Here is a 70,488-nt window from a genome sequence, read left to right on the forward strand (position 1 = left end):
AGAACAATAATAGTATCTTACTCTTGGAGTTATTAGGAGACCACATGAGATCATACATATCAAACACTTAGCATATAGCTGTCACTTCAAACGGGTTTGTCTAGTAAGTATTAACAATAACAACAATATGAAGGACTAGTGTTTCCTTTGAAACTCATTCATTTCCTCCCTCCAGTTAAAAATCTGCCCTGTTGCTTCCAATGTAAGTACCTTAGTATACCTTAGTATGTTTTCAGTACTATTTTCTGTACTTCCGAAAGAACTGTTCGCATTTACTCTTGAATTCTGAAAGGAATTATCAATTTGGCCATTGGGGGGGAAAATGATAGGAAATAAATGATTGGAATGGCACTTGGAAGCTGCCATACCCCTCTGATGAATAAGCACAAGCTTCCCATCCCTAGCTCTTTAGCTAAGGAAGAAATGTCCCCTTGCGTTTGTCTCCCATCCAGAAAAAATGGAGACACGGGATTAAAACGGGTTTTTATTACCTTCTTCATTTTTTTGCCCAGGTCCAGACTGGCAACTAAACAGACACCCCTCTCCCGTTACAACAAAGGGTTTGAACAAAAATGCTCAACCTGACTCCATGAGCACAGCAGACTCGCCTTCGGATTGGTTGGGCTATTGTCCAATAGGAAAGAAGCGCCGGCATCTACTATTTACATACATTCTTTGCGGACCAGGCAGAGCGGGGCGGGCTGTCCAATCCGATTCTAGAGATTTGGAGCCTTCATTTGAATACGGGGAAAATAAATAGTGGTGTCCGCTGCCTCATTTGCGCCAGAGGCGCAGCCCAAGGAGAGCTCCTAGAAGACAGTCAGGGAGGCTTAGGACGGCCAAAAGAATAAGCGCGGCCACAAGGAGAACTAATCCATTTACGCCTATAAGGTGCTGTAGCAGGTGTTTCCCAACACACATATCTCTTTCAAGGCCATGGGTATCATGAACTCGTGGATCAAGGACACCTTACAGCTCACGCTTCAGCGAGGCCTGCTGCCTGGCGCGCTACAAGCGCTCTTGTAGGTCCAGGGAGACACAGAGAGTTGCACACCTGCTGCAGCCCCATGAGCAGTGTGCCGTGCCAGAAAGTACCAAAACTGTCAAGTACACCAGCTCCAAGTGAGGCGGGCCACTGTGCTCCAGAAAGCAAAGGCTCTTTTCACAGCCGCCTCCGTGCTTAGAAAAAGAGTGTGCCACCTGTTGTGGTCGTGAACTGCTGTTCAGTTGGGATTATGGGAGAGATGGAGTGCGCTCCTGAAGTAAAGCTAAGCTTCTTTTCTTAATGGCATATTCACCAAAAAGAGACCTGCTGTGTTAGTCTTGGCCCCCAGCCAGAAGCCTGAGAGGGTGTAGCCCTGACGCTTGAGCCGTTGAACCCAGTCCAGGCCTTTCTGTCTGCGTGTGGCGAGAGACCTGCGGGTGAGGGGCACGGATCACCTCCAAGAAGGCTTAATGCCAACCTCTCCCTCTACCCATACCCCCTCGTGGGTCAGGCTGCGGTGTGCTGGACATGACGCTGGGTGAGGCTCTGGGTGTTGTAACACAGACCAGGCAGCGACTTTTGGGGCCGTCCTTCCCGCGTTTGCAAGGCAAAGCATCATGAGCTTCTTGCTCGAAACATTTAAGCAGCACTGAGTTTGAGCAGCTCCTTATAAGCACTAACGCTATTCCTGTTTGAAATATCAAAACGGCAGGAGGACAGGTACTGGTCTAGACCCTCATACTCAGCTATAATCCTTCAAACTAGATTGGTATTCTTTTATCCGAAAAAAAGTGTATACTTTTTTAATATATGCCTCATAAACGGTTTAAGAGCTTTTTTCTCCTCAGTCTTACTGAGGTGTAATTGACATACAGCATTGTACACGTTTAAGGAACTGGAAGTTTGTACCTTTTGACTGCCTTCATCCAATTCCCCATCCCCTCCCCACCCCTGCCTCTGGTAACCACAAATCTGATCTTTTTCTATGAGCTTGTTTGCTTGTTTTTGAAGTGTAATTGACCTACAACACTATGTTAATTCCTGGTACACAACATGGTGATTCCATATTTCTAAACATTTGAAAATGATCACCATGATAAACTAGCTGTCATCTGTCAGTATACAAACATATTATATAATTATTGACTGACTATATTCCCCATGCTGTACATTTCATATCTGTGACTCATTTATTTTGTAACTAAGAGCTTGTACCTCTTAATCTCCCTCACCTATTTCTCTCCTCCTCCAACCCTCCTTCTCCCTGGAAACCACCTATTTGTTCTCTGTGTCTATGACTCTGTTTCTATTTGGTTATGTTTGTTCATTTGGTTTGTTTTTTACATACCACATATAAGTGAAATACAGTATTTGTCTTTATCTGTCTGACTTATTTCACTTAGCATAATACCCTGTATGTCCATCCATGTTGTTGCAAATGTTAAGATTTCATTCTTTTTTATGGCTAGTACTCCATTGTATATATAAACCACATCTTGTTTATCCATTCATCTACTGATGAGCACTTAGGTTGCCTCCATATCATGGCTGTTGTAAATAAGGCTGAAATGAAAATCAGGGTGTTTTTGAATTTATGTTTTTGTTTTCTTCGGTTAAATACCCAGAAGTGGAATTGCTGTATTACATGGCAGTTCTATTGATATTTTAAATTTTTTTGAGGAAACTCCATTCTGTTTTCCATAGTGGCTGCACCAATTTATATTCCTACCAAGAGTGTACGAGGAGGGTTCCCTGTTCTCCACAGCCTCATCAACACTTGTTATTTGTTGTCTTTTTGATAATAGCAATTCTGACAGCTTGAGGTGATATCTCATTGTGGTTTCAGTTTGCATATCCCTGATGATTAGTGACGTTGAGCATCTTTTCATGTGCCTGTTGGCCATCTTTTTGTCTTCTTTGGAAAAACATCTATTCAGGTCCTCTGCTCATTTTTTTTTCTTTTTTCTTTTTAATTTCTTGAAGTATAGTTGATTTACAGTGTTGTGTTAATTTCTGCTATACAACAAAGTGATTCAGTTATACATATATATACATTCTTTTTCATATTCTTTTCCATTATGGGTTTATCACAGGATATTGAATATAGTTCCCTGTGCTATACAATAACACCTTGTTTTTTATTTTTTTTTAATTACTTAGTTTATTTCATTTTTGGCTGCGTTGGGTCTTTGTTGCTGCACATGGGCTTTCTCTAGTTGTGGCGAGCGGGGGCTACTCTTCATTGCGGTGCGTGGGCTTCTCATTGCAGTGGCTTCTCTTGTTGCGGAGCACAGGCTCTAGGCGCGCGGGCTTCAGTAGCTGTGGCTTACGGGCTCTAGAGCCCTCTGCCCATTTTTTAATTGGGTTGTTGGGGGGGGGATTATGTTGAGTTGTATGAGTTTTTTGTATACTTTGGATATTAATCCCTTGCAGATATATTGTTTACAAACATCTTCTCCCATTCAGTAGGCAGTCTTTTCATTTTGTTGATAGTTTCCTTCACTGTTCAAAAGCTTTTTAGTTTGATGTAGTCCCATTTGTTTATTTTTGCTTTTGTTGCCCTTGCCTGAGGAGACATATTCAAAAAAATACTGCTAAGACTGATGTCAAAGAGTGTACTACCTGTGTTTTCTTCTAGATGTTTTATGGTGTCAGGTCTTAATCCATTTAAGTCTTTAATCCATTTTGAATTTATTTTAGTCTATGGTGTAAGATATCTTTTCCCCAATGTATATTCTTGCCTCCTTTGTCACAGATTAATTGCCCATATAATTGTGGGTTCATTTCTGGGCTCTCTATTCATTCAGTTCCATTGACCTATATGCCTGCTTTTGTGCCAGTACCATGCTGTTTTGATTACTGTAGCTTTGTACCATAAACTGAAGTCAGGGAGTATGATACCTCCAGCTTTGTTCTTTTTTTCAACAGGGCTTTGGATTCTCTGGGTCTTTTGACTTTCTACACAAATTTTAGAATTATTTATTCTAGTCCTGTGGAAAAAATGCCATTGGTATTTTGATAGGGATTGCATTGAATCTGCAGATTCCCTTGGGTAGTTTGTTCATTTTAACAATATTAATTCTTCCAATCCGTGAACACAGTATATCTTTCCATATGTTTGTGTCATCTTCAATTTCTTTCATCAGTGTTTTATAGTTTTCCAAGTACAGATCTTTTACCTCCTTGGTTAGATTTATTCCAGGTATTTTATTCTTTTTGAGGCAATTGTGAATGGGATTCTTTTAATTTCTTTTTCTGCTAGTTTGTTGTTAGTGTATAGAAATGCAACAGATTTCTATATATTAATTTTGTGTCCTGCAACTTTACTGAATTCATTGATGAGTTCAAGTAATTTTTTTAGTGGTGTCTTTAGGATTTTCTATGTATAGTATCATGTCATCTGCAAACAGTGACATTTTTACTTCTTCCTTTATAATTTGGACTCCTTTCATTTGTTTTTTTTATCTGATTGCTGTCACTAGGACTTCCAATACTATGTTGAATAAAAAAGGTGAGAGTGGACATCCTTGTCTTGTTCCTGATCTTAGAAGAAATGCTTTCAGCTTTTCACTGCTGAGTATGATGTTTGTTAGCTGTGAGCTTGTGGCCTTTATTCTGTTGAGGTATGTTCCCTCTATACCTACACTTTATTGGGAGTTTTTATCATAAATGGATGCTGACTTTTGTCAAAAGCTTTTTCTGCATCTATTGAGATGATCATATGATTTTTATTCCTCAGTTTGTTAATATGGTGTATCACATTGATTGATCTGCAGATACTGAAGCAAACTTTCATTTCTGGGATAAATCCCACTTGATCATAGTGTATGATCTTTTTAATGTCTTGTTGAATTCAGTTTGTTAATATTTTGTTGGGAATTTTTGCATCTATGCTCATCAGTGATATTGGCCTGTAATTTTTTGTTGTGATATCTTTGGTTTTAGTGTCAGGGTGATGCTGGTCTCATAGAATGAGTTCAGAAGCATTTCTTACTCTGTCATTTTTTGGGATAGTTTCAAAAGGATAGGTGCTAACTCTTCTCTAAATGTTTGGTAGAATTCACCTGTGAAAATGTCTGGTCCTGGGCTTTTGTTTGTTGGAAGGCTTTGTTTGTTTTTTTACTTATCCAGTTTCAATCCTGGTGATTGGTCTATTCATATTTTCTATTTCTTCCTGACTCAGCCTTGGAAGATTGTATATTTCTAGAAATTAATCCATTTCTTCTAGGTTTTTCATTTTATTGGTGTATAATTGTTCACAGTAATCTTTTATGATCCTTTGTAATTCTGTGATGTCGGTTGTAACTTCTCCTTTATGCTCCTTTTAAGAAGCTTTTCAATAAAACAAACGTAGCACTTTAAAAAAAAATTCAGTTAACCATATGCAAAATACATGACACATTTAATAACAACTAAGGTATGCAAGGCCTTACTGGGCCCATGCTGTTCTCACTCTAAAAAACATCTCATAGTGCTGGTGACTCCCAAACCATGAAGAACACCTTCAGAGAACAACCCAGTCTCCCAGAGCCAAAATGCTATGTGAGATTTGGATTCACAGCTGTGTTCCCTCAGGTGGACAATGGCCGTCTGACTCCTCCCTCAGGGACTCACACACATCATTTCCAGGGCCTGCCACTCATTCATCAATATTTAACCTCCTATACAGTAAATACTGTTTTGCATTTGTAACTTCTTATTAAAAGTACAGTTTTTTCCCCTCCAAAATACTTTCTTTACTCTGTAATAATTAACAAATTTGACTTGAAATTTCTAACATGAAAAAGGAGTCTCCTAGATACATTTCAGATTGTATACCTGCAAAATTCCTCCAGTTCCTTCCAGGTCCTTAGTTTAAGCATTTACCTTGGTTATTTCAGATCCAGAGAATGATTCCATTGTGCTGAGTCCTAGTTCTCCTTGCCTCTATGTATTCTCAAGTATTTGGTTAACTGCCCTAGTTTAACTTTCAACTTAACAGAACATGTATTTCTTTGTTGTAACAATATGATAGACATGGTTTCTGTATACAATTTCTCTCAGTTTTTTCATCTCAATAGCAGGGACTCTGTATCACCTTGCCTCTTCCTTAACAGATTCCCCTCCTAGTAGATGGCCAAATCGAGCCCAGTCTGCACCTGAGGCTGTGTGTACAACCTCTGCTGGACTGTTCAGCAAATAGAGGCAGCCGTTTTTAACTTCAAGATAATTCTGTGTGCCAAAGGAGTCAACAATACTGAGAAATTAATTGATATTTTGCATTATTCGCAGAAAATTTTATTTTTTAAAGAATTGCATTTGCAAATTATTGTAAAATCTTCATTTTGCTTCTTTTATTTTTGGTACTAAGCAGTGCTTTTGCCTACTGCTAGCACTATCACGTTCTCTGCTGGAGACAGTTTTCATTTATTAGACCTATGGTTTAAGTTCATTAAGGTAAAGAATCACGTGAATCTGTAAGACTACTTTCACGTGACTAGAAGTTTTCATTAAGATACTGACTCCCAATCTACTTTGGTAGGAGGCTGAGGGCTTGGACCCAGTCAGCAGGTCTCCATTTCAAAGTGGAGGACTGAATTTTGCAGTTTTTAATATGAATCAGATAGCTACTGAGAAAATTAAAGGTGTGGACTTGTTGATGACAGATCGCTGTTTAATTTTTTTTTAATAGATTTTACTTATCTATTTACTTATTTATTCTTTGGCTGCATTGGGTCTTCGCTGCTGCATGCAGGCTCCCTCCTGTTTGGTGAGCGGGGTGCCACTCCTTGCTGAGGTGCACGGGCCTCACCCTGCGGTGTCCTCTCCAGTTGTGGAGCGCGGGCTCAAGGCGTGGGCTTCAGCAGCTGTCACGTAGGTTTCAGTAGTTGTGGCTCACGGGCTCTAGAGCACAGGCTCAGTAGTTGTGGTGCACGGGCTGAGTTGCTCCGCGGCATGTGGGATCCTCCTGGACCAGGGTCCGAACCCTTGTCCCCGGCACTGGCAGGCGGATTCCCAACCACTGTGCCACCAGGGAAGCCCCACTGTTTAATTTCTGTATTACAACTAGGAAGGCAAAGAAATGAGTTAAACTGCTGTGACAAAATTCCCATTTCGAGGTATTTATTTTTGTTAATACTGTTTCAGAGCTCGTATCTATAAAAGAGAACAAAGGAAAAGAAATGATGCTGCACACTGCTATCATTGTAACCATAATAATTCTATACATGCCCATAGATGCACAAACTAATTGAGGCAGAAAGGAGGGAGAGGGAGGGAGGGAGGGCGGGACCACTATCCATCTCTTTAAATGAGGCAGGTGTCACTTAAGTTTTATTTTCGGTTTTATATATACCTATCAAAACTTATTTATGTTTAAACAATTGTGTACTGTCAAGATGATTTTTAAACACTGACTTCTGGTCACCTACAAGTGTTTTTAAATTTCAATATCCTTTTTTGTAGAGAAAGGAGAGAGAGAAAACAGTGTAAAAAATATGTATCTTACATTAGGATGAAATTCTGAGGCAGAAGTTGAATGGAGATATGAGTTCAAGGTGAAAAAATTATCTAAAATCGCTCAGTGTTAACGAATAATTTAATAGTGTACTTCATGAGTTGCTATGGTTATGGTATCGAATTGCTGTTTCAATAGATACCTTTAAAAGATTGATGTGAGACCATTTTGTTTTGTAAAATGTCCTACCTTGGGATTTGCATCCTTGCAACTATTTGAACTAGCCATAAAATATTTTGGACGCCAACTTTAAAACTTGTGGGGTTTTAGAAATTCTTTAAGAGTGGACCCACGTAGGAAAAGGAATGGGGCGGGGAGGGGGGTGCCGATGGGCTTCCAGCCGCCGTGGCTGAGGACACTCGGTGGGGGTGGCGACGTTTCCTCCCCAGCTCCGCCCGCCCAGCTGGACCAGGCATGCAACCCGCTTCCTTTGGAGATAATTCACAAGAACACTATTATTAGCCTTCAACTGAACGTCTGTTCCTTGCCTGAGATGATGACACGACTTTTCAATCTAATTCTCAAAACGGCTAAAGGAAGTGATTATTTGAAATCTCCTTCTTACAAAAATGAGAAAAAACAAGGCAAGAAAAAAGGTAGGCGATGTCTTCTTCAGAGTGAAGACTCTTCATGCCAAAGCGCTTTCCCTTGAACTAAGATGACACTTTCCAAACGAATGCCATGAATTCAGAGAAAAAGGAAAGTTCTGCGTCACTAGTGCGTCACAGAAAATAACGTGGCTGAAGTGTGAAAACTACATTTGCTTCGAAAAACGTTATTTTTCTCTTAAATTGCCCTCCTCCCCACCCCCCCTTAAAGCTACCTGCACCAGGGGTCGGCTTTTTACATCCGGCTCCTGCGCAAGGAGCGCTGCGTTCCACCACGCTTCCGTTTTCCCTTTCGGTTGTCAAATATCCTGCGATTGAAGGATGCAGACATGCAAACATCCTCCCGGAAATGTTCATTGCCTTAGGATAAAGGTGGCTAGTGTAGGCGGGGATGCAGCGTCAGGCGCCACCGCCAGAGCTGCGCGACAACCCCCAGGGCCTCACCAAGAGCGTCCTTCGGGTTCACCCATCAGGGACACGGAGGTGGAGAGACTGGCACGAGGTCCCACTGGGGGCAGGTGACCTGCGTTCCTCACCCACAGGCTCACACCACACGAACACAAAACTAAACATTGAGTCCATGCCCGCAAGCCCCGGAAATGGCACTCTCCACACGCTAAGGACACTTGAGTTCAGGGTTCCTACTTTATTTAGTGAAGCGTCAATAACCTTGAGCAAAGACGAGGGTGGACACCCGGTCTCTTGATTGCCTCCCACATTGTTATTTTGGGTCGCCATTCCATACCCAACCTCCGTAAGCAGATATTCTCCCATTCCACTCCCATACACACGCGCACACACCTCTACAGGGAGCAGGGAGAACAAGAACATCCTTCCATTAACCAAGGAACCGCTAAGGAGAACACATCGGATGCGTTTACATAACAACCCTTCACGTGTTCGAAACCCTTTCTCGATCTTGTGGGTGGCTCTGAAAAGAGCCTTTGGGTTCCCGGGAGCCGGGGCGTGCCTCACTTGGAGCTGGTATACTTCGTGACGGCTTTGGTACCTTCGGACACGGCGTGTTTGGCTAGCTCACCGGGCAGCAGCAGGCGCACGGCCGTCTGCACCTCCCGGGACGTGATGGTAGACCGCTTGTTGTAGTGCGCCAAACGAGACGCCTCGCTAGCAATGCGCTCGAAAATGTCGTTGACGAACGAGTTCATGATACCCATAGCCTTGGAAGAAATACCGGTGTCCGGGTGCACCTGCTTTAACACCTTGTACACGTAGATGGAATAACTTTCCTTCCGACTGCGCTTACGCTTTTTGCCATCCTTTTTCTGCGCCTTCGTGACGGCCTTCTTAGAACCCTTCTTGGGTGCTGGAGCTGATTTGGACGGATCAGGCATTACGGCAGATCTTTCCAAACAGAAAAACCGATACTTCTCCAGCAACTCAACTTATACGTCCTGTATTCAAATGAGGAATGAAGAGCTTCTAGTTTCTGATAGGATCAAGGGCAGCGCAACGTCATCACTGGAAAAGGCGCATGCAAATTAGGGGATGGCGGCTTCCCTTTCTGATTGGCCACCATCGCTACCCAATCGGGAGGCGCCGGCTCCACTACCTCAAGACCATATATAAGGACTCCCTGAGTATTACGGCTTCGTTGCCTGGGGTTCTTTTTTTTGGCTTTCTTTTTTTATCTGCGCTTGATTGGGAGATGTCCGGTCGAGGCAAACAGGGAGGCAAGGCGCGCGCGAAAGCGAAGTCGCGCTCGTCGCGCGCGGGCCTGCAGTTTCCTGTCGGCCGAGTGCACCGGCTGCTCCGGAAAGGTAACTATTCTGAGCGTGTGGGTGCTGGTGCGCCTGTGTATCTAGCAGCCGTGCTGGAGTATCTGACGGCTGAGATCCTGGAGCTGGCGGGCAATGCGGCGCGGGACAACAAGAAGACTCGCATTATTCCGCGCCACCTGCAGTTGGCTATCCGCAACGACGAAGAGCTCAACAAGCTGTTGGGCCGCGTGACCATCGCGCAGGGCGGCGTCCTGCCCAACATCCAGGCCGTGTTGCTGCCCAAGAAGACGGAGAGCCACCATAAGGCTAAGGGCAAGTGAGGCCGCGGAGGCGGGCCGGAAACGGCCGTGCGCCCCGGGGGCCCCGTGACACCAAAGGCTCTTTTCAGAGCCACCCATATCTTCTAGAAAAGAGCTGCACTGGTCGAGGGCTGTGTCCTTTTGAGCGCGTTCCTGTGCGAACCTGTGCAAGGCAGGGCTCGCGGGAAACCGACCCCGAGGCATGATTTGGGTGCGCCTAGGGGCACAGTGGGCTCGTGTTAATTTTGTGCAGGGAATGCCGTCTGACACGTGGCCGTTTTGAGTTTTGCCACCACCAAGCTCATGGGGTTTCAATCCCACTCGTCCTGAAGGTGTCTTTGTTATCACTGGTGACAAGCTACTTTGGTTCCGGAAAGTATCATCACTGAGATTTAGACACCAAATACGTAGTTTTTTTATGCCAGGGAAAATCTGGTAGATTGATCTGGTATTGAAAGTGTTTAATCTTGAAAGAAACTTTAACATTTGAGGTTCTGATAGGTAAACATTTCCATTTTAAAATGTATGAATGCATGACTTAGTTTTTTAGAGAAGATGCGATCAGAATTGTATAATGTACTGGGAATTCTAAGGTCTTGGGAAGGGTTTGTCAGCATTTGAAAATGTCAAATTATATTTCGAAAGTAGGTGTAAGTTTCTAAAGGAAATCTCATGGTAAATAGAATAATTATTTAACAGAATTTAAATTGTTAAATTTGGGTTGGTCAAACGTTAATCAGAGATCCCCTTAAATTGATCGCTAAAGTCAGTAAAATAATTTGTACCTTGAGTTTGATGAGGAAAACTACGTTTGTGAATATAGTAAATTTAAAGTGAACATTGTTAGGACCAGATTAAGTAATACATATGTGGATATTTCAGAAGATGACTTCATGAATTCCACATTCTGTTATAAATAGGGGTTGTAGTGTCCCAGAGATGCTCCTGCAAAATCAACTGAGAAATGAGAATGTTAATGGCACCTACTTCATGGGGTGAAGGGATTAAATGAGTTAATCTATACTAATCCCCTTGTTTAAAAATCCCTAGCACAATATAAGAGCTCAGTAAATGTCTATTCCTGCTGTCATTATCCTTAGTGATTCCATTAATTTTTTTATAACAATAAATACAGGCCAGTAAAATAATTTAGGAATATTATACAATAAATAGTTATCTTACTAAAATTACATGTACTCAAACCAGGGCTCCCTAGACACTATCTGGAGCTAACTACGTATCTGCTAGTCTTTAGAAAATATCCTAGCACTGAGACTATTCGCACCAAAAATTGATAGGAACTATCAATGTGGATGGAAAAAACACCAGACTCCCCTGCAGTGTAGGTAGAGATAGCAGGACCCACATTACCCAGTGGGACCCATTTCAGTGAAACAAATTGCAAGGAATTAAGGAAGAGATTATAGAGCCTTCTGGAGAGGTATACATTATGTTTCCAGTGACAGCCTTCAATTCTAGCTTAAATTTGACCTTTGCACTGATATTCATGTAGGTCATTGTATATCTTCAACCCCTTCAGCGGTATTTAAGAAAGAAAGGTTTCTGGGGAGTAGGGAGCTTGGGTTTTCCAAGTATCATCATGGAGCTCCAGATTTTCAGTTCCTCAAGTGGAGTGTTAAGATGGAGGCATGAGGACTTCCCTGGTGGCACAGTGGTTAAGAATCCGCCTGCCAATGCAGGGGACACGGGTTCAAGCCCGGGTCCGGGAAGATCCCACATGCCGTGGGACAACTAAGCCCGTGTGCTACAACCACTGAGCCTGCGTGCTGCAACTACTGAAGCCCGTTCACCTAGAGCCTGTGCTCCGCAACAAGAGAAGCCACAGCAATGAGAAGCCTACACACCGCAATGAAGAGCAGCCCCTGCTCGCTGCAACTAGAGAAAGCCCGCGGGCAGCAAGGAAGACCCAATGCAGCCAATTAATTAATTAATTAATTAATTATTTTAAAAAGCGTGAGGTGGGAGGTGCTCTAAGGGGCAGTCAGTTCTTCTTTTGGCACTTCTAAGGCTGAGCTAATACAGCCACAGGGCCTATTTAATTTTCAGTTAATTAAAATTAAATACAAAGGTGCAGTTTCTCAGTCACCCTAGCCACACATGGCTAGTGGCTACCACATTGGACAGGTAGGTCTCCATTGGATAGAAGGTCTCCATCATTACAGAAAGTTCTGTTGGGTAGCTCTGGTCTAAAATCTGATCATCTCTCAGGGTTATCAGGTTCAGAAACATAAAGTATGCAGAGCTGCCTGCCTTGGTAGAGAAAGCTCATCAGACTCATGCTTAAAGAAGAAAGCACCACATGGCCCAGCAATTCCATCCCCAGATACACACAAGGACTCAGATACCCATACATCCATGTCACATTCAGAGCAGCATTATTTGTAACATCCCAAAGGTGGAAATAGCCCAAAATGCTATAACAGATGAATGGATGAACAAAAATGTGGTCTATCCATATAGTGGAATACTGTTCAGCTATAAAAAGGAATGGCACATACAAACATGGATGAGCCTCAAAAACATTGTGCTAAGTTAAAGAAGCCAGACACAAAAAGTCACATATTGCGTGATCCCATTTATATGAAACATCCGTAACAGGCAAATCCATAGAGACAGAAAGTAGATTAGTGGTTGCCAGTGGCTGGGGGGTAGAGGGAGGAATACAGAGTGTTCACTTTTGGGGTGATGAAAATGTTTCAGAGCTAGAAAGAGGTGATTGTGAATGTACTAAATGTCACTGAATTGCTCACTTTAGAATGGTTTATGTTTATGTGAATTTCACCTTGATTTAAAAAGAAATGTGAACCTAATACATGGATATGCACTAAAAAGAAGAGGAGGAGACTGGGTGTCTCCATCGATTCTATCCAGTAGGTGGAGTGTGGGGTGGACAGGGGCTGGCCTGGCCTGCACGGTAGCATCCCTTAGAGACCATGTGGGAAGAGGGGCATGGTGTCCCTTTGGGTGGCCACAGCCTTTCCGTCTGCCTGCCTCGATGGAGCTTCAAGCCCTTTCTCCAGCCAACTGCCACATGTCACACATTCCCTTCACCAGAATTATCTTGGTCATTCTCCCCATGTCTCTATGAAAGATGAAGAAAGGAGGTGGGAGATCCCGGAGGAAGAATGCAGCCTGGGAAGCCTCGGAAACATCCATGCCCACTGCAGATAAAATGTCCTCAGTTTCTGGAATTCTCAGCTTAGCCTGGCCCAAGTCAAATAGCCCACCTCACCTCTCTCCTGGGCGTGGCCTGCACCCAGCCCCTGCTGCACATCTAGTCTCTCCTCCCTACTGTATCAGTTCCCATATGTTCACCAACATATTCAAGAATCTCCCAAGTGAAAAAGCAAATGGACTCCTCCCCCTCTCCCCGAGTTTCTGTGCTCCCCCAGACCCTGGATGAGAACTTGGAGAACTGGGTCACCCGGCTCCCAGTGCCGTCGGATCTGGGCTGAACTGAGCTGTTCTCCCCCTATGTCACCGTGTTACATGGCTGCCCCAGCCCTGGTCATCAGAATCTGCCTAGTACCCCCCCACTCCCCTACCCCCAGCCAGGGTCTTGTTTCCATGCACTGCTCACAAAACTTCATGAAGGCTTTTATTTTCTCCAGGGCATGCCCAGCAAAAGCTCTAAAACTACATCCTTTTCTCTGCCCATTCCCCTCCCTCCCACCTCCTGGTCAGCTCAGTTCTACTGCCTCCTGCACAGGTCTCTGGGGACACCAGGTCCTGGTGCTTCTCACCTCCCTCTCGACTTTGGACGCAGCAGCCCCTCCTGTGAGCACTGCCCTTGGGCCTCCAGGCCACCTCTATCTCCAGCTGCCCTGTCTTCAGCTCACTCCCAGTCACCTGCAGCCCTCTTTGGGTCATGTCCTTCCTGTTCTCTCCTACAGGGTGGCAGATCAGCCCCAAATGTCCTAGAGGGCCTGTAGGTCAGCAGTTTGAGCTGGACCCCCAAGAAAGCTGGTGGTTAGTGAACATGCTGAAGGCTGGCTCAGGCATTTGGGGCCAGCTGGGGGATCAGTTGGTCGATCAGTCATGGGTCATTGTGGGGGGAGGGTCCCCGGGAAGGTGCTGGTCTGGCAGCCTCTCACATATCTGAACACTTTGGTTCTTCTCACCATCTCTCCCCATGGCTAATTCAAGCTTCCTTACACAGTCCCAAGAAGACAAAAAGTGCTCAGGACCCCTGAGGCCTGGCCTGCACACTGCGCTCAGGCCCCAAACTGGGATTCGGCGAATCACCAGGCCCACTGGACCCTATGTGTGGACCAGTAGCCTCCACTCTCAATGCTAGGAGTGGCAATTGGCCATGTTGCCATCCACCACGGGTTCTGTGGTTTGACCAGAGCCTTCCTCTTTCTCACAGTCTCATCCAGGTCATGGATGAGATGGGCTTCAGTGATGTCCAAACATCACTGATGGCAGATGTCTTCCCAGAGTGCCAGGTTTAATGCTCCTGCTGGGGATTTCCACCCACTCGTTATGGCTGGACTGCACTCTGAGCCTGACAGCCCCCCCCCACACTACCACCTCCCCATCATTCCCCAGTCAGGTAGATGGTCCTGCCATTCTCCAGCGACTCAAGTAAACTAAATACACTAACAGATCTGCCTTTCATTTGTTCTTTTCCATGGTTGCTCATGTGGAGACCAATAGCAAGTTGGTAAACATCAGGAAGGCAGATCTTTCTGTCTATGTCAGCTGCTACCACCCTAGTCCTGGATTCCACCTGTAGTGGGCTGAAGGTTGCTTCCCCCCCTTCCCCCCTAAAATAGATATGTCCACATCCTAAGGCCTGGAGCCAGCAACTGTGACCTTATTTGGAAAAAGTCTTTGCAGGTGTAATTAAATCAAGGATCTTGAGATGAGAAGGTCATCCTGGATTAGGATGGGTCCTAAATACAATGACAACTATCCTTACAAGAGACAGAAGAGGAGAAGACACAGAGATACAAGGAGATGGCCACATGACTACAGAGGAAGAGACTGGGGTGAAGTGGCCACAAGCCAAGGGGCTCCTGGAGTGCCAGGAGCTGGAAGAAGCAGGAAGGATCCTCCCTTTTCTGCCTCTTCCAGAGGGAGCACAGCCCTGCCCACACCTTGACCTCTGGCCTCCAGAACTGGGAGGAAAAATATTTCTGTTGTTTTAGCACCCCCTCCCCACCTCAGCTTGTGGTAGTTTGTTACAGCAGCCACAGGAAACTTGTACACCATCATTTCTTACCTGAACTACTTCAGTTGCCTCTGTACTAATCTCCTGCTACCAACACTACAGCATAAGTGAGATTCTCAAAAATTCAGTTTCCCTCCTTGGGAATAAAATCTACCAAAAGTCACTCAGTGGAATCCGCCACATCAACAGGTAGGGAAAAAAGAAGAAGGAGGAGAAAAATCATATAATCATCTCCATTGATGCAGAAAAAGCATAGAAAAAGTATTGACAGATAACAATATAGTTAATGGTGAAAGACTAGATGCTTTCCCTCTAAGATCAGGAACAAGGAAAGGATGTCCGCCTAACCACTCATTCAGTGTAGTGTTGGAAGTTCTAGCTGGTGCAATAAGCCAGAAAGAAAAGAAAGAGAAAGAGAGAGGAGGGAGGAAGGAAGGAAGAAAGAGAAAGAGAAAGGAGAGAAAAGACCAGAAGAGAAAAGAAAAGAAAAAAGAAAGGAAAGAAAAAGAAGAAATAGAGAAGGAGGGAGGGAGGAATGGAAGGAAGGAAGATGAGGCATACAGATTGGAACAGAAAAAATAAAACTATTTGCAGATGACATGATTGTCTACACAGAAAATCCCAAGAAATCTATGAAACAACCCCAAAAACTGATAGCTGAATTCAGTAAAGTCTCAGGATGCAAGATCAACACAAAGATCAATTGAATTTCTATATATAAACACTGAGCATGTGAAAACCAAAATTAAAAACACATTGCCAGGGGCTTCCCTGGTGGTGCAGTGGTTGGGAGTCCGCCTGCCAATGCAGGGGACACGGGTTCGAGCCCTGGTCCTGGAAGATCCCACATGCCGCGGAGCAGCTGGGCCCGTGAGCCACAATTACTGAGCCTGCGCGTCTGGAGCCTGTGCTCCACAACAAAAGAGGCCGCGATAGTGAGAGGCCGCGCACCGTGATGAAGAGTGGCCCCCACTTGCCACAACTGGAGAAAGCCCTCGCACAGAAACGAAGACCCAACACAGCCATAAATAAATAAATAAATAATTAATTAAAAACAAAAAACAAACAAACAAAAAAACACATTGCCATGTAAAATCACTCCAAAAAAAATGAAACACAGGTATAAATCTAACAAAACATGTACAGGACTTGCTGCTGAAAATCACAAAATGATGATGAAAGAAATGAAAGATGATCTAAATAAATGGAGAAACATACAGTGTTCGTGGATTGGAAGACTCAACATAGCAAAGATGCCAATAATCCACAAATTGATGGATGGGATGGAAACACCAAGACAAAGGTAAATAAATGTGAGGCATCTGGTCACTAAATATTTGTGATCATTAAGTATACAAGAGGCATTAAAGATTCATGATCACTAAGTATACAATAGCTACTAAGCCTTCAGAACCCCTGAGGCACTCAATTTCCACAGATCGTAAGCAGCCACTGCTGGGACTCTCCACAGGAGAGCCTGTCCCTGTGTGGCTGCACCTGTATGCATTGGCCCAGGACCCCTGGTGTCTCCTGGACCCTGTTCCTCATAACCTCACCATCAGCAGGGAGGCTAGGTGGCAGGGAGAACAGGACACACACATGTCCACGTGTGCCCAGGATCAGGTGGTGCGGCTTTCCTGCTGACACCTATGTTTGTGTCACCCCATCTCACCCCATCTCTTCCCCCTTACTTCTTGTTGCCTGTTTTAAATTAATTTAATAAACCACGTGGTTTGAGCTTTCTAATGTGGCCTGTGAGCCCTTCTGCACCATGACCTGTAGTGACCTTGGAGGGTATGTCCTCTAGTACCTCCACCTGAGAGCTGTAGGAGGCTACCCCCAGGCAGGTGAGACAGACGGGTTACTTTCCACGGAACAGCTCGGTTGCTTCCTCTCACTGCTGGGTATTGGGGGGTGACGTTCAAGCTGAGCTCCTGGAGGCCAGGAAAACCATGGCTGGCCGGATTCCCAAGGACACCTGCACACTTGGAATAGAGCAGCCTAGCCAGCGCCCATACAGGTGTGCTGGACACCAAGTCTGATGACGAATGAACGCTGTGTGTGATACACTCACCACCCTCCTATTTGTAGAAATTCCACTTTAAAACGTCACATGTGTGGCCTCAGAGGCCTTAATTAAAGGGGCGCAAAGCCCTTGAAGGCAGTCACTTCACTCAGGCCCTGCAGCGGCTGCGCGGTGCCCTCCAAGTAAAAGCCCCAATCTTTCAGGGCACAGCAGGAGCCGCTCTTCCATTTACCTCTGACCACGCCTCCTTCCCCCGCGCCAGCTCCTCCTACCCTCAGCTAGTCTCTGTCCCTCCAAACCCAGGCGTCCGACCATCTCCAGAGCAGCGGGTTCCCACTCCGAAGGCTTCCAAGTTTCCTCTCAAGTCTCCACGGTCCTGGGCGACACGCCCCAAGCCAATGGTGCTCTATTTCTGCTCAGCGTGTAAACCTCTACGACACTATCTCCCCTCTACGGGTCATCACCTCCCCAACTAGATATAACTCCAGGAAGGCACTTTTCAACCAAGTTCTCAGAGCTATGCCAGGCACCTAGTAGGTGCTAAATGAATATATGATGAATGAAAAGAAAAAAGAAAACCAAAAGAGTGCTTCTCCTTCTAGTCAGAGAAAGAATGGAATTGAGCTCCAAAAGCTACACAGCCAAAGAGCAGGGAGAAAGTGTGCCATCCCACCTCTGGGCGCCACCCGCTGCCGGGTGTCCTTTTCCACAACAGTCATTGAGCCGACTTCGGGTTTGGTTGGGAGGAAGTTACCAAGAAAAGAAAATTAGGAACCCAAGGATGAGGGTCACACTCCCGCAGGGACTTTGAAGCCGCGGCTTCTTCAGAGACCATCCCGGGAGAGAGTTGTTTTTGTTGAAACGTAAAAAGGGACGTGGACTTGATGTCTTTGGGGATCTCGGGTCGCCATTTCCGGCCAGTTCCCGGAGATGCGGCGCGTGAGCTGTGGGTCCTTGGGCGCAAAGTGGACGCGCCGGGCAGGGCGGCGCACAAGCCAGGTTTCTGCAGAGCCTCTCCAGCGGCGCCGTTGCAGCGGGGCTCGCTCTTTGGGTCCTAGGTGATGGGATGCCGCTGGCCCTGGGAGGGCAGAGCGCGAGAGGGAGATTCGGCCGACTCCGGGGGGGGGGGGGGGGGGGGGGGGGGGGGCCGGGGAGAGGAGCGGTGGAGATAAAAAGGTGCGTGTGCGCATGAGTTCAGAGGTAAGGGTGCAGGGGTACAGGGATGCAAGGGTGCCGGGGATACTGGCGCGCAGAAGTGCAGAGGTACAGAGATAAAGGAGTGCGGGATACTGGAGCATGGGGGTGCAGGGATGCGGCGGTACGGGGCGGAGGGCGGGGATTACCTGGGCGCGGGGATGCAGGGGTGCGGGGGTACGGAGGAGGTGATATAGGGCTTCGGGGATGCGGGGGTGGTGGGGGGTACGAAGGAGGGGATTATAGGGGCTGGGGATGCAGGAGTGCAGGTTACGGGGGGCGGGGATACAGGGGTGCAAGAGTATGCGGGAGGAGGGGTGGAGATACCGCGGTGCGTGAAGTGGAGGGTGCTGGGAACAGTCGCTGGCGGTTTCTGGTGCCCGCGGTGGGGAGGATGGTGGGTTTGGAGGCTCTGGCTCCTGCGTGCTGTGGTCAGGGCTCGCTACATAAAACAGCAAAGCCTTTGCTGCCCTTGTTTGCACTTGGGAACGTTTTCCGGTTGGTCAGTTCAAAGACCGCCGGCCTGACGGCATTGGTCACGCATCCACCCTCTTGTCCTCCGGCTGCGGCCACTGACCTGCGCCCCGAGAACCCCGCCTCTCCAATCCTTCCCCGGGCTCAGAATCTCGGACACTTTCCGGATTTTGCACACTTGATGTCACCGATTTCTCGCAGGGTCTCTCATTCCTGAGACAGAAAGGCTACGGCCTATTCTCCCTTGTCTGGTGACGGTTTACTTGACGCCGCTGTTCCTGTGCGCGCTGGAGTGGAGCACTCCAAGTACCCCCTCAGCACCATTAGCAAAGCCTGCTCTCCTCTCGCGCTATCCGAAGGGCATTTATCTCCGCCTCCCCGATGTTCGGCCCCCAAGGGATCTCTGTTCTAGACAGTGTCTTAGATATCTGTTCGCTCTTTCCTACTTAAAGGGATACACACACGTCCACATCTAAACGTTAGTAACAGACATATGCCTAAGACCAAATACCCGTATATGTCAACGGCTTTCTTCTTTAACCAAAATCCATAAAAATTCAACACAATATTGTTTACGTCTTTTAATTTTCGTATGCTTGTAATTGCATATATTAACTTTTCTTCTTTTATAAACTAAACATAATCTAATTAACCATTATTATTGTTGTGTGATTCTCAAATTCTCAACTGTGGCCCAGGGGAGACCCTTTCAAATAAAATGGCTATTTTGTCTTTAAGGGTAGCCCCTGATATTGTTGAAAGCATCTTTGCTTTCTGACAGCAGCAAGTTATTTCAGATCCATCAAGGAATTTTGATTTGGGTTTTTTTGTTTTGTTTTGTGTGATATCGTGACATAAGAAATTACATATTTGGTCTTTGTCCCCTGTTCCTGGCACAGAGCTCCTAAAATACTTAGAATTTCCTGTGATGAAAACCATACAGGTGTCTTTGGTTACATTAATGAGGTGACTTTTGGAAACTCATTGAGGATGGGGGCTGGTTGCCAGTAGAACCAAGCAAGTGATTAGAGGGTTGGAATTTTCAGTCCCCCCACCACACCCCCACCTCCAGGAGGGGAGAGGGCCTGGAGGTTGACTCAATTTCCAGTGGCCAAGGAGTTACTCAATCATGACTAGTACTGGAGCCTCCATAAAAACACAAGAGGATGAGTTCAGAGAGCTTCCAGGTTGGTAAATACATGGAGGCTTGGGGACAGTGGTGTGCCCAGAGAAGGCACAGAAGCTCAGTGCTTCTTCCCACATGCCTTGCCCTGTGCACCTCTTCCATCTGGCTGTTCTGAGTTATATCCTTTAATAATAAACCAGTAATCTAGTAAGTAAGGTGTTTCCCTGAGTTCTGTGAGCTGCTCTTGCAAATTAATCAAACTCCGAAAGAGGGATATTGGAACCTCTGATCTATAACCAGTCAGTCAGAAGCACAGGTGACATCCTGGACTTGCGACTGGCTTCTGAACTGAGGGCAGTGATGAAACAAAATTATTTTGAGACAGGACAAGAAAAATTTACCATAAAAATCTCTCTGCCATTTGAGCCCCTGTTCTCTCCCCTTTAGTGTGCGTTATGCATCTGCATTATACATTAACTAGATCCCCTTAACACAGGAATGCTTACTCACCAAAACAAACAAACAAACAACAGCAACAAAAACAATTTCCTCCTGATGCCAGCAAGGTAACTCCTTAGGAGGTAACATTCCTTCCTTAATCCTGTAAGGGGTCGCAATGACCCACCACTTGCCTTGCTGAACTGTGTAAACTGTCAGTGTATCACTTTGATGTATAACTCTTTAATGTATGACACTTTGTCTCAAAAACTTATATAATTGTGCTTTGACCTCTAATGGGTGGCACAATCCTCAGAGTTTTCTGAGAGACTGTCTTCTGGGTTATAATCCTCAGGTTGGTTCAATAAAATTCTCTATTTCTTTCTTACATTGACTGTTGATTAATTAATTTTTTTAATCTGAGTCCTTAATCTGTGAGGTCTGACACTATCTCCAGGTAGATGATGTTAGAACTGAGTTAAATTTGTGGGACACTCAGTGTCTGCTGAGAACTGCAGAACTGCTTGGTGACCTTAGCAAACACACATTGGATTTTGGTTTTTTTGACTTAAGACGTGAATTCAACTATTTTGTTTTTGTTCTTTGCACTCAAGCCATAGATAATTTGTTTTGCTTTTCATGAAAATTAGTATTACGGTCGGAACTGAAGAGCTGGGCACACACATGTTGTTGGCTGTAGGGGAAGGGAAGTAAATGTTGCTTTTGTCTGTGATATCTGTCTGTGTGTGGAGAGCTGGGACTCAGCCATCTTGTTTCTCTTGTTCACTGTTCTCTCTTTCAGTGGTTATGTATGTGTCCATCCTGTGGAGATAGATTGACCTTCAGAGTCGTTGTGATCACTGGCAGTCCTCCAGAATTTCCAGGCCTTTGATTGTCTCAGTGAGGACATTGTAGAAACAAAGGAGAAATATTTCTAAAAGCATGAGCTTGACTCTGCCTAATGGTTCTGGTGACTGTTCCACACGTGAATAATAAACGATTCAAGGGAGAGAATATATTAGCATTATTTCATGAAAACCACTGCAACCATTGGTAGTTTTTCTGCCATCCATGGGGTTTTACCCAACATGAACTGACAGTGGGTTTTGGTGTCACCACTGATGATAAGAACATTCCTTTCTTCCACATAATTCTTTTTAAAAATTATTTATTTATTTATTTATTTTTGGCTGCGTTGGGTCCTGGTTGCTGAGCGCAGGTTTTCTCAAGTTGCAGCGAGCGGGGGCTACTCTTTGCTGCGGTGCACGGGTTTCTTATTGCGGTGGCTTCTCTTGTTGCGGAGCAACGGCTCTAGGTGTGCGCGCTTCAGTAGTTGTGGCTCGCGGTCTCTAGAGCGCAGGCTCAGTAACTGTGGCTCACAGGCTTAGTTGCTCTGTGGCATGTGGGATCTTCCCGACCAGGGCTCAAACCCGTGTGCCCTGCATTGGCAGGCGGATTCTTAACCACTGCGCCACCAGAGAAGTTCCTTCCATGTAACTCTTATATGGTCTTTCTCTTTGGCATAGCCAGCTGGGTTACATGCATTTTTTTTTTTTTTCCATCCAGATTACTCCATTTAGCAACACAAATTTAAGAAAGGACACCAATGTACTTTTTCCTTCTTTTAGTTTCTGGTCATGATAGTAGGTGGGTTTGCCTTGCACTAAATCTGCTTGTGCTAGTTTGAGTTCAGCAAATGTTCCCCAATCATGTGCCCCACTCCTCACTCCCAGAGGTGAACTGCCCTGTCCCATGACCTTGGGTGCAGCCACATGTGGCTCAAAAACTGGCCACTCAATGAAATATTCTCTTTCTCATCCCAGAACCTGTAAATATTACCTTGTGTGGAAAAGATATGAGTAAATCAAGGGTCTTGAGAGGAGGAGCTTATCCTGGATGATCCAAGTGGGCCCTAAATGTCTCTTTATAGGAGAGAAGCAGAGGGAGCACTGACACACACAAGGAGAAGATGACGATGGTGGCAGAAGCTCGAGTGATTCAGCCACAAGCCAAGGGATTCCTAGAGCCACCAGGAGCTGAGAGAGGCAGGAAGACCCACACTTAGAGTTTCTGGGGGAAGTGAGGCCCCGCCGAAACCTTGATCTCAGACTTCTGGCCTCCAGAACTGGGAGAGTAAATTCCTGTGGTAAGCTCCCCATTTGTGGTAGTTTGTCAGGGTAGCCTCAGGAAGTTAGCACATCATGGGCCCTCACTGGGCGATGGCAGGTTAGAAGGGATGGTGCCCACTTCCAGAGCAAGGGCCTCTGGTGCAATGAGTTACCACCAGCCTTGCATTTCTATCCTGCACCCCGAGACCTGCACATCCCAGAGAGGAGCTGCTTCCTGAGCCCAGAAAGAGAACAAGTGAGTGGGAACTGCAACCTGGAGCCAGCAGCCACGGTGCCCAGCAGCCCTGGAGCTTGCTGCTGAAAGTCACCGAGGCTATCTTTATGCAGCATTATCACAGAAGAAATGGTGAGCAGGGAAAGTGGTCCACACCTCATATGGCAGGAAACTTCATAGAGGCTGGAAACCAGCACTTCTCCTTGTGTAGTGATACCACTGCCTGTTTTGATATAGAGTGTTAATAGCACAAGTGGATATTGTTAGCTGCATTCAATAAGGTTTTACCAAAAATAAATAAATAAAAAGATAAGCTTAGAAAAGAACTTGGCTCGTTTACAACTCGGGGTGAAAGAGAAAAGAGAGAATGCTGATTCCAGGTTTTATCAATCAGGATTCTCCAGAGAAACAGAACCAACAGCATATATAAAGAGAGAGATTTATTTTAAGGAATTGGCTCACATGATTGTGGGGCTGGCAAATCTGAAATCTGCAGGCTGGGCTGGAGACCAGGGAAGAGTTGGCGTTGCAGGTCCAGTCTCAAGGAAGTCTGAGGTCATTGGGGTGGGCTAATCCTGTATGATTGGTGTCCTTATAAAAAAGGGGATATTAGGACACAGACCTCCACAAAGGGACGACCATGTGAGGACACAGGGAGAAGAAGGAGTCTACACGCCAAGGAGAGAGGCCTCAGGGCAAACCAGCCCTGCCCACACCTTGATCTCAGGCTTCTGGCCTCCAGAACTGTGGGAATATGAATTTCTATTGTTTAAACCATCCAGTCTGTGGTACTTTGTTTTGTCAGTCCTAGTAAATGAATATACCAGGACTCTGGGTAGACCTTCGGCTGCTGGTAACAGTTTCATAAAATTGCTTTGCTATTGCCATTTTGAAAACACTCATGCTTATAAGTTCTGTGCAGTATACTCTTGAGAAGTTTTGTGGGTGATAAACACCTAGAAGACAGGATCTGTCTTTTGTTGATGAGTATGATTAATTATGTCCCTGAAATATTAAACCAAATTCTTTCAGCTGACTGGGACGGTCTAAGAATTCAGCGAAATATTTACGCATGAAATGATACAACATTTTGGATTTTTTTTTCAAAATAATCTAAGCGAGAGGAGGGCAGATGTATAAATGAGTCAAAATTAGTCTTAGGCTGATAATTGCTGAAGTCCAGTTCATTTTATTATTTTGTCTACCTTGGCACATATTTGAAATTTCTCATTTTTTTTTTTAAAGAAAAGAACTCGGCTATTTAACACATTATTTTGGTTCTTCTTGGGTCTCAGCCACAAAGACTTTGAGGTCACCCTACTTGGCCTGACCCTGATCATATGGTCATAACCAAAGTCATGGCTATCTATATGTTTAGCATTCATTCTAGGAGTGTGTAATTTTATTATTGTCCTCATTTCTTTCCACTGAGAGTAGATGAGTTCTGCCTTGAACATAGTTTGTATCCCTGTGTAACCATAATGTTCACTCACTCCAACCTCCCACAGGTTTCCAGTGATGGCCATATTCATTCATACAAACAGGCAAAAATCCCCTGCCCCCAAAAAACTCAGAGAAATAATAGTACCTTCTGCTCCTTCATTAGTGTTCTCTGGCACACCCTAGTTTCAATGTGTGATTTTTTTCAAAAAGAAACGTCCAGCTTTGTTATATGCCCTTTTGTCGAGCCATCTGTGAATGTCCCTGATGAGAATGTGAACTCTACCACCTGTGGAAGAATGAGCTTCATTTTTTTTTTTTTTTTTTTTTTTTAAACTTTGGGTTTACTTTATTTATTTATTTATTTATTTATTTATGGCTGTGTTGGATCTTCATTTCTGTGCGAGGGCTTTCTCTAGTTGTGGCAAGCGGGGGCCACTCTTCATCGCGGTGTGCGGGCCTCTCACTATCGCGGCCTCTCTTGTTGCGGAGCCCAGGCTCCAGACGCGCAGGCTCAGTAATTGTGGCTCTGTGGCATGTGGGATCTTCCCAGACCAGGGCTCGAACCCGTGTGCCCTGCATTGGCAAGCAGATTCTCAACCACTGCGCCACCAGGGAAGCCCTGAGCTTCATTTTTACTGCATATCCTCGGTGATTTGAATAATGGACAACTAAATAGGTCCTAAGGGAAAATTTGACTAAAGAAGTCTGTGGTAGGCAGACTGCAATCTCCCGCTTCCCAAGGTCTCCATGTCCTAGTCCCAAGGACCTGTCAGTAAGTTCTGTCACACAGCCAACAGGACTTTGTAGCTGTCATTAAAGTTACAAACCTTAAGATAAAAAGATTATCCTGGATTTTCCAGTTCAATTGCAGGAGCCCTTAAAAGCAGAGAACTATCTCTGGCTGGAGTGAAGAAAGGTATAGCACAGAAGTCAGAAAGATTGGAAGCTGGAGGAGGACCTGCCCTGCCCTCGGTGGAGAGGATTACCTGGAGAGCATGAGAAGGAATGTGGGCAGGTTCTAGGGGAAAAGACAGTCCAGCGCTTACAGTCAGCTGGGAAATGAACCTCATCCGGACAAACCTAGTGAGCCTGGGGGCACAATTATCCCCCAGAAAGGAACATGCAGACATCTTGAATTGAGCTAATGAGACTCAACAGAGGAGTGAGGTATGCCTGGACTTCCAAACTGCAGAACCTCAGGATAATAAATGGGTTTTGTTTGAAGTCACTACATTGGAGGTAATTTGTTATGACAGCAACAGAAAACTAATATGAAGTCTGTTTTAAAGATAACTAGGAGAGTTTGGGTTAATAGAGAGGCCCTTGGAATCTACTTTGCTTTAGAGTCCACTTGCAGCTGGTGAACCTGGAGGATATCTGAGTACTTTGGGATACAAAGTCACTGGGCCTTGCTCTTTCCTTCTTCGGAACAGCAGTCACATCTCACTGGTAAGCCTTCCTAGGTGCAGAAATGTACTTCCAGTGGAGACAGCACAGGTCCTTGAAAAAGTGGATGGCATGGAAGGTCCTATTTATATGGTTTACATTCAGATGAGGACTTGGATAAATTGAACATCTGATTGGATTTGAGAGAACATTTAAATGAGCATGAACAGTTCTGCTCTCTAATTGGATAAAACAGCTAGGGATGTCAGCCAATCAGAACACAGATACTTCCAGAGGCCCTTCAAATAGCTCCCCTGCGTGGAACTCTTGCCATCAGAATGAAGCTGGGTTACTCACAGGAAGGCAGGGACTTTTCAACATGGGGAAATCTATAAATATGACTCGGTGTTGATAGATGAAAAAAGTTCATAATCATTACTGGTTAAAAAAGAAATAACAAGCCCCAAATGGAGTCACTTGTGCTAAGTCCCATGTCAACAAACTAAGACTTACTACCTAACCTAATTGCAGTTTCAGCCTGTCCCAAGAATGTGACCTTTAACCAGTCAATGTAGAATTACCTGTTCAGGGCTTCCCTGGTGGCGCAGTGGTTAAGAATCCGCCTGCCAATGCAGGGGACATGGGTTCGAGCCCTGATCCGGGAAGATCCCACATGCCATGGAGCAACTAAGCCCGTGCGCCACAACTACCGAGCCTGTGAGCCACATCTACTGAAGCCCGCACACCTAGAGCCCATGCTCTGCAACAAGAGAAGCCACTGCAATGAGAAGCCTGCGCACCGCAATGAGAAGCCTGCGCACTACAACAAAGAGTAGCCCCCACTCGCCGCAACTAAAGAAAGCCTGCTCGCAGCAACAAAGACCCAACGCAGCCATAAATAAATAAATAAAAATTAAAAAAAAAAAAGAATTACCTGTTCAGCACTAGTGAGGTAATCTACCTGATAGACACCCCACTCCCTTTCCCCAAAGGAAGGTGACCTTGCCTGAAACAATCAGCTCTTTGCTAGAATAACTTCCTTGCCCCGCCCTCTTCTGCCTATAAAAGGCTTCCATTTTGTACAGCTCTTTGGAATTCCTTTCTATCTGCTAAATGGAATGCTGCCTGATGCATGAATCTATGCTAATTAGATCTTCAAATTTACTCAGTTGAATTTTGCTTTTTAACATTACTAAAAGTATTTTTGCTAATATTGGATAGTTCTCTCTTTAAAATAAATATTTACGAATATTGGATAGTTATCTTTTTTAATAAATAGTAAGCATTTAGTAAAATAATAATAAATTCATGATTTCTTATCTTGATAAAACAAGTAGCTCTCAAACAAAGCCCCAGCATGATGTATGATGGTGAAATAAATCATTACCTGAGTGACAAGGAAGTCCAGTATTACTTTTATTCTAGAATATTAGTGAATGTAGTAAAAAAGATTTGTTTTTTTTGGTTCGTTTGTTTGTTTTTTGGTTTTTTAGGTAAATGGTAAACACTTCAAAGTATTTGAAAGTATTTAAAACCTGGAAAGCCTAAAGCAGTATTATCCAAAGTGTGGTCTGAGGCAGCATCGTCCATGTCACTTGAGAACTTGTTACGGATGTAAACTCTTGGGTCCATCCCAGACCAACTGAATAAGAACAGGATGAGGCCTAGCCCTCTGCTTTGCAAAGTTCTTCAGGTGTTTGGATGAATGTTAACATTTGAGAGCCACTGTCCTAGAGAAACAACTCAAACACAAACAAAAGGGTTCACTCAGAAATTCAGACAAATACATTATCTTTCCTGTCTCCAGATGAGAGTTGGTAGAAAATCTAATGGGAAAATTTCACTCATTATACTAAATAAAATAAACAAAGATGATCTCAAAAAATATAAAGTTTGTTGATAAGTTTACAGAGAAGGTTTAAATAAAACAGAGGGACCTGCTTCCTTGGCTATTAAAACAAGTTTGAAGAAAAAAAATCCATTTTCCCCTAAACTGATCTATAAATTCAACATAATCCCATTAGGATTTTCTTTGTTATGTGAAAAAAAAAGTCATAAAGTTTCTCTAGAAGGCAATAGAGAGAAGGCAGGAAAATTCTTTCAAAGTATAAGAATTTTCTATATATAAGATCATGTGGGGCTTCCCTGGTGGCGCAGTGGTTGAGAATCTGCCTGCCAATGCAGGGGACACGGGTTCGAGCCCTGGTCTGGGAAGATCCCACATGCTGCGGAGCAACTAGGCCCGTGAGCCACAACTACTGAGCCTGCGCGTCTGGAGCCTGTGCTCCACAACAAGAGAGGCCACGATAGTGAGAGGCCCGCGCACCGCGATGAAGAGTGGCCCCCGCTTGCTGCAACTAGAGAAAGCCCTCGCACAGAAACGAAGACCCAACACAGCCAAAAATAAATAAATAAATAAATAAATAAATAATCCTTCCCTCTACTTAAAAAAAAAAACAAAACCATGTGATTTGCAAATAGAGATGGTTTTATTTCTTCCTTTTCAATCTGGATGTTTTCTTATACTTAAAATCCTAGGGACTGTCATTAAACTGTTTGTTTCTAATCTAGGCTAATGCTGTATTCTATCATTTTTTTCTAAGTATCTCTCTTAAAAGAAAATTCTTTAATTGGCTTGAGATACAGCTTATCCCTTCTGGCAAGATTATAATAAAACTTTTACATGACATATATATATATGTAATAAAACTTTTCATAACTAAATTGTTATTTTAAATAAGTTAGAGATTTTTTTTTTAAATTTATTTATTTATTTTTGGCTGTGTTGGGTCTTCGTTTCTGTGCGAGGGCTTTCTCTAGCTGCGGCAAGCGGGGGTCACTCTTCATCGCGGTGCGCGGACCTCTCACTATCGTGGCCTCTCTTGTTGCGGAGCACAGGCTCCAGGCACGCAGTCTCAGCAGTTGTGGCTCACGGGCCTAGTTGCTCCGCGGCATGTGGGATCTTCCCAGACCAGGGCTCGAACCCGTGTCCCCTGCATTGGCAGGCAGATTCTCAACCACTGTGCTACCAGGGAAGCCCTGAGTTAGAGATTTTTAAGGCCTGAAGTATTGAAGAAATGCCAGGCCTCCAGGAAAATTACTGCTAAACTATTAAGAAATATAAAATTCTACTGATAAACAAATTCTCCCAAAATAAAGGATGAAAGAAAACCTTTTTTTTTTGCCTTCTGAAGAAAATATAATGTTGCTATTAAAATGAATAAAGATGACCCACCAAAGGGGAAAAAAAAATTACAGACCGTAGTCACTTATAAATAAGCAAAAAGAAATTCTACTTTAAATATTAGCAAACTGATTCCAATGCATTAAAAAACGACAATAACAAATTGCAATTGCAAACTGCATAAATGATGTTGGCTAGTGTGTTGGATGAGGCCATTTTACATCCCTTTGGGGATAAAGGGTGAATCCACCAGGATGGCCATAGGCGATATATAAGAAAGGAGACACGTTAAAGTAGAAATCTATCAAGGAGTGTATTAGTTTTCTAGGGTTGTATAACGAATGCCACATACTGGGTGGCTTAAGCAATAGAAACTTATTGTCCCACGGTTCTAGAGGCCAAAAGTTCAAAATCAAAGTGACTGCAGGGTCAGTTCGTCCCAGGGCCACAAGGAAAGCATTTGTTTCAGGCCTCCCTCCTTTATAGACAGCCATTTTCTCCCTGTCTCTCCTCACATTGTCTTCCCTCTGTCTAGCTGTCCAAATTTCTCCTTTAAATAAGGACATCAGTTATATTAAATTAGGGCCCACCTTAATGACCTCATTTTACCTTAATCACATCTGTTAAAGACCGTGTCTCCAAGTACAGTCACATCCTGAGGTACTGGCGGTTAGGTCTCTAACATATGAATTTGGGAGGACACAATTCAACCCATAATGGAGAAGGAATTAATAAGCAATTTAAAACTTGTTTTCTGAATCCACCTATGTTGATATGTTTCCTGCTGGAAACTGGAGTGAAAGCTGATGGGCGCCACAGCTCTTCTCCTGACAGTGGAGGGAGCTCTGAAGAGAGCCATTGGTTCTGATGCTTGCTTGGAGCTGGTGTACTTGGTGCCCTCAGACACAGTGTACTTGGCCAGCTCGCTGGGCAGGAGCAGGTGCATGCTGTCTGCACCTTTCTGGAAGTGATGGTCGAGCACCTATTACTAATGCACCAGGCAGGAACGTGCTCAGAAAAAAATTCGTCTCTCTTAAAAAAGACTTCCCCCTCTTCAGACACCAATCACAACCCCAGGATGTCACATGTGCTTCTGACTGACTGGTTATAGATCAGAGGTTTCCGTGACCCCCTCCTCAGGTTCAATTAATTGCTAGAGCAGCTGACAGAGCTCACAGGAACATTTTACTTAACTAGATTACCAGTTTATTATGAAAGAATATAACTCAGGGACAGCCAGATGGCAGGGCATGAGGGAAGGGGTGCAAAGTTTCCACGCCCTCTCCTAGTGCACCACTCTCCCCAAATCTTCACATGTTCACCAACCCTGACGCTCTTGGAACTGTCCTTTTGGGTTTTTACGGAGGCTTCAGTACTAGGCGTGACTGATTAAACCATTGTCCACTGGCAATTGATTCAACCTCCAGCCCCTCTCCCCTCCCTTGAGGTGGGGGGAGTGGGACCCTCTAATCACATGGTTGGTTGCCCTGGCAACCAGCCCCCATCCTTAGGGGCTTCCCAAAATCACTTCATAAAGATAATAAAAGACAACTTTATTGCTCTTATCACAGGAAATTCTAGGTGTTTTAGGAGCTCTGTGCCAGAAACAGGAACAAAGACCAAATATATACTTTTTACAATAAATCATAAGATCACACACACTTTCATTGGTTTTACTTTCGGGGACCCCACCAATTTCTCTTTGTGAAAATAGGAGAAAACTCCCCTCCTGGTTCTGGCCAAGGGAGGAGAAAAGCAAGAAATATACTCAGAATGTTCTCCACAACAGGGGAAGACTTAAGCAGAGCTTTATCCCACCAGGGAAGGGCATTTCTCTCACTCCAGTCCCTCTCACCCTCCTGTCTCACCTAAAGAAGGCAAAACAGCTAAGAAACACCTGTGAAGGTCATATCCCAGGGACACAAGATCACCAAGAGATTGAGATTTAATCACAGCATTATGGCACACTCCCCCTGCTCACAGCCTACCACCACCCTAACAGGGCTCTAGTATAATAAGAGCACATCATGTTTGAGAGAGCTGTAAGAGGCAGACTGTATCTGAGACAGAGTTCTTAGAGAGGCTCAAAGACAACAGGACAGACAAAAATAAGGACCTCAGGGGAATTTAAAGCTTCTGGTGCCTTGAGTTAAAATCAACACTAAACACAGCCCAACTCTAGTCCAGCCCAACTCCAATCCAGAAAAACATAAATCCTCACACTCAAAGCCAATTAGCCATAGTTCTTATTACCCAGTACATCATGTCCAGCTTTCAACCAAAAATACTAGCCATTTCAGAAGGCAAAAAAAGACACAGTCCAAATTCATAAACAAGCATAGAACCAGACTCAGATGTGACACAGGTGTTGGAATTATCTATCAGACCACAGTTTTAAAACTGTGATTAAGATGTTAAGGGCTCTAATAGATAAAGTAGACAGCATACAAGAACAGACAGACAATGTACGTAGAGAGATGAAAATGCTAAGAAAGAATCAAAAGGAAATGTTAGAAATTGAAAACACTAACAAATGAAGACCGCCTTTGATGGGCTCATCAGTCAACTGTCTATGATCTAGGAAAGAATCAGTGAGCTTGAAGAAATGTCAATAGAAACCTCCCAAACTGACATCTAAAATAAAAAAAATAGTAACAATAAATAGAAAACAGAATATCCAAGGACTGTGGGATAATTACAAAAGGTGTGGCATACATGTAATTAGAATAGCAGAAGGAGAAGAGAGGAGGGATAGAAGAAATATGTGAATAATGGCTGAGAATTTTCCAAAATTAATGATGGAGACTAAACCACGTATCCAGGAGGTTCAAAGAACACCAAGCAGGATAAATAGCAAAAAAATCTATACCAAGGCACATCATATTCAACTACAGAAAGTAAAATATGAAAATATCTTTAAAGAACCAGAGGGGGAGAAGAAAACACTTTAACTACAGAGAAACAAGGATAAGACTTCTCATCAGAAATCATGAAAGCAAAAATGTGTGGCATGAAATATGTAAAATGATGATATAAAAAATGTCACCAACCTAGAATTTTGTATCCAGCAAAGTTATTCTTCAAAAGTGAAGGAGAATTAGACTTTATCAGACAAACAATAATGGATAGAATTTCACCAGTAGACCTGCTTTGCAAGAAATGGTAAAAGGAGTTCTTCAAAGAGAAGGAAAATGATGAAGGTCAGAAACACACCCCAAAGTGGTATTGAATGTACTTAAAATTTCCCCTATATTATATTCCATAAAATACCAACTTTAAGGTTTACAGGAATGCTGATGGTTCTCCCGGTCATTTTGGACATCACTGCAAAGTATGCAAATGCCCGTCAGCTCCCACAAACCAGAGGGCAACTTGCAGTGCCCCCAAAGTCTTAAAGCAAGTTCAAGCTTTATTAATGACAAAGACTCTCCTCCTTGACCAAACTCCAGCCAAGCTCCTCTGAGCCCTCCTCTCAACAAGGCCTGGACCTTGGGCGTCTGTATTCATCCTGGCAGTGCCCTTAGCAAGGATCATGTTAAGTCAGAGATACCCTACCCCCCCAACCCATGATGTCTGATCTAGTTCTTCATTCCCCACCTTTGGTGTATACATGCATCCTTGTCCTGCCTTGAGCAAGAATCCTGTTAGGCCAGTGATGTAGACCACTTGATGGCCTCCCAAAATTCGTATAATGAAATCTAACCCCCAAGGTGCTGATATGAGGAGGTGGGGCCTTTGTGGGAGGTGCTTAGGTCAGGAGGGTAGAGCTCTCATGAATGGGATTACTGACCTTATAAAAGAGACCCCAGAGAGGTCCCTCATCCCTACAACCATGTGGGGACACAGTGAGAAGGCCAGTCCATGAACCATGAGGTAGGTTCTCACCAGACACCAAATCTGTCAGCAACTTGATCTTGGACTTCTAGCCTCCAGAACTGTGAGAAATAAATGTCTGTTGTTTACAAGCCACCCCATCTATGGTATCCTATTACCGCACACTGAACAGACTAAGACAGCCAATTAAGCAAGAATCTCCCTGGTGGATGGAATTTTCACATACTGATGTACGGAGAAGTCATTCTGGCTTATATATGATTTTTAACTTGAATTTTATGTTAACTAGAACAGCCTGTTTGCAGTCTATCAAACATACATTGCACAACTGCTTCAGTCATTAAAAAAAAAGGTACATTGCTCAGAAGTAAAGAATGTCCATTTAAAAGATAAAGATTATTTAATCTTTAGTCTTCCTTAGGACGCCAGTACAAGCACTCCTTCAATGATAAGACTCCCTTCCCAGGCACCAAAGCCCTACTGACTCACTGCTGATCTGGTTTTATTTTTTAAACCTTGAATGAATGTACCCTCTATCTGTTTGATGTTCTTTGTTCTGACAAGATATAAAACTATGCTGCAAAACAGGCTTCTCCAGAGCAGTTCCTCAGAGCTACCTGAGAGGCTATCTCCCAGGTTATAGTCTTCAGTTTGGCTGAAATAAAGCTCTTTTCTATTCTTATTATAGATTGCTTATTGCTTATTTCTGTCAACACCCCCTTCTCACTGATGTCTCCTCTTAGTAATTTTCTGTCCACTCACCGGCTACAAATCCCAGCTGTCTTTGCAGTATTCAGAGTTGAAGTCAGTTCTATACTGAGGTCTCTTTCCCCTCTTACAATAGTACTGGATGAAATCTGTCTTTACCACCTTTAACTAGTGTCCAGCTTTATCTTTGACAATAACCTTTGAAATGGATTCGAATATGTCATCCAAAATATGCCTGTTTTGTGCCAGTCTCAGCCTGACAATAGTAATGCTATTGGCTAGAAATGCCGGGGAGTGGGGCGGGGGGCACTCCCTGAGCCTGGTGAGGTTCCCACAGAGCCCCTTCCAAACCAGTGTTACAACTGGACCAATCCTTGTGGGTTTTATTATGATTTTGCAAGATGCTCTTCAGCAATAAGTATTAGGAAACTTTGAAGAAAAAAAGAATTTTTTACTTACAGTTCTTGGAGCATAGAATGCATGTGGTGGGTGGCGGGAGAGAGAACACGAATGGCCTGGTGGCCTTGTTCTGCTTTTACTGGGGTCAAGGGTAGGGGCCTAGTGTTCTATTAGTTCACTCTTTATTGATGAAGTTAAAACATAAGAACAAGAATTTAGTCACAGGAAGAAGAAAAAGAAAGAAAAGGAAAAAACCAAAAAAATAAAACCCAAGCAGCCCAAATGGCCAGTTAACTAAATCAACCAGGATCGCTAAAATAAAGAAGCCTCTTGGGGGGCGGGGGCGGGAGTTAGGAGGTGCACGCTCAAGTCCTGGCTCTTTATCTAGTCATTTAGCTGGCTGTATATTTATCTGAGATAGCCTTTAGAATGCCCCCTTTGAAGTGGACGCCTCAGCAATCAAAGTTTAAGTCAGGCACTTACATTGCAAAAAGAAAGGGTAACTGTCAGAGCTTACACCACAATGCTTCTTTGCCATAGGATTATTTTGAGCTGAAGTCAACTGAGATAAAACAGACACAGAATGAGCTCTCTGCTCTCCCTCTATCTGCCTAAAAGCAGGGCATAAATCCCCCTTGCATAGGTGTTCCCCCACCCCTGTACCAGAAAAAGGAGATCACCAAAGAGGGTGATCTCACCTCAACACCGAGGTGAGTCTGCAGAAGCAAAACTTGCTAAATAACCCCTACCTATCATTACTTTCCCCATATATTTACCTTCCCACCACACCACACCAAGAAGCTCAAGCTTCCTTCTTTTTTCTTGTTACTTCTCCACAATTTATCTCCTTTGTTAAAATTGATATTGCCAACTAAAAATTGGCACTTGCCATTTTGCCTCTACAAAGATTGTCACTTGCCAATGCAGTCGCTGACCTTCAACACACCCCGAGAGGAGTTCAGGGTGGAGATCAGGAATGAGGCACTTTGTGCTCTGGGAAAAACTGGCAGAACAGACCTTTGGACAGTTAGATATTTTCAGGAGAAGATTATGAGCCCAAATTCTTGCATCTTATATCTAGAAAAGCACTAAAATCATTAACAGAGACATCTGCTCCTCGTGACTAGCAGCAACCTTCCGCCAAAATATGTGCTTTATTGCATGTATCCCCCTTCACCAAAATCACATATATACTGACTCCCCGTATCCCCACTTCTTCGGAGCAGTTCCTCAGATCTATCTGAGACACTGTCTCCCAGGCTATAGTCCTCATTTTGCCCCAAATAAAACTTAACTCACAACTCTCACATTGTGATTCTTTGTGTGTGTGTGTGTGTGTTTTACTTTTTTTTTTTTAATTTATTTATTTATGGCTGTGTTGGATCTTCGTTTCTGTGCGAGGGCTTTCTCTAGTTGCAGCAAGCGGGGGCCACTCTTCATCGCGGTGTGCGGGCCTCTCATTATCGCGGCCTCTCTTGTTGTGGAGCACACGCTCCAGACGCGCAGGCTCAGTAATTGTGGCTCACGGGACCAGTTGCTCCGCAGCATGTGGGATCTTCCCAGACCAGGGCTTGAACCCGTGTCCCCTGCATTGGCAGGCAGATTCTCAACCACTGCGCCACCAGGGAAGCCCTCACACTGTGATTTTTTTTCAGTCTACAATATAAGCCCTTGAGTCTGGTTTTTTTTTTTTTTTGGTGGGGGGCTTCAGTTCTTGTCTGTGAAGCCCTCACGCACATAAGTTTTAAAACAATTAACATCAAATAAAATGTGTATGTTTTTCTTATTATTCTGTCTTTTATCAGTTTAGTTCGCACACCCCTAAGATGGTAGAGGAAACAATTTTCCTTCCCTACACCTAAGAAGAATAAATGCTACAAACACATCATTTGAAAGTTTATATTTCCTTTTATACTTAGTTTTGTATATTTCAAAAAGAAAAAAAAAAAAGAAGTTTGATTTAAAATTTTTGGTTTCTGTCCCTCTGGCTAAAAGTGGCAAATATGGATGGAAACAAAAACCCAAAATAAAATGATTCAAACTTTACAAAAGTAATTAAGCAGAAAAAAGAGCTAGAAATGAAATTGTAAGTCCATGTCATCAGGCATGAAGTGACGTGAGGCTCCGAAGGCCACAGGCTCAGGCACCCAAGTGTTGCAGGAAGAGGGACCCCTTCCAGGGCCCAAGAGTGGGCTCTTGTCTAACACTCAGAAATGAATTATCCAAGGAGATGCACGTGCTGACAAAGCAAGAGACTTTATTGGGAAGGGTCATCAGGGTAAGAGAACATAAGAGAACTGCTCTGCCACGAGGCTCGCAGGCTCATTATTTTATGGTAATGGAGTTAGCTTTCCGGGTTGTCTCTGGCCAATCACCTTGCTTGTGGCCATATTTGGTCTGACTCAGGTCCTTCCTGGTGGTGCACACATCTCTCAGCCAAGATGGATTCCAACATGATTTCTGGGAGGTTGGCAGGACATGTTATGGGCTGGTATCTCCTCCCTTCTTCTGTCCCCTCCCGAATCCTTCTGGCTGGCAGTAGCTTATTAGTTCCATGTTCCTTTTGGGGACCTTCTGTTGTGAGATAACTCATGCAAGCAGTTATTATGCTGCCTGGCCAGGGCAGGTGGTTTCAGTTAATGGTTCCCTTACACAAGTACTCCTTAGTCTTACCCACTGGTTTTCCATCCAACTTCTGCTCGGATCCATGGCCTTCCTCTCCTGTCTCCAGGCACCACAGCCTGAGCTGATTCTCTGCAGCTAGCTCTCCTGGCAGGCCGAGCTCTCCACACAGGAAGGGTGAGGGGACCACCAAGGACAGCTTCGGGGTGGGCAGGAAACCACTGCCCCACGTGTGGTCTCAAAATGTTCCTCTGGAAACCACTGGGCTGAGAAGATGGGTTCTCCCTCAGTCAGACAAGCCCTGATCTAACAGCAGCTTCATACCAGTTGGAGACTGAACATACAAACATCGGTCAGATCATATATAAAAACAGAACTCTGACCCACAACATGCAGCAGTCTTGTCTTAATCTGCTCTGACTGCTGTAACAAAATACCATGACGGGGTGTCTAATAAGCCACAGACCTTTATTTCTCACAGTTCTGGAAGATGGAATCCAAGATCAGGGCACCAACAGATTTGGTGTCTGGTGAGGGCCTGCTTCCTGGTTTACAGACAACCATCTTCTTGCTGTGTCCTTACCTGATAGAAGGGGCAAAGGAGCTCTCTGGGGTCTCTCTTATAAAGGCACTAATCCCATTGATGAGGGCTCCACCCTCCTGACCTAATCAACGTCCCAAAAGCCCCACCTCCCAGGGGCTAGGTTTCAACATATGAATTTTAGGGGCACACATTCAGTCTATAGTAAACCTGTCCAGGAAACCAAAATACCCTCTACATTAACCAGCCCAGGAAGCCAGCCTGCTGCCAGTCAGACTTGTGGGACATCAGGCTGCTATCTCTAGCGACAGTCCAGGACACTCCACTTCTAGTCAGCTGCTCCAGTTCCCCAGACCCACAACCTCCATCAGGGCACAGATGAAACCTTCTCTTTTTCCACAAGGAAGTTCCCGCACCCCACTGATTGTCTCTGAATTGCTGCCAAGGGATGGTGGCCATCTCCCTTGCTGCAGAGAGCTGTGAATAAACACACTCTGCTCGCTCTCATTTGGGTTGTTTCCATTGACTTCCACGTTGGAAAGAGAATAGGGGGTGTTGTGGGGAAGAAGCTGCCTCTGGGAGGATGCATGCTCTGTGCTGTAACCTGGACCATTTGGGTCCATGTGTCCTTCTGAGCAAGTGACATGGTGTCGCAGCCAGTAGTAGAAGCTCATAAGGGACCAGCAGCCTCCCCGCTGGACCTCCAACAAGCTGCACAGATGATGCTGGACCATAGTCCACACTCTCTCTGCCTCAAATTCTCAACAGTGACCCAAGGGTCTCCAGCCCTGTTGCAGGTTTAACAGTCTTTCCAGTTCTTCAAAACTTTGCTTCTGCAGTACCTGCGACCACACCCACACCTGTACACGATATTCTCGGCAAAGACGTGAGTCTGAATCTGATCACCGTTAGTTCTCTACTTTTGCTGCACGTTAATGTTGGGGAAATATAATGCACAACAAAATCTGCTCCCAACCCAGAAAACCTCTCCATAAAGAGAGAAGAGGAAAAAAAAATTTTTTTTTGTTATTGAATGAACATTCAAGCAGAACATGATGCTGATCACAAGCAACAGCTAAAGGGGCTTCAGAGCTGGAAGGGAACCTCATCCTTTTCTATGGCTAAGTGGATACAACCTATTACTTTCATGTCTTCACAGTAATGTTGCTAATTTTCTCCTACAATTATGATCAAAGGTGATTTGAAGTCAGATGGCAAGTTAGGCCCATCTCCTCCCAGGCCTCTGGGAAATGATTACATTTCAGACATGCTCCTGGGTCCTTGAATCATTCCTGATATGTGAGATGGGCCAAGAGGCTTATTTAGCCTGTAAAAAGATTTACACACATTTGAAAAGGACAGAGAAAGAAATGTTTTAAAAATTCTGTGATTCTATTTTCTAAATTGAAAGAAATCGTCAGCCCAGAATCACCTTGCATGCAGAGGAGGTTCAGGAACTTCCAGGGAATTCGAATTAGCAACCAGTATTCCCTCATTCAACAAGCTGCCTGGCCCCCACCCCCATTCACTGCCGTGGCACACACAGGGCAGAACCTTGAACCACCAGACTCCATCCTAGAGACGTTAAAGAAACAAGAAACACACCTCAGCCAGCCACGCCTGAGCGGGGAGAGCGGAGCTGCGGGAGCTGCGGGAGACCTGGAGCTGCGGGAGCTGCGGGAGACCTGGGGTCCTACGGACCAGCGACCCCCTTCATCTTCCCCAAAGGGGTGCCTGACCCCTGCTGCCTCTTCCGTCCTCACGTCCCTGCCAACACGGGATCCGCCCCCTGCCTCCCCACTGGTCTTCGCCCCCACCACGGACAAGGCTCCCATCCCCATCTACCTCTTCCCCTCCCCTCTTGGCTACCAAACCCCCTGCCCTGCTCCCTCTCCCTCCCCACCCCGACCTCTGTGCCGGCTCCTTGCGCATCAGGAGGATCCTGCCACCATCCCCAGGCTGCTGACAACCTCTCGCCAAGGTAAACCTCCCCGCCCCGCACCCTGATAACGGGCCCCGCCCCTCGACCCCCGGCTCCTGCTGACGCCACAAAGCCCCACAGCCCTGGCGCCCTTGCATCCCCGCCGGGATGGTCTCCATCGCGCAAACGCAGGCTTTCCTGGGCCGCGTTTGCAGGCGTGGCTGGGGGCTCCAGGCGAGGTGCAGCGTGCACCCCTTTCCCCCGTGAGTACCAGCCCCTTGAGGGAGCAGGCAGGTGGTCACCCTGTGGGCGCTGAGGCTCAGGTTGGGACCCCGTGCACCCCCTGCCCTTAGTAGACTGGCCGTCCCAGCTTTCAAGGTGGTTGTAACTTGGGAGGAGCCAACTATTTTAGACTTACATTTACAGAGGAACATTCTGGGGTCAAAGGAGGCCCGTCCACCGTCATTGACCCAGAGCCCTTGGATAGCTTCCCCCAAAACCTGAGCCGGAGCTGGAGCCCCAGCCCACCAGACTGCCCTACTCTCACCCAGCTTCTGTTGGGTGGGCAGCAGTTGGGCGTAAGGGCAGCTGAGAGCAGAGAGAGAGACTGACCCCAAAGGCTCTTCACAGAGACAGCTCCAGACAAAGTGAACCAATGTCAGGGACTCGCGAATCTCCGGAATCCAGCCGCCATCGTTTCAGATTGTACAAAAGGGAACCTGGATGGTGCTTGTAATTCAGAAATGATGTTTTCAAATCCAGTCTCTAACTCAGCCCTAACAACTACCCAGTGAAGTGCACAGGGGAAGACTTGGATCTCCACTGGATAAGGTCATGGGTATTCCAACCCCAGAGTGTGTGTGTGTATGTGTGTTTGTGTGTTCAAGTGTGCACATGTGTGTAGGTGCCTCTGCATGTGCTTTTGTGTATGTGTGCCCGTGTGTGAGCATGCGTGCGTACATGTGTATGTGTGTTTGTGTGCAGTATGTGTTTGTGTGCATGTGTGTGTTTGTGTGCATGTGTGCATGCAGTAGCCCTCCTTTGTCTTTTCTGCACAGCACCTCATCAAGGAAAACCAGAGCTGGATGGTATTTAGAGGGGTAAAAACAGATTTTATTCAGGACTATTGAAATTGGAAGAAAAAGATCAGCATAGAACCTGGGATTCTATATAGAACTCCATGTGAAGCTCAGTTCTGAATACAGCATGGGCCAGTGGGGATGTATAGTCAAGGAGTAGGGTGGGGGTAAGTTATGGGAAATTACTAAGAGGACACATCTTAGTAGTGGGGGTGAGGGGGTGTGTCTGGTTAAACCCACCTAGTGGGATTCTTGCTAAACTCAAACAATGCAGAGACAAACATGGAAGCCCAAGGCCTGATTGGAAAGTTCAGGGAGGCTGAGCTAGAATTTGGTTAAAGAGAGAACCTTCGTCAACCCCGCTCCCTAATGGAAGAGAGAGTGTTGTTCCTCTTAAACTCCCTTTTTCCTTTGTTCTGCGGGTGTTCTGTTAAAAAGAAACATGACGCTTGTTAAAACGGTACGCAAGACGTTATTTAAGACTATTGCAATTGCAGAGGGAGTTGGGGGGTCATCTCTGATTGTAGCCAAGACAGCTGGGGATCTGTAGCCAAGGAGCAGGGTGATGGGGTTCAGTGATGGGAAATCATTAAGAGGCGCCATGAGGAGGGGGCTTCTTGCTAAACTGGCCTAACAGGATTCTTACTCAAGGAGGGTCAAGGACATGTATTCATTAAAGGTGGGAATGAGGAACTAGATCAGATATTATGGTGGGAGTACTGTAAAATTCTCGCTAAAACTGGGTGGGGCCGGCTAAAGACAGGCCTACAGCTCAGGGGAAGCTGACTGGGGTTTGGTGAAGGAGAGGGTCTTTGTCAGCTTCCAGGGAGGCATTTGTGCCTCTTATTGAAGATAAGTCAGGGTACCCTAACAATCCCGTGTTCAGACTCCATCTGCAAAAGGATGCTGAGAGAGTACTATGGAGAGCCCAGACAGAGCTCCAGACAGAGGATGTGGCAGGACACTCCGTTCCTTCCCCAGGAGCCATAGATGCTGTGGAACTTGCCAGAAAATTGTAGGAGGAGGCCACTTGCTCCATCTGTCTCGACTACTTCACAGACCCCGTGATGACCACCTGCGGTCACAATTTCTGCCGAGAGTGCATCCGACTGACCTGGGAGAAGGCCAAAGGCCAGAAAAGGAGGAGAAAGTGCAAGGGCTCCTTTCCCTGCCCTGAGTGCCGCAAGCTATCCCCCCAGAGGAACCTGCGGCCCAACCGTCTGCTGACCAAGGTGGCCGAGATGGCGCGGCAGCACCCCAGCCTACAGAGCAGGGACCTGTGCCAGGTGCACCAGGAGCTGCTCAAACTCTTTTGTGAGGACGACCAGAGTCCCATCTGCATCATCTGCAGGGAGTCCCAGGGACACCGGCCCCACAGGGTGGTCCCTATTGAGGAGGCTGGAATACAAGGTGGGCCTGGGCTGGGGGCCAGGGCAGGGAGGCCCAAGTGTCCTCACACTCCCACAACAAAACAGGCTGGTGGCCAGGGCAGGGAGGCCCAAGTGTCCCCACACTCCCACGACAAAACAGGCTGGTGGCCAGGCCATCGTGGTGTCACCTCTGATTATGCAGGAGTCCAGACTGACAAAGTCCCCACCTGGGCCTGTCCACATTCCCTGGTCCTTGTGCAGCCATCTGTGTGGGGAGGCCAGGCAACCCTCTGTTAGGCAAGGGGAGGGGAGCCTTTCTCCTCCATCTACCTGAGGCTCTTTGGCTGGGGGCCCATAAATTAGATTGAGCAAAGACAAATCAAAGAGAAAGGCAAACCGTTTACTAACATGTGTGTGATGCGAGTCACTTGGGAGAAACTGCAGCGACAGTAAAAAAGGGTCAGTTAGAACTTGGGCTTATCTAGAATCTTAACAAAGAATAATACATTTGGAGAAAAGCAACAAGACAAAGGCAAAGGTTTCAGCCTCCCAAGGGTGGCAGACTATGGGGAAAGTGTCTCAGTCTGCTTGGGCTGCTGTAACAGAACACCACAGACTGGGTAGCTTACAAGCAGAAATTTATTGCTCACAGTGGGAGGCTGGAAGTCCAAGATCAGGGCACCAGCACAGTCAGGTGAGAGCCCCTTCCTGGTTCATACATGGTCAACTTCTCACTGTGTCCTCACATGGAAGAAGGGGCGAGGGAGCTCTCTGGGGTCACTTTTATAATGGCACTAATCTCATTCATGTGGGTTCCACCCTCATGACCTCATCACCTCCCAAAGGCCCCACCTCTACCATCACATTGTGGGTTAAGGCTTCAATATATGAATTTGGTGGGGAGGGACACAAACATTCAGAGCATAGCAGAAAGTAAATATATAGGGGGAAACCAAAGGAAGATAAGGGTTATTAGTGCAGGTCCATCTTAACACCAACCTTCCATCTTCTTCATGGGCATAAAACATCCCCAGCAAGGTGCTTTTGCTCAGGTAATGGGAGCCCCTGGAAGGTATCTTTCTGCATCTGTTGATTCTCAGTTGCCTCCTGTTCAAAATAGTCCTCATGCCAAAGGGGCAGATTTTGGGATGGCATATTTCCATCCCCTGCACCCATTAGGATGGTCTTTGGGGTGGATGCATCTTCAGAGGGCACCATCTAGATGTGGGGCATGCAGGGGGCCCACTGACTCCAAATCCCATGGTTTGGGTGCCCCACAGTTGAAGTTGGAGGAAAACATGGGATACCTGCGAGAGGAAATGATGAAGACCGGGAAGTTGCAAGCCAAGTAGGAACAGACCTTGGCTGAATGGCAGGTCAGGTAGGTGCTGGGGACCATGCTCAGCAGCTGAGCAGGGTGGGGAAGGCCCAGCCAGGCCCCAGAGCACCCACAGGGTCTCCTGAACCTGTGGAACCCCTTGAGGTGGGAATCACTGTCCTGTGTGGATGTGAACATGGGACCCCAGAAAGGCAATGATTTCCCAGGTCACAGAATTCCTGCCAAACCAGGACTGAGAACAGTGCCCTCAGCACAGACTGGCCACTTCAGAGATGCAGGGAGCAAGGGCGCACGGACGCTTGGAAGTTGCCATTTGGGGCTCAGATTAAAATTATGCTACAGTGAGAGTGCAGGGGGCCTCTGTGTGGCCCCTGGCTTCTATCCCTGCCAGGTTTGCTGGTTTTCTGTGGGTCACTGGGATTCAGATGTGCCATCGTCCCCAGAGCAGCTCTTCCAAGCTGGTGGGTTTGGTTGGTGGGTGGGGTCTGAAAGCAGGCACTTGGGGTGGTGGGGCCCTGAGCGGTACCTCACCTAGGACCCCCACCACTACCACCACAGAAGAAGGTGAAGGAGCGGAGTGAGCGCATCGTGGTTGAGTTTGAGAAGATGGGCCTCCTCCTGATGGAGGAGAAGCAGCGCCTCCTCCAGGCCCTGAAGGAGGAGGAGGAGGAGACAGTGGCAAAGCTGCAGAAGAGCATGGCTTCACTGGACCAGCAGAGTCACTCCTTGAAGATGCTGCTACTGCAGCTGGAGGACAGGAATGAGCGCACACCACTCCAGATGCTGCAGGTGAGGTGGGCACACCTGTTCACCTGGCTGGGGGTGGGGGGTGGGGGCATGAGCTCTGGCTCAGGTGTGGTTAGGGTGGGCTGACCTGTGACAACAGATTCAGGCCAACGGGAAAGGCTCTGTCTCAGTCAGCTCAGGCTGCATAACAAATACCACAGACCGGGTGGTTTAAACAACAGACATTTATTGTTCATGTTCCTGGAGGCTGGAAGTCTGAGCTCAAGTGGGCAGAGCTGGTTTCTCCTGAGGCTTCTCTCCTTGGCTTATAGAGAGCCATCTTCTCCCTGTGTCCTCACATGGTCATCCCTCTGTGTCTGTGCCCTGATAGCTTCTTCTTATAAGGACATCATCAGATTGGATTACAGCCCACCTTAATGACCTGATATTATCTTAGTCACATCTTTAAGACCCTATCTCCAAATACAGTCACATGCTGAGGTACTGGGGGTTAGGGCTCCACAACAGATGAATTTGGGGAGGGGCCAATTCAGTCTATGACAGGCTCCAATCCTAGAGACCTGTGTTCATTCCCTTCATAGCCTAGGGATGTGGCCTGAGGGCAGCTGTTGTCCACAGTGATGCAGGGCACAGACACACTGGCCCAGACAGGCACCCGTGACTTCTCAGGCAAGAGCAAGTCACATGATCACACCTGCCAGCTATGCAAGTGGGGAGAAGGTGCAGCTGGCCTGCCAGGGATAGGCCTGCACACCGAGGCCCTGGAAGGGGCAATTATGTTGGCCAAAAAGTGGGTAACTGGCTCATCAAGTGTGCAGTGATGGAATCCATAGCAAAAAAATACATTTCACACTGTGAGCCATTATACGCACATTCACAGGAATATGTTTACACAAGTGAAGCAAATGCCACATGCAGGGTATCTATATCTCCCAGTGTGCCTGGGTCAATCCAGTTTTATGCCTGTTATCCTGGCATCCTGTGGGTTTTGTCCCCAATAAGTGTCCTGGTGTAGACAAGACTATACACTCGCTCTACCTTTGGGGGAATACTTTGTCTTCTATCAAAGAGCAAGCTGTTTGCAACCCACTAAACTGACTCCTGACCCACTCAAGGCCCAAGGCCCACAGGGTGAAAACACCATTTGGTCTCCGATGCCTCCATGGTCCATCATGAGCAGGACAGCTTCCCTGTGTCCTCATTCATTGTGATGGGTAGCAGGAGGCTTGGGTAAGTCAGATACCTTACTGTGTACAGCCAAAAGACAGGGTTACACTCTGGAAACTGCAAACAGGGCCATGGGAAAACATCATAAAGCCCTTCTAGCCCTACTGGCCAAATGTCGACACAGGGTGTTCGGGAACTCCACAGATCTCTAATGAGACCTTGCCAGTCTCTCTTCCTCCTTCCGTGCCTTTTGAAGGATGTGAAGGACCTCCTGGGCAGGTACGTAGCCACCTGCGGTGGAGGAGGTGATGGGTGCAGGGAGGACTGCGAGTGGGGCCAGAGGGGACAGTGAGACCTGTGTCCACTGGAGGAAGAACAGCCTGAGTGTGCAGTACCCAGAGGCCACCCCCACCATGCTGAAGACCGTCTGTAGGGTGCCGGGGCAGATAGAGGTGCTCAAGAGTTTCCAAGGTAAGTAGTGGGGGCCCAGGTGCTCTTGGCAGTGCCCCACCCTGCTCCTAGCCACTCAAGACAAGGGCCACCAATGGGGGGGGGGTCTCAACCACACTGCCCAATGCCCAAATGGTTCCCCAGCCCCATCTCCTTGGCACCACCAATATCCACAGTTGGGGTATGGGATCATGTAGCAACTCCAGGTTCACAGCTGAACTTAGCCAAAGGGAGGCCTGGGTGGGGGTTAGGATGAATGGGGGATTATTTGGCCCCTGCTAGGGCCTCACCCTCCCCACCCTGACCCTGAAAGTTTCCCCTCTCCCCTCCACCCCGGGCCTGTCTCCAGAGAATGTGGTGCCCAATCCCTCCACGGCATACCCCTACCTCCTCTTATATGAGAGCCAACCAGAGGCGCTACCTGAGCACCCCGATGGATGGCACACCCCGTGGCAAGGACAGGTTCCTAGCCTACCCCTGTGCAGTGGGCCAAGAGACCTTCTCCTCAGGGAGGCACTACTGGGAGGTGGGCATGAACCTCACTGGTGATGCACTGTGGGCCCTGGGTGTGTGCAGGGACAACGTGAGCTGGAGGGGCAGGGTCCCCAAGGGCCCAGAAAATGCGTTCTGGGTAGTGCAGCTATGCAAGGGAAAGAGGTATGCACCTGCCACGTCTGCCCTGACCCCCGTCACGCTGACTGAGCGCCCCCAGCCACATGGGCATCTTCCTGGATTTCGAGGCCAGAGAGGTGTCCTTCTACAACGTGAACAATGGGTCCCACCTGCATACCTACTCCCAGCCCGCCTTCTCTGGCCCCCTGCAACCCTTCTTCTGCCTTGGGGCCCCCAAATCGGGCCAGATGGTCATCTCTACAGTGACCCTATGGATGAAGTGATAGCGGCGCAAGGAGGGGGAGCCTGGGCAGGCCTGGTTTCTCCAGAAGGCGATGTGGTCCAGCTCAGCAAGGCCCACCTGCCCAGCTTATCTCGCATGAGGCATTTGAGAGCCATCGGCTGTGCAGGGTGGTTTCACAAAGCGGAAATGTAATCATGATTAAAGCAGTTAAACATTAAGAGGCTATATTTACAGATGCTTCATAGAGAAGAAAACTTCCATAGTGGTTCAGTTTCTAAAAACATATGTACCAGGCACAGCGTGGTGCAGTGTTCTTTAGCCACGTCCCTCAATCTCCACTTGAGATGTTGCCATTCATTGGCTCCTCCATGGTTCAGGTTTTTATATGTAGAGCCAAGGCCTCAAGTATCTACCTTCTTTGTCCTCCACAAATTCCATATTTGGGTCCTTCACGGGGAAAATGAAAAAGTGAAGAGATTTTTCAAGCTGAAATCCTAAAAGCCTCAGAGCTCCCCACCTCCATCCCTTCTACCCAGGGAAGTTGCAGGGGCAAAATTCAAAGACTGAGGATCAGAAAGGGTCTTTTCTTTTCACTCCCTCTCCACCGCCTACCCCACCTCCCCCTGAGCCCCGCCTTTGCAGACGCATTAACAGCCAGGTAACAGTTGCCAGAAACCTAGAATTCTGGTCAATGTACTCGTACCCCAACAAGGCCAAAGTCCCTGCGGGCCAAGCCCCTCACCCAGTAAGTTCTGACCGTTCCCAGCCCGGGGACGCGCGAAGACAACCAGGAGCGCACGGGGAACGATTTGGGGCCCACGACACAGCCTCAGCTTCCCCTTGTCCTCGCGGTCTCTGCGCTTCGCGCAGAGCCCAGTGACCGTGCGGGGCACCCCGCTGGCCCCGGCCCCTGCACCCCACCTTTCCCCAGGCCCGACCGAGAGGCCAGGCGGTGCAACACCGCAACAGCCCAGAGGCAGCAGCGCAGGCGGCGGCGGCAACGCAAGATCCCCGGGTGAGCAGCCTCCAATTCTGTCCGGCCCGCGGGCCGCGTGACAGGGCACGGCCAATCCGGAGCTAAAGTGGGTTGTTCCAAAGGGGGGAAGAAAAAAAAAAAAAAAAAAAAAAAAAACCCAGCTGCTTCCTGCTTCCGCCCCCACTTCGACTCCTCTTCCTGCCTGCGTAAGGTATTCCTAGGCCCTACGTTCCCGGAGCCTCTGCAGTCCCGGAGCAGTATATTCCGCAGCCCAGGAGCCGCGCAGCCTTGGACCCCGGAGCCCCTGCGCTCCGAAGCTCCCCGAGTGCCCCGGTGCCCTGCAACTCGCGTCCCCGGAGACCCCGCGTCCTTGCGCGCTCCCCATAGTCCCGGCAGCGGCCGGCCACCGCCCGACCCGGCGGACCACACTGCCCTCCTCCGTTACACCGGTGCCATGGCCGCCCCGGACCTGTCCACCAACCTCCAAGAGGAGGCCACCTGCGCCATCTGCCTCGACTACTTTACGGATCCGGTGATGACCGACTGCGGCCACAACTTCTGCCGCGAGTGCATCCGGCGCTGCTGGGGCCAGCCCGAGGGCCCGTACGCGTGCCCCGAGTGCCGCGAGCTGTCCCCGCAGAGGAACCTGCGACCCAACCGACCGCTCGCCAAGATGGCCGAGATGGCGCGGCGCCTGCACCCTCCGTCTCCCGTCCCACAGGGCGTGTGCGCCGCGCACCGCGAGCCACTGGCCGCCTTCTGCGGCGAAGAGCTGCGCCTGCTCTGCGCGGCCTGCGAGCGCTCGGGGGAGCACTGGGCGCACCGAGTGCGTCCACTGCAGGACGCGGCCGACGATCTCAAGGTGTGGGCAGGTCCAGGCGGAGCACGGCCTAGCAGGGGGTCGCTGCGGGTTGGGGGTCGTGGCTTGGGCCTGGGGGGTTGGGGGCCCCAGCCTGGCCCGGGTCTCGGGGGTGTGTAGGGGGCTGCAGCCTGTCCCAAACCGGCACCCTAGAGGGACTGGGGCACCGCCCACCAGTGAGGCGCTGGCCTGGGGACCAGGTCGTGGGGAGGGGGCGTGCTTTCTGAAGTTTAGGTCCCACAGAACCGGTGGGAGGGCTGTCTGGGGCGGGGACTGGGCAGGTTTGACTGACCGTTGGCAGGGATGGAGCCGGGAGAGGAGAAAGTGGGAAGGGAACCTCAGAGGTGGCTGATCCCAGGTGGACGTGCACGGATGAGGACTCTGAGCCCTCAGAGGGTTGTGGGTAGGGCAGGGCAGGGCAGACCAGGGCCTTGGGGCCGACGCCAGTGCTGAAGTTCTGGTGAGAAGAGATGGGAAGGCAGCCAGGAAGCCGCTGCAGAGCCCCAGGCAGGGATCAATGCGGGGACAGAGCCATTGCCCTGGGAGGCGGACGCCAGGGCCCACCAGGCTTTCCCAGTAGGATACTCTGCCAGCTGACAAGCCAGGGCTCAGCCCTGCTTTGAGCCCAGGCTGAGAAGCCTTGTTTCTCTGTTCTGGAAATGCATTTCCTTAAAATCCAAACGGACGCCAGCACTCCCCTTTCTGCTAAGAGCCTCAGGGCAAACACTTACCTGGCTCACCTGGCCAGCTGCCTACTACATTCCTGCAGGTGGGTTTGCTTCTGAAACCCAAGATATTAGGTACATGGGTGGCATCTTTCAAACTTTTTGACTGTGGTTTGCATTTTGCTTTATGGCCAGTAGTGTCTCTGCTGAGGTGCATCAAGTACATGCTTTAGTCAACGTTAGAATCAGTACTCTGTCACTATCATAGAGCAAGCCTCTGGGACAACAGAATAAACCTATACCTGATCCACATCACTGGGCTTGTCCTGACACAATTCCTGTGGTCTTCTTCTCATTTTGAGGTATAACATGCATACAGGAACACCCCCTTCTTACATCAGTCTAGCAGATTTGCCCTTCTGTCACTGAGTACCCCGATCAGGGTGTGGAAAGTGACCAAAAGAGCGGAGAATGACCAGCAGCTCTCTAGAGGCCTCTCCCAGCTGACCTGATAAAGTCTCATGTGGTAGCACTTAATCCTGTCTATCATAGGGGAGGAAAAGCGTTTTCCTCTACCGTGTCATGTTCTGTAACTGGATACAGAAGGATCTGATACAAATGTGCGCATCCTGTGGCTCGTTCCAGTTGGAAGAAAGAAGGTGGCGATGCAGTGGGAAGTTGCGTTGTGGGAAGGTTGCCCTGAGATTAGGGAGGGGTGGGAACAACAGAAGAAAGGATATTCAGGCAAGGGGAAGTAGCTGGTTAGGGCAGTGGTGGGAGGGCCATGCCGGTTAGAGGGCATCTCCTGGCAAATTTGAGTTTGCTCCGCCTGTCATGCCCCAGGCCCAGTTTTCCACGACTAGTCCCTACCAGCTGAGTTCAGGCTTAGCTGGGGCTGGGCAGGTGGGAGCAGGTATAAGGCCCAGCCTGGAGGCCTGGCCTGGCCGGGGTCACTCTGGGCTCACCTCCCTGTAGGGCAAGCTGGAGAAATCCCTGGAGCATCTGCGGAAGCAAATGGAGGATGCACTGCTGTTCCAGGCCCAGGCGGAGGAGACCTGCTCCTTGTGGCAGGCAGGTGGCCAGGCACCCAGTGTGGGTGGGGGCAGGGGGCATGAGGGCCGCCACCGCAGGACGCCACTGTTCACATTCAGCCTCGTGCTTCTGGGCAGCACCCCTGCCCCAGACCCCATGTATAACCCACCTCAGGGTGGGTTTGGGGGTTGGGAGTGGGGGTCAGGGAGGACCAGGCATGGGGGGCCCTGGGTGTATTGGTTTGCGGATCAGGGAGGGATGGGTATGAGGGCCCAAGTGGTGGGTTTGGGGTCAGGAAGGGATGGATGTGGGGGACCCCGGATTGGGGGTTAGGGTGGCTCCAGGTCCTAGGCCCTCAGCTGTCCTCCCTGACCCCCACAGAAGATGGTGGAGACCCAGCGGCAGAATGTGCTGACGGAGTTTGAGAGGCTGCGCCGTCTGCTTGTGGAGGAGGAGCAGCGGCTGCTGCAGAGGCTGGAGGAGGAAGAGCTGGAGGTGCTGCCCCCCTTGCGGGAGAGCGCGGCCCGGCTCGGACAGCAGAGCGCCCAGCTGGCCGAGCTCATCACTGAGCTGGAGGGGCGCTGCCAGCTACCAGCACTGGGGCTGCTGCAGGTGAGCTGGCACCCATTCCTGGGGTGGGCATGTGGGGGGGTCTCAAGGGAAGGCCAGGCATGGGAATGGAGAGCAGGAAAGTGGAGGAAGCATTGTGCAAAGCAGGCTGACTGACTGGTGCTTGCCTGGACCTCTCAGGTCCTCACCAGCTGGTCTCCTTCCTGTGAAACACAGGGAGTGGACACCGCTGCTGGACTGCACGAACTGCTGTTAGCGCTTGTCTGGGAGCCCTAATGGGGACGGGCCACTGGGTCACCACCCAGCTCTCTGAAGGTTTGGGCCCACTGGGCTGAGAGAAAAAGCCAACAGGTCTCCCATAGGGATTCCCGCATGGGCCCAGTGCTACCCCTGAGAATATGCTCAGCTCCTGGCCCCTGCAATTTGTGCCCGCAGGTGGGAGCAAGGATGCTGCATGTGCAGCCCAGGGGGCTTCCTGTGGGAGGTGACCCTCCTTGGGGCCTCAGAGCTGAGTGGACTTTCAGGGACCAGTAAGAGGCTCCCAGTTGCCATCCTGGGGCTAAAATTTAGTCCTTTGGCTTTTGCTGAGCCATCAGGTGATCTTAAGCCTGGGAAGCAGGAAGAATCCCGGATAAGTGTGAGGCGGGGATTGAGGGAAGTCAGCAGAAGTGGGCTATGCTCAGTAAAGTGGTGGGAGGGCTAGGCAGGCAGCTAGGAGGTGAGAGGGGGCAGCCCTCAAGGATGAGTGAATGTTGCTGGAGAAGCTGCAGGAAGCAGAGGTTCTAGAAGGAGGACCGGTTGGCCCAGGAAGTGAGATAAGAACCACGGGATTATGTAAAATGCAGTTTGGGGTCTCAGCTGAGATGTCCCAGTGTGGGAGTGGTCTCAGCTGGCCTGGCTGCATTTCATGCCCTTCACCTGGGGGATGGGTGCTGACGCAGTGTGTGTCTCTCCCACAGGATATCAGGGACACCCTGCGCAGGTAGGAGCTTCGGACTCTCCCCAGGGAAGGTGGGCAGGGTTCAAGGTGGGCCCACTGCAGGGGTGACACCTCCACTGCCCCTCCAGAGTCCAGGACGTGAAGCTACAGCCTCCTGAGGTGGTGCCCATGGAGATGAGGACGGTGTGCAGGGTCCCAGGGCTGGTGGAGGCCTTGCGGAGGTTCCGAGGTGAGTGTTGTGCAGAGGCCGGGGGGATCCCACGCGCTGTCTCCAGTCCAGAGGAAGTGCCAGTCCTGAGCTTTTGCTGGTGGGCTGGGGTCTGTGGTAGGAACAACACACAGGCTCCCAGTTCATGGATGAGAAACTAGGAGGGATCAGGGCCACTGGGCAGAAGATAGCAGCTAAGGGAAGGCCAGGTCCAAGCTTTTCACTGATGCATTTAGGAAAAATAGATGTGGGACCACCCTCCTAGAGTCATTCAGGTGCCAGAGCACCCGTGTGGACCCCAGGCTTGTGGAGTCTGGGATGAAAGCTGCCCTAGAACACGCACACACTTCTCTCTGGGGACTAAAAGAATGGACACGGAAAGCACTCAGGGTTTCCTTCTGTGCTCTAAAGGGGCATGAATCACGAAGTATGGACTGCTTTCTAGAACGTTCCAAGATACAACTAGAAGTGGTTAGGGAATCTCTTCGAGTGAGAAGGGGCGTGGTCAGTTTATGGGCAGTCACAGACTGCAAGGTTGTATGGGTCTGGGGCAGACAGCTTCGAGGGTTGACCACTGTTCTGTCTGCAGGGGACATGACCCTGGATCCTGACACCGCCAACCCGGAGCTGGTACTGTCAGAGGACAGGAGGAGCGTGCGGCGGGGGGACCTGCGGCAGGCCCTGCCCGACAGCCCTGAGCGGTTCGACCCCGGGCCTTGTGTGCTGGGCCGGGAGCCCTTGACCTCGGGCCGCCACTACTGGGAGGTGGAGGTCGGGGAGCGGGCCAGCTGGGCCCTGGGCGTCTGCAGAGAGAACGCCAACCGCAAGGAGAAGGGCGAGCTGTTTGCTGGTAACGGGTTCTGGATCCTGGTGTTCCTGGGGAGCTACTACAACTCCTCCGAGCGGGCTTTTGCCCCTCTCCGAGACCCACCCCGGCGCGTGGGCATCTTTCTGGACTACGAGGCTGGACATCTGTCCTTCTACAGTGCCAACGATGGGTCGCTCTTGTATACCTTTCCTGAGACGCCCTTCTCGGGGACCCTGCGGGCCCTCTTCTCACCTCTGTCCAGCAGCCCAACCCCTATGACCATCTGCAGGCCGAAAGGTGGGCCTGGGGACATGCTGGCTCCCCAGTGAGCAGGCCTCTCATAGCCTCTTGTCCTGCCTTCCGAGTCTTCGAGACACTTGAAAAACCTGAGAAGAGGGTGCTTGTCCTCTGAGCTATGGAAAACACTCGTAATGCCACTCGGATACGTGGAGCAAACTGAACTCTGTCACTGCCACTCCCAGGAAGCCATGTGTGAGTGTGTGCAGGCTGGGCTGTCCTCCCTGGGGGGACTCTCCAAGGTCATCAGGTGCTGAGACCCCATTCACCAGTGCACCACACACAGTCCTTCGCAGAGCCCTGAGCCTAGGGCCCTGGTAGCTCTGGTTCCAGGAGCCTCACCAGCTGGCCCCACCCAGCCTCAGTCTGGGGTGAGACACCAGGGCCTGCAGAACTCTCAGCTGCAGTCTGGGCACCCCCCCAAACCCTGGGGCCACACCTCGAGAAAGCTGCTGTCTTGTGAGACTGCTGGCCAAGAGGTGGCTCCAGGCCCACCAGCCTGTCTTGGGGTCTGGTCCAAACTGGTGGAGGGGGTGGGGGTGGGTCTGGATGTAGTTGCCTCAGATTAACTGGGGTGCAGCAGAGTCCTCAGGTGACAGGTGATGTGGGAAAGGCCACAGGGAGGGAACTGGGAGCAAGTCACTGAATAAAGTGGTTGATTAACTAGGACACACAGATGCCCTCAAATCCCCCTGAACGTGGCCCACTCAGGGCTTCTGGAAAAAGCTCCTTCCCTGGTTCCCAGTGCAGAGGTTCAGTTCTGGGAGGGCCGAGGGCCTGGAGGTGAGTGTGAGGCTCAGAAATGACACCTCACTGTTTCCATCTGAGTGGCACTGAGAACAGCAAGCTGGCGTTGCCCTCTCAAATGCCTCTTCAGTGGTCCGTGGGGTGGTCCCTGAACTCAGAACCCAGAGTCTCACTCCTGCCTGGGGGAGGGGGTGAGGCCACAGAGAGCCCTGGCTTACAAAGTCCAGGGTTCGTTTTTGCTTTAAGTTTTGACGCTTCTTCACCCTTCTCAAGAAGGTGTGATGCAGCGTCTCTGCACCCCTAGATTTTTATTAATTGTAAGGACCATTCTCACAGTAAATAAACTAACAGTTGTCTGTAGTCCCCTTATCTTTTAGGTTGGGGGGTGGGGAGATCCTCCAGAGGGCCCACCCTCTGGGAGGGGATACAGAAACAAGATGCTCACTGGTAAAGTCGGGGATGCAGCTGCTGCCCACACAAGCACAGCAACTCCCAGGTATGGTTTCCATGTTCTCTGGCTCAACACGTGTGTTCATTTCATGCAGGTACTGTGGGCAGTTTTTTCCTTTTTTTCAGATAACCTGATAAACATTTCCCATGTTCCACTGTGTTCAACAGCCAGTACTTTTTCATTTACTTGATTATTTACTCATTCTCCCATTCTTGGGCTTTTTTGTTATTGTTACTATGTATACACCACTTTTGAATATCTTGAACAACAGATCCTTCAAATTATGTACACAGGGGGAAGTATTTTCTCAATTGAGTCAGGGGTCTGGCCATGTTTTTGGCTGGGGAATTATTTCCATATGATTTCCCAAGGAACGGGGCCACTGCTTCACTTCCTGTTGAGAATCTGAGCGTAGTGTTTGCTTGCTGCCTGTAGCAAGATTCGGACTTTAAGGTTTGGGACTTCCACAATGGCCACTGGAAACGTAGCCTGTGGGACAGCCTCGTGGGTTTAATAAATGAGCACACAACTGCCCCGAGGACACCAAGACGCCTCTGGCTGTGGCTTTAGAACAAAGCTGGACACAAATGTAAGGGAGGAAAAATCATATTCCCTCAACCCTTCTGAGTTCTTGGCTGAGACCCCGTAATAAAGCTAAACAAGAGAAAAACAAAGACGTTTATTGACACGTATACCTCAGGTATGCATAGGAGAAACCCCAGGAAAATGAATAACAGAGCAGCAGCTTAGATCTCTGGCTTAGATGGCATCTTCAACAAAGAACAATGTTTATGGAGAAATGACAGGGAAAGCAATTTTAGGCTTCCAAGGTCGTAAAATGAGCAGGTAAACTAATGGTACCTAATGCTAGTTAGGTTTGTTATATGTAGATCCTACCCCACCGCCCCCGCCCCCCACACCCCAGCCCCATGCCATCTCCAAACTGATAAGATTAGAATTGTCTCCAAATCTTTCCTGTGGAGAGGGGACAGGACTACCTCTGTAAATGTGTGTCCTGCTTTTAGATAGATGGGGAAAGGCAGGGAGCTTGTATTTGCTTCTCAACCACCTCCGGCTCAAAATAATTGTTACCAAACCAAACTTGGGTCTGCTCGACCATGCGTAGTAAATCCAATCCACTAACACCGGTTGTGGTGAAGGAAAATGCAGCATTTATTGTAAAGGCGCCAATACAAGGAGGACACGTGGCTCTAAAACCCCCGAACTCCCCCGAAGGGTTTCAGCAAGGCATTTTTAAAGGCCAGGTGAGGGAGGGGGGAATCTCAGGGTATGTGATCAGCCCCTGCACAATTCTCTGATTAGTTGATGGTGAGGTAACAGGGTGGTTAACATTATCAACCTTAGGCTCCAGTAGGTCTGGGGGCCCATGATCATCAAGTAGTTAATTTCTTCCATTTGGTGGTGGTTTTAGCATTTGTAAAACAACTCAGGAAATGTGCATCAGATATCAGAGGATATGAGGGAAGGGTCTGTCCCAGGAAAGCCTCCTAGGGTCCTGCTTGGTTACATAACCTTTATGCCAAATGAGATGTTTTGGGGTGACATGCTGCTACCATCCACCAGTCGAGAGAAAAAAAATGAGCTTCAGTGATACCTGTTGGCAAATAGACTGATTTTCAGCTTTACAAATATTACTCCTGCTGACTTCTGCATCCCCAGGGTTCCACCCACTGTTCTAGGTTCAGAGAGACCACCATGAACATGCAAGCTCCTGCACGTGCCCTGATACCTTTGTGAGTGACGGGTAACAATCTATGACATATCTATCCTACAGTGGGTGAACCCATACACTGGGAGTAGATGATCTCCTACACTGGCATTAGGTGAACTCCTACACTGGCACTAGGAGAGCTCTTGTGTTGGCAGTTAGTGCTGGCAGTTGGTGACCCCTATGCTAGCAACAGATGATTTACACTAGCAGTTGATCTCCTACACTAGCAGTAGCTGAGCTCATACGCTATCAGTTGGTGAACTCCTACTTGGGTAGTTGATATAAGCATTCTGGAGGAAAATAAAGCTGGATGGATGTAGAGTAAGCCAGGGCAGTGCAGGATGTGGTCAGCCATTCCTGGGGCTTCCAGAACAACCATAAGTATTGCCTACCAAGTTTTTAAATGCCCAGAACCTCTTCCCCTAGATGACTCAGCCAGCAGACCAACGGGGAGACAGGAAAGAAGCTGTGAAGATAAAAATCATTCTGGGTTGATCAGTGCTTAAAAAGCAATTACTCAGGATGGCATGACGGAGACCTCAGAAGGAGGAGGGAGTGGCTACTACAATACTTAAGGCATTAGTAAGTGTGTTCAAAAGAATGTTTGAAAAATAAAAGCAGCAGTCCTGGGGCTATGTCCGTGGTCAGTCTCTGTCAGTCTCTTGCTTCCCCATCTCCTGGGCATGTAATGTATCCACAAGATTGGGTTAAAAGACAAAGGGTCCTTTTTCACTTGTTTCCTCCACATTAACTCATCTAATAGCAAGTCTGTGTGGTAACATCCCATTTCACACCTGAGACAACAGGAGAGGAGGGCTATGTCTCCTGGAACAGAACTGGGATTTTAAATAACTTTACTGACTAATTTTCATACCCCCAACCTCACTGGTTTGTAAATGTACAATTCAGTGATTTTCATTAACTTCCTGGTCGAGCAATGTGCACTGTGCACCCCGTCACTCTTGGTGCACGTTGGAGTCATTCCCAGAGTGGAGCCTGGCCGGCGACCTGCAGGGCGAGACTTCGCGCCCTGCACCCCTGTCTTCAGCCGTGCATGCCCTACTGCAGCAGTGACCCCAGTATCGAAAGTCCTGAGAGCTACATCCCAGCTGGTGGTTCTGAGGGTATATGAAAAGATATACAGCATTGCTAATCATCAGAGAAATGCAAATCAAAACCACAATGAGGAATCCTCTCACACCTGTTAGAATAACTATCATAGAAAGACAAGAGATAACAAGTGCTAGTGAGGGTGTGAAGAAAAGCGAACCCATGTGTACTGTTGGTGGGGTTATAAATTAGTGCAGCTAGTATGGAAACCAGTATAGAGGTTCTTCAAAATATTAAAAATAGAACTGCCATGTCATCCAGAAATTACACTTCTGAGAATATATCCTAAGGAAATGAAATGAAAACACTATGTTGGAGAGAGATATTGTATCCCCATGTTCATAACAGCCTTATTTACAATAGCCAAGACATGGAGACTACATAAGTGTCTGTCGATGGATGAATGGATAAAGAAGTGGTGTTTGTATTTACAAAGGTCTGTCCCTGTCTTCATCCACATTCTGCCTGAGTGGTGATGGATGCTGTAGATCTCAGTTGCTGCTGAATTCAAGGAAGTGTACCACAACACTTGCCTCTCCACTGGCTGCAATTGTTTCTTTTTATCAACAGGACCCACTTGGGGGATCCCATGCCAGTTGCAAGTAACTGGGTTCCCAGGGGTGAAAGGGAGGAGGTGCAAACCTGGAGAAGTGTCTGGGTGCTTAAGTGGGACCCTTCATCCTGGCACCTGACCTGCCGGGGAGTGCCCAGCTGGGCTTGCTTCTTTTGGCCTCTGCCTACCCACCCAACCCCCCTCCCTGACTCCTTCCATTGGGGGAGGTCTGCCATTCTCCCCTTTTGACTCAAATCCCTACACTACCAGGAGGGGGAGAATGCCAAGCTATCCACCTGGGGCCAGGAATGGCCCCTGCCATGGTCATCTCAAGCACCTGACCAGCATCTGCCCAAGTCAAATTCCAGCCTGATGGTTGCTTTCTGTAAAGCCTCCTGCAAGTTACAACAGGTCTGGACATGAGTTTGCTCGTCTACAACATGACTGTTGTTATTGACTGAATTGTGACCCCTCAAATTCATATGTTGGAGTTCCAACCCCCAGGACCTCAGAGTGTGACTCTATTTGGAGACAGGGTCTTTAAAGAGGTGATTAAGTTTAAATAAGGTCATTGGGGTGAGCCTTGATTTTATACGACTGATGTCTTTATAAGAAGAGGAGATTAGGACACAAAAATGTTGACCATATGAAGACATAGAGAGAAGATGGTCATCTACAGGCCAAGGAGAGAGGCCTCAGGAAAAGCCAGCCCTGCCTACACCTTGACCTTAGACTTCTAGTTTCCAGGACTGTGAGAGAATAAATGTCTGTTGTTTAAACTGCCCAGTCTGTGGTATTTGTTATGCAGCCTGAGCTGACTGACACAGCAGTCATGATAGTTCTTATCTGAGAGCAGAGTAGGTGGGTTGAGCATGTGAGTATGATATACAAAACTGGCAATGGCGGTCTTGTGTTTGCCATTACCATCCCTCCACTATTAATTGTTTCAAACATTTATCAGAGGCCTGATGACCAGCACCTTGCCTGCTCTGACTGCCTCATGCTCACAGCTGACCCAGAAGATGTGAGTCTTCATTTTCATGCATGCTTTATGCATGGAGAAACTGAGGCATAAGGAGACTGCCTGAGTTGCCCAAGCTCAAGAGCAAGAAGCTGGAGAATTCCAGGTCTGATTTGAAGCTTTCTCTATTCCCCACTTCCAGTGAGCTGGCTCCTCCACTGAGCCTCAGTACACATACTCACCTCCTTTCATATGTTATGTGGGCTTTCACTACTGTTGTCACCATTTTATTGAGGTGTGACTGACTACAGTAAACTGCACATTTGAAATGCAGTTTCCGACAACATACATATATACCTGTGAAACTGTCACCACAATTAAGGTACTGAAGGTATTTACCATTCTCAAGTTTCTTCTTGCCCCTTCATCATCCCTCCCTTTAGAGCCCCTACGATGTGTGTGTTTTCCAACACCACCAAGCAATTAACTCAATTCCTACACTATCTACTTGGAAGTAGCATCAGACCTCACAGGTTAAGGGCTCAATCCTACAAGACTGCCCCCCAACTTCAGGTGCCAATTGCAAGTCCAGGTTGTCACCCGTGCTTCTCACCAGTGGGCTGTAGATCAGAAGTTCCCATGACCTACTCCTTGGATTTGATTAATTTACTAGAGTGGCTCACAGAACTCAGAGAAACATTTTGCTTAGCAGATTATTAGTTTATTCTTAAAGGATGTAACTCAGAAACAACCAGATGGAAGAGATGCATAGGGCGTGGTTTGTGGGAAGAGGCATGGAGCTCCCATGCCCTCTCTAGGCCTGCCACTCTCCCCAAATCTCCACATTTTCACTGACCTCTTCAAACCCAGTACTTTTGGGTTTTTATGGAGGCTTTATTACATAGGTATGGTTGATTAAGTCACAGGCCTTTGGTGATTGATTCACCCTCCAGTCTCTCTCTGGAGATCAGGGGGTGGGACTGAGAGTTCCAACCATCTAATCATGGGTTGATTCCTCTGGCAACCAGCTCCCATCCTTAGGGGTTTTCCAAAAATCACCTCATTAACATAAACTCAAGTGTGGGGTTGACAGGGACTTGTTGTGAGCAACAAAATACACCTTTATGGCCCTCATTACAACAATTCCAAGGATTTCAGGAGCTCTGTGTAAGGAATGCGGTTGAAGAATAAATATATATTTATTATAAACCACAATATCAACCCCCCAACTCCAGGCCTCCAAGAAACCACTGATCTGCTTTTTTTTCCATATTGATTAGTTTGCATTTTCTAGAGTTCTTTATAAATAGAATCCTTCAGTGTATAAAAGTTTTAGTCCGCTTTCTTTCTCTCAGCATGATTTTTCCAAGATTCATCCATATTGCTGCATCTATCAGAAGCTTAATCCCTTTTACTGCTAGTGTGGATACCAAGATTTGTTTATCCATTCACCTGTGGATGGATATTTGGGTTGTTTCCAAGTGTTTGGCTATTACAAAGAAAGCTGCTAAGAATGTTTGTGAGTCTTTCTGTAGACCTATATTTTCCTTTCTCTAGATGAATGCCAAGGAGCAGAATCCCTGGGCCTTCTGGGTTAGGCATATGTTTAACTTTTAAAGAAACTATCAGTGTTTTCAAAAGTGGTTGAAATATTTTACATTCTGACCTGCAGTGTATGAGTGTTCTGGTAACTTCACATCTTGCCACCACTGGTAGGGCCTGTCTTCTACATTTTAGGGATTCTAATAGTTGTGGCATGTTGCTGCATTGTGGTTTTAATATCCACTTCCCGAATAACTAACCATGAGCCTCTTTTTGTGTGCTTATTTGCCTCTGTATCTCATCCTTGGATAGTGTCTCTTCAAATCTTGTTAATTTAAAAAATGTGTTTGCTTGTTTCCTTACTGAGTTTTGAGAGTTCTTCTATGTTTTCTTCTAGGAGTTTTATAGTTTTAGGTTTTATATTATTTTTATCATCTGTTTTGAGTTAAATTTTGTGTATGACATGAATTATAGATTCAAAGTAAGTTTGGGGGGATATATTTTATCAAATTATTCCAGTACCATTTCCTGGAAGGACTATCCTTTCTCCTTCATTAAAGATCAGTTGAATATATATATATATATATATATATATATATATATATATAGCTCTATTTCTAGACTCTATTTTGTTCCATTGATTAAGTTTTTCTTTTTATCAACACCACACTGTCTTTTTTTTTCTTAATAAGAATTTCTTTTATGTAAGTATGGCTACATACTGGATTTATCTCCCCAGTATGGGTCATTACCAATGTCGTAAGTGTTTCCAGAAAAGATTTCTGCCATTATTACCAAGTTTTTATTAGCAATTGAAGTGTGGGAAATGTGACAACAGATTTTCTGCTAATACCACACTGTCTTGATTACTACAGCTTTATAATAAATCTTGAAGTTAGGTAAATTTAGACCTTCTTTTCTAAGTTGTTTTGGATATTATAAGTCCTTTGCACTTCCAAATGAATTTAGAATCAGCTTGTCAATTTCCAGACAAAAATCTTCCTGGAGTTTGGATTGGGATTGCATTGAAATTATAAATCAATTTGGGGAGAAGTTTTCTGATCCATGAATAAAACATATCTCTTTATCTATTTAGGTTCTCTTTAATTTCTCTCAGCAATGTTAGTTAGTTTTCAGTGTCCAGGTCTTACACATCTTTTTATCCCTACTGTATTTAACATCTTTTATGATATTGTAAGTGATACAGTTTTTTTTTTGTATTTTTCCTTTTATTTTCTTTTTAAGAATAGGATCATACTGTTTAGTACTCTTTTTTTCCCCCTTGAATATCTTTTTAAAAAATTGTTTTAGTGTCACATAACATACATAAAGTGCATATAAAGTGTACAACTCAGTGAATTTTTACATATGTATAGACGTTTGCAACCATTGCCCACATTAAGAGATAGAGCATTTCCAGTCCCCAGGAAGGTTCCTGTGCCCTCTTCCCAGCCATAAACCTTCCCAGAAGTAGCCTTTATCTGGACTTCTATCATGATAGATTAGCTCTGCCTGTCCTTGAACTTTATATAAATATAAATCTCCAACAGCATGTTTGTGTGTGAGTGTCTCTGGCTCCTTTCTCTCAACATATTGTCTGTCAGATTCATTCTTGTCATTTGACTATATTTTCATGTCAACTGTTCTTCAAGGTTATTTTTCAGCTGCTAAACTGGTCAATATTCCCACGATGGACATTTAAAGTAGTTCCAGATTTTCTTGTTATACCCAGCACTTTGATGCCCAGCCTTGTAACTAGCTCTTTATACCCATCCCTGATTATTTGTAGACTTGTCATGGACTTGGTGGGCTCTGTGAGGCCCATGGAGGGAGTCGGGTTTCACAATCAATTGTTTGCAGGATCTGGAATGAGTTCTCGATTTTTCCATCTCTCACTCTAAATCACCTTAAAGGAAGGATGCTAAGGAAGGAAGGGGAGGAGGGAGAGCAGTGGCCCTGCTGAGGGACCACCTAAGAACCACCTCTTTATCCAAAAGCCGTTCCCGCCAGCATCCTCCTTTGGCCAGCAGGGAGCGTCGGAGGCTCGTAGTGCGTGGAGAAAGTCTCAGCCTCTGAGTTTCCCTCCTCCCATCCCGTCCCTAAAATAACTCCCCTAACATTTCCCAGCCTTCAACTCCCTTAATCCCGGCACCATGCCATTTCATAGATGCCGTCACATGACCAAAGTCACACATCGAATAAGGAGCAGGATCAGAATTCGAACTCCAGGCCATCTGACTCCGTGGTCTTTGCTCTGGTCTACACCACTGATGTCCTCAGGTGCACGGTTTCGCTGTCCACTTTGTATAAATTGGAGAGACTACAGACGTAAATTAGAATCTCCTCTCCAGCGTTTATCAGCCATGTGCTGTCCCTGCGGTTAATCCACGTCTCCAAGATCTCAGGTTCCTCATCTGTGCAATAGGATAATATAGTTCCTCCCTCATAGGTGTATATGATACAGTTTTTTAAATGTCAATTTCTGACTGTGTGCAAGCTTAGAAAAATACAATTGATTTTTAAAATATTGCTCTTGTATCCTACAACCTTTCTGACTCATTTATTAGTTCAACTAGCTTTTTTATATATTCTGTTGGATTTTCTACATAGACTGTCATATCATCTGTAAATATAGACAGTTTTACTTCCTTTCCTATCTGGGTGACTTCTGTTTCTCTTTCTTTCCTTATTGCACTGGCTAGTACCTCCAGTACAACACTGAATATCAGTGGTGAGAGCAGACGTCTTTGTCTTATACCTGATATTTGAGAAAAAACATGCTGTCTTTCACCATTAAATGTGATAAGAGCTGTAGGTTTTTCATAGATGCCCTTAATCAGGTAAAGTAAATTTTATTTTAGCTTGCTGAGAGTTTTACTGGGAGTGATGTTGGGTTTTGTCAAAAAAATTTTGTGTGTTTATGAGGTGATTGTATGGTTTTTCTTTCTCTTTTCTTTTCTCCTTTCTCTATCTGTTAATATGAGAAATTATTGATTTTGGAAGTTAAGCCAACCTTTTATTCCCAGAAGAAATCTCACTGGGTCATGGTGTATTTTAATTTTTATATATTATTGGATGTAACTTGCTAATATATTGTTAAGAATGTTTGCATCTATGTGTGTTAGGGATATTGGTCTGTAGTTTTCTTTTCTGATTATATCTTTGTTTGCTTTTTGTATCAGAGTAATGCTGGCCTCATAGAATGAATTGGGAGGCACTGCCTCTTCTTCCAGTTTCACAAAGAATTTGTGCAGAATTGGTAACATTTCCTCCTTAAATGTTTGATAGAGTTTGCCAGGGAAGCCATCTGGGGCTAGGTTTTCTTTGTGGGAAAGTATTTTTTTATTATAAATTCAATTTATTTTAAATGAATAAGTTTATCTATTCATTTTATTATACTTTTCAGAGTGAATTTGGGTAGTTTATTTTTTCAATATAGAAATGTTTATTATAATGATCTACTATTACCCTTTTAATATCTGTAGATTCTTTCCTGATGTCATCTCTCTTACTCGATATTAGTAATGTGGGTCTTATTTCTCTCTTGACCAGTCTGGCCAGACTTTTATCAAATTTATTGATCTTGTCAAAGAATCAACTTTTGGCTTCGCTGATTTTTTTTTCCTATTGTTTTTCCTTTTTATTACATCAATTCCCATGCTAATAGTTATTATTGTTTTTCTGCCTACCTGGGCTTAATTTGCTCTTCCTTTTCTGGTTTGTTTTTTTTTTTTTTTATAATGAAACTCTCTAGGAGTTAAGCCAGCATATTATTTATTTATTTACTTTTGGCTGTGTTGGGTCTTCGTTTCTGTGCAAGGGCTTTCTCTAGTTGCGGCAAGCGGGGGCCACTCCTCATCGCGGTGCGCGGGCCTCTCACTATCGCGGCCTCTCTTGTTGCGGAGCACAGGCTCCAGACGCACAGGCTCAGTAGTTGTGGCTCACAGGCTCAGTTGCTCCGCGGCATATGGGATCCTCCCAGACCAGGGCATGAACCCGCGTCCTCTGCATCGGCAGGCAGACTCTCAACTACTGCGCCACCAGGGAAGCCCTCTGGTTTCTTAAAGTAAAAGATGAGGTCACTGATTTGAAACTTTCCATCTTTTCTAATATAGGAAATTTTGTGCTATAATTGTTTTCCCAGATAATTCTTTAGTAGCTTCCCACAAATTTTGATATGTTGTATTTTCCTAACTATCTAGTTCAAAATCCTTTCTAATTTTCATTTTGACTTCCTGTTTAACACATGGGTTATTTAGAAGTATGTTATTTAATGTCCAAAGATTTTGTAATTTTCCAGAGATCTCTCTGTTATTACTTCTAATTGAATTCAATTGTGATCAGAAAACATACTTTGTATGACTTGACTCCTTTTACATTCAGTGAGAATTGTTTTATGGTTCAGAACATGGTCTATCTTAGTAAATGTTCTGTTTGCATTTGAAAAAGATGTGTTTTCTGCTGTTGGATTCACTTTTCTGTAAATGTCAGTTTGGTTCAAATCAATCAATCATGATCGATAGTCTATCAAAAGTTCTCTAAATCTTTGCCGATTGATTTGCTGCCTATTTATTTAACAATTATTGGAAGAGGGTGTATTGAAATCTCTAACTGTAATTGTGGATGTGTCATTTCTTCTTGCAGTGTTATCAGTTTTTGCTGTATGTATTTTGAAGTTCTATTATTGGGTGCACAGATATTTAAGATTGCTATATCCTTCTGGTGAATTATCATAAAATAACCTTTAACTCCGGTAATATTCTTTGCTCTGAAATCTACTTCTGCTATTCATGTAGTCACTCCAGTTTTCTTTTCATTAGTGTAACATGATATGTCTTTATCCTTTTCCTTTTAACTTATTTGTGTCTATATTTAAAACGTGTTTATTGTTAGCAGCATATAGTTATATCTTTTCTTTTTTAAACCCAATCTGGCAATCTCTGCCCTTTAATTGTAATGTTTTGTTCTTTTATGAATTAGCTTTTTATGTTGTATAATAAAATATCACAACTTTAGTGGTTTAAAAGAACATACATTTATTATCTCACAGTTCTGTGGGTCAGAAGTCCAGCTGGGCTCTGCTTAGGTCCCACAAGGCCAAAATCAAGATGTCTTGGTGAGCTTGCTCTTTCTTGAAGGCTCTGGGGAGAACCTGCTCCCAGAATCACTCAAGTAGTTGACTGAATCCAGTTCCTGTGGCTTCAGCCCATGGGATGGTAGAGAATTACAAAGAAAATCTTCTCCCAACTCAGAAAATTCCTTCACAAAGGTGAAAGAGAAAGCACATAGTTCTATTTGAATACACATTAAACCAGAATGTGATGTGCACCACAGGCAACCCACTAAAGAAACTGCAAAGACAGAAAGATATATCACCCTTTTATATAGCTGGGTGGACAAAACTCATTTAAAGTTCTGCCTCCAATTTTCAATGTGTTGAAGGGGTTTCTCCACAGCACCAAGCAATGTTCTGACACCTGTTGAGTGTCCTACAATTCAACTCAATTCTGACACCATTTTCCTGAAGATAGCATCAGATTCCACAGGATAAGGGCTCAGTCCTTTAAGACTGCTCCCCTCTCCTGCTTCAGATGGCAATCGCAAGTCCAGGTTGTCACCTGTGCTTCTGAACAACCAAAAATAAATCAGAGGTTCCCTTGACCCCCTCCCTGAGCTTCAGACACTAGTTGAAAGTCCAGATCATTACCTGTATTTCTGACAAACTGGATGTAAATCAGAAGTTCCCATGACCGCCCCCCCCCCCTTGGGTTTGATTAATTTCCTAGAGCAGCTTACAGATCTCAGGAAACCTGTACACACTCACTAGATTACCAATTTATTACAAAGGATGTTAAAGGGTATGAATTGACAACCATAAGAAGAGATACATAGGGTGCATTCCCAAACAAAGAAGCTTCTGTCTAAACTGGTCCTTTGGGGTTTTTATGGAGGTTTCAGGTTTCATGACGTAGGTGTGATTGATTAAATTATTGTCACATGGTAATTGATTTAACCTCTAGCCCCTCTCCCCTCCCTGGAAATCAGGAGATGGGATTGAAAGTCCCAACCCTTTATTCTAGGTTGGTTTCCCAGTCAACAAGCCCCCATCTTTAGGAGATTTCCAAAAGTCACTTCATTAACATACACCCAGTTGTGGTGGAAAGGGACTTGTTAGGAATAACAAGACATCCACTTTACCTTTGTGGCTCTGAAGCATTTTCAGGAACTGAAATGCTCTTCAGGAGGAGAGACCAAATATTAATAACAAAAAATGTTCCCATTGTTTTCATTGCTTAGGAAATTCCAAGGGTTTTGGGAGCTGTGGGCCAGGAACTGTGGACAAAGACCAAGTATATATGAGAAATGTATTTTGGTGATCTGAATGACCAAATATATATTTCTTATAAATTCTGTGCCATTATATTCATGTTTTCAAGATGAAATGCTAATTTTCTCTGTGACTGGAGGTGGAGTTTATAATTTGCATTCAGATAACAGCTGAAGTTAGCCCTGTCTCCTCCCTGGATGTGGGGAGATGGGGCCTGAAGGGGATCAGGACATCACAAAATATGCCTCTTTGGCATAAGAATTATTTCAAGATGAAGGCATTTGAGGCTTCAAAATCCCGTATCTGTCTAAAGCAGAGCCTCCTCCCAAAATTCAAGTGTCATAAATGCCCTCCAGAGTAGCCCTAATCTTCTCCCGTGTTTGCTCCCATATCCATGATGTACCTGTTAATCATCTTCTGTTTGTTTGTCCCTTGTTAATCTGTCTCTGGTTGAATTTACAGGGCCCCAGGTGGAGGAGAGCCTAAGATAGGTGGAGGAAGACTTTTTCCCCTCCCTACAGGCATTATCTTCCTTGCTACATTTCAAGGAAATGGCTCCTGAAGCAAACACGCCTGGGTTGTGGGACTGGCCCGAAAATTAGTTAGCCTTTCACCTTATAATACAAATCCATGCCAAGCCTAAAAATGCACTTTCCATAAGTATCAAAATAAAAGCGGCACGGTGAATTCTCAACTTCACTTTTTCTTTCCTGCTGATACACAGAAGATGGTGCAAGATGGTGCGTTTTCAAGGCAAGCAGTCTGAAACAATGAAGCAGGATCTCATTCCTCTGTTAAACCACATAATAACTGCAGATGTATGGAGAGCTCACTGCTCATCCCTTGGACGTGCATGGTCTCCTCTACCCCACCTGGGAGATGCAGATGACCTTTTTTAAAATTTTATTTTATTTATTTATTTATTTATTTTTGGCTGTGTTGGGTCTTCGTTTCTGTGCGAGGGCTTTCTCTAGCTGCGGCAAGCGGGGGCCACTCTTCATCGCGGTGCGCGGGCCTCTCACTATCGCGGCCTCTCTTGTTGTGGAGCACAGGCTCCAGACGCGCAGGCTCAGTAGTTGTGGCTCACAGACCCAGTTGCTCCGCGGCATGTGGGATCTTCCCAGACCAGGGCTCGAACCCGTGTCCCCTGCATTGGCAGGCAGATTCTCAACCACTGCACCACCAGGGAAGCCCTGGAGATGACCTTTGTAGGGGAACAGAATTTGCCACCCCAAAATGTCTCTCCAGCATGTGGATTATTTCGAGTTGAAACCAATCTAGGCCCAAGAGACTCAGGAAGAAACATTGACCTTCCCCCAACTGCCTAAAGAATTTTGGTAGGGGGTCTATTACCAGGAGGGAACTATTACCATAGATAACTATAGCATGAACTGGGTGTGGTTGACAAGGAGGAACCTAGCAAAGTCAGCTTTTTAAATTACTCTCTGGGTCCCATGGTCTCTTCAGGGGCACAGCAAACATTTATTTACCAAACATTTGCTTTTCCATCTCCATGTGAATTATCTTCCTCCCATTTGAAGTCCCAAACCACCACCACCAACATCCTCTTTTGTCTTTAGGCGAAGATGGTATTTAAGGTGAGGGTTTCAGCTATTTTGGTGAGTTACTCAGTTTTCCTGGGTCTCTCCCATGTATACATGTTATTAAACTTTTGTTTGATTTTCTCCTGTTAATCTGTCTCTTGTCAATTTAATTCTTAGACCAGCGAGAGAAACCTGGACAGGTAGAGGAAAAATTCTTCCTGACAATACACATTTTTAGCCATCCTAAATATTTATTGAATGGGTCATGGAATAAAGTGTCATAAATAGATACTGTAATAGTTGAATTGTGTCCCCCAAAGATGTCTGTGGATGAAAAAATTAATCAGTAGTCGATCTAAGAAAGAAATAGAAAATTTTATTTGCACCAACCTGAGGATTATAGCCTGGGAGACAATCTTTCAGAAAGCTCTGAGGACTGTTCTGCCAAGTAGAGGTCAAAGCACAGTTATATAGTTTCTGAGGCAAATGATTAGACCTCAAATGATGTATTGACATATTGATAGTTTACATAGTTCAGATCTGCATGTTCAGACCATGGCAGGATTGAGAAAGGAATGTTATCTCCTAGGGAGTTACCTTGCTGGTGCCAGAAGAAAATTGCTATTTCCAACCAATCAGGCATTCCTGTATCTTCTAAGGACTCTGGTTAATGTATAATGCAGATGCACAATGCACACTAAAGGGGAGGGGATAGTGACCCACACAACAGAGAGAATTTTATGTTTCAATTTTTCTTGTCCTGCCTTAAAAATAATTTGTTTCATCACATGTAAATCTTACCTTAATAAAAGAGGCATTTCCATGGCATTTTCTGCCCACTCCACTCACTGACTACCTTATGCTCTCAATTCTGAACTCCAAAGTGCCGGATATGGAGAGCACTTTCATAAAACTGACCTCGTCTTTGCATGAGGAACTTGACTCTGCAAAATATTTATAGATTTCTATAGGACCCTTGTATTCCCTGTTCATCTTATTCAGAGAGGGCACTGCCATGCAGGAAGGTGTTCTTGTCCTTCAGCCCTTGTGTCCCAACTCCATGCCCCCTGTGGCAGGCTGAACAGGGGCTCCCAAGAGATGTGTTTAAGTCCTAACCCCTGCACCTGTGAGTGGGAGCTTCTCTGCAAATAGTGTTTTGCAGATGTAATTAAGGATCTTGAGAGGACATCATCCTGGGTTAGGGTGGGCCCTGAATCCAGTATCCTTGTAAGAGAAAGGAGAAGGAGATTTAAAATATGGAAACACAAGGAGATGGCCACATGATGACAGAGGCAGAGACTGGTGTGATGTGGCTGCAAGCCCAGGAAAGCCTGGAGCACCAGGAGCTAGGAGAGAGGCATGGAACGGCTTCTCCCTCAGAGGCTCCAAAAGAAACCAACACTGCTGCCATCTTGATTTATAATGTCTGATCTCCAGAACTGTGAGAGAATACATTCCTGTAGTTTTAAGTCCTCCAGTGGGTGGTACTTTGTTAGGTCAGCCCCAGGGCACTACTACAAGACCCCCAGTGCTCCACTCTGGGGTGGGGACCCTGCCTCTACAAAGTCTTGTCTACTGCTCCCCATTAGATGAGGCAAGGGGAAGCACACAGACTGGGGGACAGTCCCAATTCTGTCCTCTCAGGACCACCTGTCTTCACAGTTCTGGACCCCAGTTTGCATATTCTCAGCACTCTGTGGAACCAGCCACACAGGCCTCTGAGCAGTGTCCTCTGAAGCTCCCATGCTCTTCCTCCCATCTCCTCTCTGACCCCTGACACAGGGGTGGAAGTGGCTTCTGGCAGCATGAGCACTGCCATATCTCCGTGTTCTCTCCTCCTCTTCTGAGCTCTTCAATTCCAGTGTAGTCTCTCTTGGAACTGCTGGTGTGGTCTCTGCCCCAGCTGGACCCTGACTGATGCCAAGGGCAAGCCTGGGAGCCCTGGAATCTTTGGTCCACCTGGCCCTGTGCTAGACTGTCATGGTGAGGGAGGAAGAGAGGTAGATCAGATGTCTGGGTGGTTGTGAGAAGGTGGAGGAGCAAGAGGAGGAAGGCTGGCATTTACTGAACAACGAGTACATGTCTGGCACTGAGCTCAATGTTTTCCATATGTCCCCAAGCATATTTCACAAAATCAGCCAATGGTGTATAATAATATGATGTATCAGTCAGCCTAGCCTTTATAACAAATATCACAGACTGGGAGGCTTAAACGAGAAAAATTTATTTTCTTAGTTCTGGAAGCTGGAAGTGTGAGATAAAGGTGTCAGCAGGGTTGGTTCCTTCCGATGCCTCTCTCTTTGGTGTGTAGATGGCCATCTTCTCCCTGTGTCCTCACATGGCCATCCCTCTGTGTGTGTCTGTGTCCTAATCTTCTCTTCTTATAAGGACCTCAGTCACATTGGATTAGTGCCCACTCTGGGAACCTCATTTCACCTTAATAACCACTTTAAGGTCTCTCTCTCTAAATACAGTCACATTCTGAGGTTCTGGAGGTTAGGGCTCCAACATATGAATTTTGGCAGGGGACAAAATTCAGCTCATAACATATTGTCATCATTTTGCAGAGTAGAAATATGAAGATAAGACAGGATAATATAAAAAGTTGCATCCTTGTGCATGGCCCAGCTGGGATTTAGGAGATGGGATGTATTTCCCACAGAGCTGGGCTGGGCTGGGGAGAATGGGGGGTCCCCTCAGAGGAGACTTCCTGTCCTCATGCTGTCCCTGATCCCAGGGAGAGTCCAAGGCCTGTTGGGACCAGTGTCCTGATCAGATGGTTAGGGGGCTGGGGTCCTGTGTCCAGACCAGCAGAAGCAGCCACAGGGGGGCTGAGAAAGAGTCCAGAGGACATGTAGATGAGGAATGTGCCAGCCACTCTGTGGAAGGAGATCTTTCCCGACTCACAGTCCAGGAGATAGCCTACCTGACACAGGAGCTCTGAAGGGTAGAGGTGAACCTTCAGGAAAGTGAGGGCCCAGGGCACCTTCTTATACAACTCTGAGGTCCAGAGTCCATGTTGGGGGAACTTGGGGACTATTCCCTTCCATCCTAAGCTCTTCAGACACATGCCCAGGTTCCAGGCCTCCTTTCACTCCACCTGGACCTCCCAGTACTACCTCCTGGAGGAGAACTGCTCCCAGCCCAGCATACAAGGGTCCTGGCCAAATCTGCTGGGGTTGTTGGGCAGTTCC

At 46.6% G+C, this 70,488-nt stretch overlaps 4 protein-coding genes across 6 annotated transcripts; 3 read left to right on the top strand and 1 right to left on the bottom strand.

Moving 5' to 3' along the window:
- Positions 1 to 6,944: 6,944 nt before the first annotated feature.
- On the bottom strand, positions 6,945 to 9,462 carry LOC118892671 (histone H2B type 3-B). Of its 2 annotated transcripts, XM_036847425.1 has the most exons (3): positions 9,065 to 9,462; positions 8,305 to 8,397; positions 6,945 to 7,030 (listed from the first exon to the last, which is right to left on the bottom strand). In XM_036847425.1, exons 1-2 carry the CDS (start codon positions 9,439 to 9,441, stop codon positions 8,325 to 8,327), a joined length of 450 nt encoding a protein of 149 aa, XP_036703320.1. In that variant the 5' UTR covers positions 9,442 to 9,462; the 3' UTR covers positions 6,945 to 7,030; positions 8,305 to 8,324. The 2 variants fall into 2 exon arrangements, 1 of the variants encoding a protein (XP_036703320.1); XR_005019315.1 differs by lacking the exon at positions 6,945 to 7,030 and having other exon boundaries at positions 8,370 to 8,397; positions 8,534 to 9,462.
- Positions 9,463 to 9,712: 250 nt separating this feature from the next.
- LOC118892768 (histone H2A type 3) lies at positions 9,713 to 10,947 on the top strand. The gene has a single exon (XM_036847675.1). The coding sequence runs from the start codon at positions 9,756 to 9,758 to the stop codon at positions 10,146 to 10,148; it is 393 nt and encodes a 130-aa protein (XP_036703570.1). The 5' UTR covers positions 9,713 to 9,755; the 3' UTR covers positions 10,149 to 10,947.
- Positions 10,948 to 38,479: 27,532 nt separating this feature from the next.
- On the top strand, positions 38,480 to 46,011 carry TRIM17 (tripartite motif containing 17). Its single transcript, XM_036847320.1, is given in 10 exon segments — positions 38,480 to 39,023; positions 41,024 to 41,441; positions 41,443 to 41,452; positions 42,693 to 42,788; positions 43,310 to 43,540; positions 44,922 to 44,944; positions 45,036 to 45,136; positions 45,465 to 45,523; positions 45,525 to 45,818; positions 45,820 to 46,011. Coding segments are annotated over 10 exon segments (1,968 nt in total).
- A 1,108-nt stretch (positions 46,012 to 47,119) lies between these two features.
- Positions 47,120 to 53,683, top strand: TRIM11 (tripartite motif containing 11). Of its 2 annotated transcripts, XM_036848816.1 has the most exons (6): positions 47,120 to 47,809; positions 49,447 to 49,542; positions 49,885 to 50,115; positions 51,033 to 51,055; positions 51,142 to 51,242; positions 51,811 to 53,683. In XM_036848816.1, the coding sequence occupies exons 1-6, from the start codon at positions 47,402 to 47,404 to the stop codon at positions 52,356 to 52,358; spliced, it is 1,407 nt and encodes a 468-aa protein (XP_036704711.1). In that variant the 5' UTR covers positions 47,120 to 47,401; the 3' UTR covers positions 52,359 to 53,683. The 2 variants fall into 2 exon arrangements, with proteins under 2 accessions (XP_036704711.1, XP_036704712.1); XM_036848817.1 differs by lacking the exon at positions 49,447 to 49,542.
- The last annotated feature ends 16,805 nt before the right edge of the window (positions 53,684 to 70,488 follow it).

The sequence above is a fragment of the Balaenoptera musculus genome, chromosome 3 (assembly GCF_009873245.2).
Source record: "Balaenoptera musculus isolate JJ_BM4_2016_0621 chromosome 3, mBalMus1.pri.v3, whole genome shotgun sequence".
Taxonomy (NCBI): Eukaryota; Metazoa; Chordata; class Mammalia; order Artiodactyla; family Balaenopteridae; genus Balaenoptera; species Balaenoptera musculus.

Bases quoted from the DNA above. Each gene is read 5' to 3' on its own strand.
- LOC118892671 (XM_036847425.1), bottom strand. From the start codon at position 9,441: ATGCCTGATCCGTCCAAATCAGCTCCAGCACCCAAGAAGGGTTCTAAG. The intron at 8,398-9,064 runs GTGAGGCACGCC...CTTCAATCGCAG, and splicing joins ACGAAGTATACCAGCTCCAA to GATATTTGACAACCGAAAGG.
- LOC118892768 (XM_036847675.1), top strand. From the start codon at position 9,756: ATGTCCGGTCGAGGCAAACAGGGAGGCAAGGCGCGCGCGAAAGCGAAG.
- TRIM11 (XM_036848816.1), top strand. From the start codon at position 47,402: ATGGCCGCCCCGGACCTGTCCACCAACCTCCAAGAGGAGGCCACCTGC. The intron at 47,810-49,446 runs GTGTGGGCAGGT...ACCTCCCTGTAG, and splicing joins ACGCGGCCGACGATCTCAAG to GGCAAGCTGGAGAAATCCCT. The intron at 50,116-51,032 runs GTGAGCTGGCAC...TCTCTCCCACAG, and splicing joins CAGCACTGGGGCTGCTGCAG to GATATCAGGGACACCCTGCG.